The 71,889-nt window shown below is 38.7% G+C and overlaps 4 protein-coding genes and 1 long non-coding RNA gene across 7 annotated transcripts; 2 read left to right on the forward strand and 3 right to left on the reverse strand.

The window, feature by feature from the left end:
• Positions 1–3,012: 3,012 nt before the first annotated feature.
• On the forward strand, positions 3,013–15,139 carry LOC129110080 (glycoprotein endo-alpha-1,2-mannosidase-like protein). The gene is made up of 4 exons (XM_054622231.1): positions 3,013–3,523; positions 5,757–5,866; positions 13,240–13,316; positions 14,455–15,139. Exons 1-4 carry the CDS (start codon positions 3,013–3,015, stop codon positions 15,089–15,091), a joined length of 1,335 nt encoding a protein of 444 aa, XP_054478206.1. The 3' UTR covers positions 15,092–15,139.
• A 1,803-nt stretch (positions 15,140–16,942) lies between these two features.
• On the reverse strand, positions 16,943–21,453 carry yrdc (yrdC N(6)-threonylcarbamoyltransferase domain containing). The gene is made up of 6 exons (XM_054622063.1): positions 21,201–21,453; positions 20,096–20,291; positions 19,471–19,585; positions 19,253–19,372; positions 18,923–19,053; positions 16,943–17,877 (listed from the first exon to the last, which is right to left on the reverse strand). The coding sequence occupies exons 1-6, from the start codon at positions 21,370–21,372 to the stop codon at positions 17,808–17,810; spliced, it is 804 nt and encodes a 267-aa protein (XP_054478038.1). The 5' UTR covers positions 21,373–21,453; the 3' UTR covers positions 16,943–17,807.
• A 958-nt stretch (positions 21,454–22,411) lies between these two features.
• On the forward strand, positions 22,412–23,469 carry LOC129109859 (uncharacterized). Its single transcript, XR_008532080.1, has 3 exons — positions 22,412–22,518; positions 22,603–22,704; positions 22,782–23,469. It is a non-coding gene; the product is annotated as an uncharacterized LOC129109859 (long non-coding RNA).
• Positions 23,470–26,127: 2,658 nt separating this feature from the next.
• On the reverse strand, positions 26,128–38,715 carry mtf1 (metal-regulatory transcription factor 1). The gene is made up of 11 exons (XM_054621828.1): positions 38,644–38,715; positions 36,463–36,994; positions 32,683–32,921; positions 31,363–31,494; positions 31,030–31,103; positions 29,531–29,664; positions 29,028–29,105; positions 28,720–28,822; positions 27,957–28,636; positions 27,479–27,548; positions 26,128–26,765 (listed from the first exon to the last, which is right to left on the reverse strand). The coding sequence occupies exons 2-11, from the start codon at positions 36,928–36,930 to the stop codon at positions 26,263–26,265; spliced, it is 2,481 nt and encodes an 826-aa protein (XP_054477803.1). The 5' UTR covers positions 36,931–36,994; positions 38,644–38,715; the 3' UTR covers positions 26,128–26,262.
• A 193-nt stretch (positions 38,716–38,908) lies between these two features.
• On the reverse strand, positions 38,909–58,954 carry inpp5b (inositol polyphosphate-5-phosphatase B). 3 transcript variants are annotated; one of them, XM_054621120.1, is made up of 23 exons: positions 58,648–58,954; positions 57,396–57,474; positions 57,048–57,145; positions 56,868–56,897; positions 56,647–56,757; positions 55,175–55,318; positions 49,829–49,922; positions 48,514–48,684; positions 46,721–46,822; positions 46,352–46,466; positions 45,326–45,442; positions 44,519–44,706; positions 44,202–44,313; positions 43,991–44,100; positions 43,222–43,357; positions 42,892–43,002; positions 42,509–42,674; positions 42,034–42,269; positions 41,407–41,514; positions 40,742–40,826; positions 39,981–40,108; positions 39,754–39,865; positions 38,909–39,359 (listed from the first exon to the last, which is right to left on the reverse strand). In XM_054621120.1, exons 1-23 carry the CDS (start codon positions 58,703–58,705, stop codon positions 39,250–39,252), a joined length of 2,721 nt encoding a protein of 906 aa, XP_054477095.1. In that variant the 5' UTR covers positions 58,706–58,954; the 3' UTR covers positions 38,909–39,249. The 3 variants fall into 3 exon arrangements, with proteins under 3 accessions (XP_054477095.1, XP_054477096.1, XP_054477097.1); XM_054621121.1 differs by lacking the exons at positions 56,647–56,757; positions 56,868–56,897; positions 57,048–57,145; positions 57,396–57,474; positions 58,648–58,954 and adding an exon at positions 55,681–55,767; XM_054621122.1 differs by lacking the exons at positions 55,175–55,318; positions 56,647–56,757; positions 56,868–56,897; ... (1 more) ...; positions 57,396–57,474; positions 58,648–58,954 and adding an exon at positions 53,336–53,474.
• Between the last annotated feature and the right edge of the window lie 12,935 nt (positions 58,955–71,889).

A 71,889-nucleotide genomic window follows, 5' to 3' on the forward strand; every position in this document is an offset into this window, starting at 1 on the left:
AAACCATTTTAACAACTATAGCTGACATCAAATAACTAAATTAAAGATAACAAAATTAAAATATAATATATAGAAAGAATACTTTCTTTTTGAAAAATGTATTTGCTCAGATTATATCAACTAAAATCTGAAGGATGAACCCGATTTATTTTACAATATTGATATTTGTTTTTTGTGAATTATGTTTGAATGAAAAGCTTAATTTACAACGTGTGTGAGGGAAAACACTAGTTGAATTGGTTCCATTTATCTGTGGAGATTAATTTGAATTAAATCTTATTTTGGTGAATGGAAGCACAGCTCCACCTCTGTGTTTGTATATAACGCTTGATGAATGTTTCAGAGGTGACCTGTCGATTTCATCACAACTACCACAACGACCCCTTGTGGACCCGCAACACGCACATACATATATATATATATATATATATATATATATATATATATATATGGCCCTAAACATTAGGCTATATAATCGACAGCATTAAATATCCCCATATATGGAATTGTTAACTACAAAAATCAGGGAAAGCCATTTGCACCATATCAATACGTTAAAGTGGTAAATAATTGTTTTCAAGAAACTTGAAAATTCTTGGAATAAATGTGTTTATTAACATGCTCCTTGGCCAGATAGAGGTTATGATATATAATATTATAATGTGAAGCAGAACCTCCAACTAAGGTCTCAGGTTTAATGAAACATCTCCTGGACCTGAAGGATACAGAAGGAAGAGAAGAAGGGAGGAATTAGAAAGTTATAGGAAACATAAATGTTCTGCCATAAACTCCAACACACCCACTTCACCAAATCGATGTTTATACATTATCCTGATTGGATTTTTTGTTTTTATTTGTTTTGGAAAATTAGAATCTATTACGGGATGTTGAAATGTAAAATGACCAGAGGGTTTTTCTGTGGTATTTATGAATCTGCAAAATGTAATGATTATTTTCATAATTTAGTTTATCATGGCGTTTTTAAAGCTGTACAAGTATCTCTGCATCCCTGTTTTACTACTTTCCGACGTTTTAAAATGATTTAGAATGGGTTAACCGAAAGTAGGTTTATCAGTTTTAGGGATTTTAACTAATAATTCTGACATAAGAAAGTTTACTAAAAACGATACACCATTAAATTACTCGGTCTTTTTTTTTTATTGTTGGTACAGTTGGAAAAATCACAATAATAACCATGAGCCTTAAACACGGCATCAAAGTCCGCTTTAAACCTGAGCACAATGCTTTCCTGGAGGCCAGATTATAGAGGCAGCAAAAAAGTGCAAAAACAATCTGGGAAAAAAAAAAAAAATCAGCATATACTTAGTCCTTTTACAGCAATTGTGCTCGAATAAAGGAGAAATTAAGTTTATTGAACTGATAATTGAAGTTATTCTATATTCAAATTTTACGCAAAAAAAACAAACAACGAACTGCGTAGCTATAAACAACCTAATGAAGTGTCATTAAACCAGATGGAGAGGTCAGTGCCTCCCAAGTGCTGCCTCAGATTATTTTGGCCGGAAGCCAAGATCTCACTGCTGGACTCCAGCAGTGAGATCTTGGCACCGAGCTAATGGACTGCTGCGTAATTTATCCGGATGACCACTGTTTTTAGATTGACCATTTTTTCCCTTTATGGCATTAAAGTGAAACTCCTTCATTTTGTTCAAAGCCGGCAGTAATAAATAAGATTATAGGAACATTTTGCCTTGGATCAAACATAGATACATCAATAAATTATAATAAATTCCCACTGATGTATAATAATATTAAGTATATTTATTGTCTGTGTAGTTGTATAGTATGTGTATTTATTGTCTGTGTCTGTGTAGTTGAGCTGCTGCAACACTTGAATTTCCCCCATGGGGATCAATAAAGGAATATAATAATAATAATAATATTATTATAATAATTATCATGGGTATTTTTTTAATTATTATTATTATTATTATTATTATTGTTAAAATTGTATTGTTATTTATATTAATATCCATCTCTTAATAATATTAATGATAAGAAGAACATCCCTACTCTCTCTGCATATTAAACTGGACATCACAACAGCCAGATGTCATAATTCCCTGCAGTACCTGAAGGCAGCACGGTGAAGTGCCCTTACGTTTTATTATATAAAATGCCACTAGATGTCAGTACATCTCTGAAGTCAATTAACCACTCGAGGTTCGACTATAAAGTTAATATTATGTCAGCAGATAGTGTATCGTGCTCAAGAGACGATGAGTCATGGCGACCCTAGTACAACCTACTTACTTGATCTTTGTTGCTGATGTGCTGACAGCATTCACATGATGATGGTTATTATTGTTTCTATATTTCTGTCGTGCGAGGCTCCGCAGCCATGCGTAACAATCCAAACCAGAGATCAGCCGAGCCCCGCCTCTTTGACATCCAATACGGGTTGTCTAGAGGAGAAACCAGCCAACCACGGAGGCTGGAAACCCCCTCTGGATATCACCGGGGAACAGCATCTCCACGCCGGTCGTCTGTCTGTGTCCGGTGTCAGGTGCATGGATCGGCTTCTGGGGCGGGACTCGGCAGCCGGCTGGAGTAAAAAAAAGCAGCGCAGAGAATAAACAGGTCTGAGATCAGTGAGAACAGCACAGCGATCATCCGCCCTGTTACAGCCGCAGGGACAACACGCTCACGGGACTGGGTTATTCCTGTTACATGAAGCAGAAGGAGACCTGAAGGAAGTGAGTTGCGGCAAAAAAAAAAAAAAAAAGGGCAATACGCAGCTGAGCAGAATGGACGACATGAAGCAGCAGAAAGTTAAGAATCCAACAGACAACTGCGTCAAGTAGTCTGCTGCGACGGGACTGCAATCATGTAGCTACTTTTTCAGTTATGAATTCAGAAGATTATGCCATTTCTAGTTACCTTGCAGGACACTTTGAAGAGTAGCTCGTAGGCTGTGAGGTGTGTGTTTTTGTTTTTTTGTGCTCCTGGTCCCTTCCACGCAGTTTAAAGCTCCTGTCACTCCATCCAAACATGGCAAGACTACGCAGGAAAGCGTGCATAGCTCTGTTTCTCTTCACGATATTCGTCTTCGGGACCATGATGGGACTGAGGACCTTGAAGCCCAGCGACGGCTTCTCAGATCTGGCTCCGGGCTTGGAGCTGCTGCCGATGATAGCGGGGAAGATGGACCGGCGCTCCGTGTCCCGTGGCTCCACCGCGTCCCCGGGTCAAGTCCCAGTGGCTGGCAGCGACGCTAAAGCAGTTTGGTCCAACTCTGGCCCCGAGGGGACCATCTTTTATGACGTTCATATCTTTTACTACACCTGGTACGGCAACCCACATATGGACGAGAAATACATCCATTGGGACCATATCCTGGTTCCACACTGGGACCCCAAAATCGCATCCAGCTACCCGAGAGGAAGACACATGCCACCCGAGGACATCGGCTCCAGTTTCTACCCCGACCTTAATCCGTACAGCTCGAGGGACCCGGACGTGTTGGAGTCCCACATGGAGCAGATAGGAGCATCTGCAGCAGGTACAGTTCAGAGATTGAAAGAAATAGTCAACAATAGTTAAGAGCTGCTTCTATAATCTGGCCTCTATAAAGCTGCTGGAGAGGCACACACTCATTTCAGCACCACACATCCAGTGGACAGCTCCCCCTACACTCAGTTTAGAGTTTCTAAATATCTGCTGCTGCACTTTTTCTGCTGAACAGAGACAAACTTCATGACTTTAAAAGCTCCAGTAATCAAGAGATCATCTTATTAGGTCTACATTATGACTAGAAAACCTGCCTGGATGTCAGAATTTCAAAATTGATGAAGGAAATTTAGAGTGTAGGTCAATTTTAGTGTGTTTTTCAACATAGCATTTCCGTCAGTGCTTGGTAATATGTTTGAAATCAATATGAGGTAATTCATACGTTTATATGTTACAATATTCATATGGAAAAGATTGCTTATCATCAGAAAGAAATACAAATAGATGACAAGATTCATCAAACATATCTGATAATAGAGCTTTAAAATCTTCAAGGGGAATTAAATAATGTACATTTAAATGTGTGTAATGCGTTATGTAAGGTTAAGTGTGCACTGTAGTTACAAGACTTGCATAAAAGAATAGAGGTAAGGTATTAAATGATCACCCAGCCATGAAGTCACTTATCTCTATTCATGCTTTTTTAGGTGTCTCATTTAATATTGATGGGAATGTTGTTATTCTTTTCAAAAACTTGTAAGGCTTCCCTAAAAGACAGCAAAGTGCTGTAGCCTGGTATCGAGAAACAGCCTGGTGCGTTCAGCCGTCTGCAGACTACACAGGATAGGCCCGGATGTTTCTGTACTGCAGCTCAGTAGGTTATTGTAAACCATCCGGAATGATGACCAGGCCATCCATCCGTTTGAAACCTCCCCACCAAGACAGATGGATCATGGGAGCGCTGGCTCACAATGCCTTGTAGAAATAATCAATTTAATTAGCCACCACAGCCAGCCAAACTCTAAATAGTTCCATTTAGCTTGATGACTGATTCCCCACCACTTCACAGAGGCCCATAAATACAATGCATAACAGCTGCCTCATTCTTAATACACACAGACGTAGTTGGGTATTGTAATCTAATAGTCCCCATAGCTCCACAGCAAGTGGACATTTATTTAATGAATTAGCTCTTAGTGCGTATCCGATGTGCCAAATCCTCTCTGGTGCCAGGTGCCTTTGTGGCAGGTATGAAGCTATTTCTCAGCCAGAATCAGAGCATGAGGAAGCATTTCTCAACTACAATTTATAAGCTGTCACACACTAGAGCTGTGCGGCAAGATTGGCACTAAAACAAGACATAATAAATATGTGCATATTCATCAATAGAGTGCAAGATATGGGTGACGGGCAGGTAGGCATTTAGATAAAAGAAACAACTCTCCACTTCACAGCCACGGGATGGATAACTGAACAGGCCTACAGGCCACTGCGCATGAGCCTCTGTTTGAAATTCATGTCAACATTTCTTATGGACATGTCAAAGCAAGTTCCATGGAAAATGCACCAACAGCATTTACGCAACACACATTTCAAATGACCACAGAGAGACGCAAAACAACCACAAAGAGACGCTAAACGTACAGCTAAACATGCACAAAGAGTAGCTTAACAACCAGAAATGCAAAGCGACCAAAAAGACATGTCCAAAAGAACACAAATAGTTTCAAAATGGCCACAAAGAGATGCAAAATGACTACAATGAGGCGCAAAACAACCCTAAAGTGGCGTGTTTAGCTCTATGTGATGTCTTGCTCCTATTTAGGTGGGGTTTGGGGCCTTTTAAATATACGTGCCCAATGACTCATTATCTCATAATCCAACCATGCATACAATATCTTACCAATAACCTAACCAACATCCGTCTGGTCCTATAAAATACTGTAATTACCCTAATGGGTTACCGGGGCAGAAATTTCACAGTGTGTTCAATAAACGCACAACTGACTGTGTCCGTTCAATGGTCTCAAATGTGTCTGTAAAACTCTGTGAAGGGCTGCGTGAAAATAACTCACTGTAGATTAATGAAAGCAAAAGTTTTTTCCGCACCAATTTCCCCCACAGGACTGTCAGCATTTCTTACGCTCCATACATCATTTCAACAATGCATGAGACATTTGGACTTTTGGACATACTTCCTCTGCAGTAGATGCTCTCTGAGGTATTGACCAGTGTGTTTGGTCCAGGATGGATGATAAGACTCATGAGTTTACGTGTGTCTCCAGGGGTTCTGGTCCTGTCCTGGTATCCTCCCGGCATGGCTGACGACAACGGGGAACCCGCTGAGGATATGGTTCCAGCTGTGCTGGATGCTGCATATAGACACAACCTCAAGGTAAAAGTCATGTTTGTGTGACCTGAAACAAAGTGGGGAAAGCATCCAAGGCAGGAGGAAGAGCAAAGAACCAAATCCATTATCAGCTCAAATTTTATGCGTGCTGATTGTTCAATGATTTGTCCATTTTAAATCAGCAGCTGTTGATGAAACAGTTGGTTTTATACGAATTATGCTGGTATGGTCTTTGACCTTTAGTGGGTATTTACAACTTTTATTTAAACAAGACCATCAGCGGGAAGATTGGCTATTTTTATATTGTTATTCTTAATGCTCGTCACCAGTGCCAGCCTGTCAGATTCCGCATGAAATCAGATGAAATCCTTCAGGTTCACCAGAAAGTCCTTCATCTTAGACTTCAGCGGGGACAACAGGTCCTTGTAGTAGCTTTAACCTTTTGTTTAATCAGGGTTAATCCCATTGAACCAGCCTCTTTGACGAGGAAGATCTGTCCAAGACGGCAGCATAAAACGACGAAACAATACAAAATAAGTGCAAAGATAAAACATTAAAAAAACATATAATAACACTGAAATAAGACTAAAAGTCAGCTGAGAAAAGGGAGACTCAAGAATAAAATGATTTATATAAATGTATATAGTCTAGCATTAGAAAACAACATCAACCTAGTTTTTATGAGTAAAGAGCTAGTTTGAGTTGAGTGAGCTAAGACTGCAAAATACTAAAGATAGAGTGTATTTATTAAATGTATTTGGGAGACAAGAACCACGGTTATACACCATATCATCTGTATAACAATGAGTATTTGTTCAATGGGCAGAAAAAGATTTATGTAAAGAAAAAAGAAAGGAGACCTAGAACAGAACCTTGAGGCACTCCATTAAATACAGTAAGCCAGTTTGAACAGTGCCCACTGAATTTCAAACACTACACTGTAAACTACAGAAAGGCTACAACTAACAAAGACAATGTGCTGTATTGTACTATTGATGCATAGGTTTCGATGTGTATATAGTATATATCTCTCTGTCCATTATCTCACCATCCATTCATCTCACTAAGAGCAGAGTGACACAGGAGCTAGAGAAGGATTAATGATGCTCCACAACAGTGAGTAGCGAGCTTAACAATGCTCAGGATAGTAATTTCAAAGGAGCCATTGTGCTGTGGTGAGTTATATACAGAAACAGCAGTTTGTTTTTGTCACAGGAGAGGGAGGTTGAGAGCTTTTGAACTGCTTCTACTCCCACCCATGAAGCTGTCAGTGCTGCTCAGGGATTTGACTCCGGATGTTTGCAGCTGCATTGACATCTCCTCTCCAGCATTAGAAAAAAAACAGGTCAAATAGCTGCTGCTGCTGCTGGATCAGTTGTTCAGTGGGTATGAACATAACAGCAGGGTGGAGAGGTGGGGGGTAGCACAACCACATGACCGATTTGCCAATTAGGTTGGAAAATGGCACATTGAAGGAAATAACTGCCCACCATGTTGGCCTCCTGTCACTGTATCGAATGCTTATTCAACTTTAACAGGAAGAGCTCGCTCGTAATGCAATACAATTCATGTCAGATTCTCTCCAGATAAAGATGGAGAGGAAGGGAAAGACAGAAAAGAGAGTTGAAGAAAGATACATCATGTGTTCATGTGCGTATTAAGAGCTAGTCAGAAGCTTTCTGTATGAATTTGAAATGACATAAAAGAGAGACAAGCTGGTAAGAGTGTTCCTATGTTAAAGCATATGCCATTAATAATGCACTTACAGCATTTGCACAACACACTAAATGTTTAAGTAAAGAAAAATCAGCTAGCCGCCCAGATAAAAGCATCAACATTACTGTCAGGTTTCGTTTGAGTAACTATGATTTTTTGATCTATAAAAATATTTTAAAAAGAAAAATCAGTAAGTTACCTAATGCTGTTCATAGGAAATAAATTGCTAAATAGCAGCCATAGTATTGCGATTTTTTTGTTTTCGAGTCCCAGTTCACAAATTGTCATCATATTAGCAGATTCTCAATTCCCTTTAAGGAAGAACACCTCCTGCAATTGACAGATCATAAAAAATTGTCAAATTGTGGAAAAATCCCCACCACTACTCTTTCTTTCCACATGTAGTTGCACTTTAATGTACATCCTATTTTAATGTATAGGACCAAAACAAACCAGTCACTGATCTATAAGAAAACAAGTTTTATTGACAACTTGCTAAAGTCACCAAGGTTAATTACAAAGCAAAGTCATCGGAGAGATCATTATAACACAATTCATTATGATGCCAGTGTTTGTATCCTGATGTGATGATAAAGATAATTTATTTTCCGGCAGCGATGTGACACATATTGGCCTCATCCTGCGTATAAACAACTCTGATGAGAAACAGTTTGTCGGGCCAGTCTGTCAGATTTGATATCACGTTTGTTTAGTCTGCTGTTTGGCTGCAGGCAGAGAAATAATGTATCACTGTGAGGATGAGACAAGAACGCCTGGATTAGACATGCAACGCTGAGCTGATGAGGTTTAACACACAATGCTGTCAGGAGAGAAGCTAATAGATTGAATTTAATGCCATGCTATATTGTCATGAGTGACCGAGCAAGCGCAGCAATTTCATAAAAGCGTGGAGGAAGTGTGTGTGGAAAAACAGGCCCCGACATGCATTCTTCAAATCTACTGAACATTTAAGAACCTCTCTGCCATAAGACGGAAGTGTTGTCTTATGAAAGCCCATAGAAGATCACAATCAGGCAACAGAGCAGAGAAAACCATAGAATATTTTCTTTCTGTATATAGCAGCAAGGTGAGTGCAGCATTTTCCAAGCATCCTCTTCCAGTTCTCCTTGTTTTTTTTTATGAAGTCCTCCCACTCCCTCTGCACATAAGGAGTGCTTCTCCTTGCATAATTTCAGTAAAATGCTGACAAGGTAAAGATCTTTGGCTCTGATCATTTGGAACTCAAATGCAAATTTTCTAAAGCAACAACCTTAAATGATTTCTTTGCTCTTTTCAACGGAAAGGCAGACTTAAAAGGAGGGAGGGATGCCCAAAGGAGGACAGATGGTCCCACAGGAGCAGTGGCAACAGCCAAAAATGTATCAGATCAGGATTCAGAAAAACACATATCGGCAATCTGCTTTTAGTAGCAACGTGGAGTGCAGCCAATCTGAGAAATGCTTCTAAGAATGCATGAGCAGTGTTGTTTTAAAACGGCAGGCCCTTGGAGAATCGATATAATTACAAAAAATGATAACGTTATTTAAATAATAACTTTATATAACTGAAAAAACAAAGACAGAAAACACTGGAAAGAATGATCTCCACTTCTGCATAAAACATATAAAATGTTTTCTGTGAAATTGGGATAAGGTACCTGTCCATATTCACTTTGTGTTCCATCTCATATCTTTGTCCGTACTTGTCCTGGGCTGTCCTGTCTTGTTTCTCACAGTAGCACTCTTCCGAACTGAAGACAAGGATTACAGAGAGCTTGGCAGAGTTTTAACTGCTTCACAGAGCAATCCAAGAAACAGCATGTGAATGTGTCTTTACAGTGGTTTTATTTGGCTCACTGGGGCATGAATATGGCATCGACCTTTACAAGATTCTAAATGTATTCAGGGCTATGCACCATCAGATTGAGAGCACAATACAAACCAAGGCTGGGAAATAATTCATTTTAAGCTGATGTATTCAAATTGATTGCGTAATTCAAATAACGTTTCAAACCCCAAATATGTGAAATTTACTGGTATATACGACAGAAGTTAGAAACTGGAACTTTTTTCTTGAAAAAATTACTTAAACAATGAATTAGTTATCATAATTAACTAACGATTTATATTCTGGATATTGGATCACTAAAATGCAGCTGTGACAAAGAAATGACAGCATGATTTTGAGTTTTAGAAAAACTGTAGCCCTCCACCAACATCTCTGTAACTTTCACTCTTGTTAGGAGGGAAAATAATAATATAGAGCATAATCACCATAATTTGCCAACTGACATCCAAACACACCTCCTACTATGATATTTCTATGCTAGCTACATCAACCTACGAGCTAATGGTCAAGTATGATGGGCGGGTTTAGCTAGTCTCCCCACACCACATCTGATTTGATAAAGTTATGTTCAAGATGAGTCCTTCAAATATTTCAAAGGTGACATATTATGCTCATTTTCAGGTTCATACTTGTATTTTGGGTTTCTACTATGTTAACATGCTTTAATGTTCAATAGCCAAATTATTTTTTCTCATAAGGTCTGTCTTAATATACCTGTAATCCCGTTTTCTCATATGCATCCATAGTGATCTATTTCAACATAAATTTCAAAGGTGCAAGATCCGAGATTTGGAGCATTTTGATTGCCTCCCAACTGCTCTTAACATGTCGTCGGTGAGCTGGAGGTTCATAGCTAACTGAGCTAACAGCGCTAACACTGCAAACTATGGGAAAGTTCTGACAGAGTTAGCAGTATTTATCTGAAGTGGCCTGCAGGTTCGGTGCTGACGGACGGGAGGACTTTATCTACTGTATCCGGCATATGAGAGCAGAGTAGAGCGGTGACCGTGAGCTAACCAATGGGTTGAAATAGTTGTTTGCTGCTTTATTAATGTTCAGTATGTTAAATAAAGACACTTCCTTTCAGAGAAATACAAAAAAATTACAAATTTGGCATAACTTCATGCTCAGAGCAGATCTATCTCACCAAAAACGAATCCAACTTCCATTTTTGGCAATCCCACACTACACAGCTAAAAACACACTGGCCCCTCTTTTAGGTAATGCTACACAAGAAAGCAATGTACTTTTTTTTATTATATAACTTGAACAGTATTTCAGCAGCACCCACATAAAAGGCATGTGTAGCCTGTATTTTGTACAGCAGAGTTGGAGAGCACATCACATGGAGCCTCCACAGCAGGGCTGCTGCTTGACCTCAGCTTGAAGAGGAGTTGAAATAGTCCTCCTGCCCAGGGGGGGGGGTGGCGGGGGCGGTTTTGTGGGAAAAGGGTGGTGGTGGTGGTGCGGGGGGGTGATTGAAAGCTGGGTGCAGGAGGGAAGGAGCGGAGGGGAAATGTGCATCATGGGTCCCATGACTCAATTTGCCGCTCTGAACAATCTGCACCCTGAGGGGCTGTAAAAGTCCTGTCCAATAAATAGGCCATGTAGCTGCGTGAACACAGGGCAATAACGCCGGTGGGTGCCCTATGATGGCATCAGCCACACTTTTCCAGATGCTAGCAGTAGCTACGTGACCCCATCCACTGGCTTTTTGACCACAGAGCAGAACTGACACTCTCTCATGGAGAAATTTGCTCTGCTTTGTTAAGATTGATCAAATTGTTATAAGGGTCTGGACTTGTATCTTTGTGCTGGCTCATATCCCTCCTTCAGTGCTTTCTGCATGACATGGCACTAAATTCCACTCTACTCAGCATGAATCATGGGGCTGATCCTGGCCTGTGCTGTCAATGTTTATGAGGAATTAAAATGTGAAGACTCGGTCTCATTTACTTCAAAATTACCACAAATGAATGGGCCAATACGTTTGGAAAATGAGCTTTCTAGTGGCTCTGTGTTCTGCTGCAGTGAACGGGAGACCATAACAGCTTTTCCCACTCTGGCTTCATATCGGCTAATACCTCGCAGTTTTCCCAAAATAGGTTCACATTTGATCTTACGTTATTGGGCTGTTACTTTACAAGAAGTCAAGAGAATAACGGCTTAACAAACATTGTTTCCAGGCTACCATTTCATAAGATGGCAAGCATCCTCCTTCCTCAATTTTTCTTCAAATTGATAATTTGCCAGCAACTGCATTTTACACCATAAAAATTTATGTTTTGAGCACATAAAATCACTTAGCATCTCCATTAGAGGCTCAAGTGGTTCTTTTTTCCTTGCCTCCAGTTTACAGTTTATCGATAGACATTTGCAGTTTAAAACAATTTGCTCAGCTCTAGCCAATTCTAAACTTTAATACATTAGTGCACTTATGCTCAATGTCATAGTGACACAGTCAGTGCAGCCAACAGTCCTCTTTTCCACAAATAAACACCAGTGCAGTGTGCACCCTATGCGTGCAATACAGCTTCCCACAAAGCTGCAGATTTTCTGTCAGTTTTTCTGCATTTTAGCCATGCTAACAGTGTGGCTCTGGGGAGGGTGGAGGGGAATGTCAGTCTGTCGGTTGACCTCTCCAGACTGAAATATCTCAGCAACTATACGATGGATCGCCGTTTCATTTTTCAGACATTCATGGTGGAATTCATTCTGTGGATGCTGATGATGATTTTGTTGAACCACTGATATTCACTCAGTTGTAAGTGAATTGTCTCTGCAACTATTCTATTGATGACAATGAAATTTGCTACACACATCTGTGTCCCTCTCAGGATGATTTCTAAGAAACCTGGTGATAACTTAACATTTTCTTCTAGTTCAACCATCAGATAAAAAACATAACTTGTCCCATCAGTCTTATTCTTGTTAAAAAATACTGACTTTCATAAGGTTTTCATCCTGGAATAGGAATCACTCAACGACATCTTACACCCATTTAGTTGCTGTTGGCCTCCAGCATCTTAAAGAGCCATTTTTATTCACATTGTCCCCCTTGGGTGTCCACTGCTTGAGAGGAGAAAAGTGTTTCACTTTGATCATTCATTATTCAAAGTGTCTGAATTCTCTGGCCATTCCTTAAAATATTCAACTTAAGCACTTTTTTGTACATCATGTCCCTTGTTCCTCTGCTGCTGTTGTTCATTAATTGCAAGCACCCGTTTCTCACTGAGCCATTAATTCAGCGTTACAAATGTCTCCAGAGGGGCAGCACTTAAGGGGAAAACATCTTAAGTGTGACAGACTGTCATGAAAATGAAAGTAGTGAAAACATGGTTATTTGAAGACATATCCTGTCCAAGAGGACCTGCTTGAATGGGTAACTGTAATATAATGTACTTGTGGCCAGTTTGTATCAGATGTATTTATTCATAGGCTTTTAGAAAATATGCAAACAAGTACAGTCATCTGTACATGGTACTAGGGAAGAGAAACCAGACGCCTGATGTCATGCTATGCTTAGGGCCACTCAAGGTCAAAATGGTGTATGACTAACTTGTTTTGCAGAATTGAAAAAGGTAGAGCTCTATTTTAATATAATTTTTTTTTGTGGAGGAAATGAATCATTCCGATCAGCTGTAACAGCCTTTGACTATAATATAAAATGCATCTTATCCGCAAAAAACTTGAATTAAAAAAAATATCTTCATAGGATCATATTGTTGCCATTGTCAATCCCCTATGAGAAGTCTCCCCTCAGAAACCTGTGAGTGGTTGATTTTTTTTTTAAAGGCAGTAATAAGATAAATGGAAACTAACAAAGCGTGTGTCTTTCTGCATGTTTTTCTTAGGTTGCATTTCACATCCAACCATACAGAGGACGAAACGACCAGAGTGTGCATGACAACATCAAGTATATCATTGACAGGTAGGCTTTACTTCTCCATCACTGACTCAACTTAAATAGAAAACCATTAAGATTTCATGCACAGTTGAAAGAACATAAGTAACAAAACTGAAATACTTTGAGAAAGCATTTTTGATTATATAAGGCTAGTTTCATGACTTATGAATGAGTTTTTGAAGCAAACAACATTTTTCAGAACTTTTAAGTATAAAAGGTTGCTCTGAAAAGGAGCACCTTTCAAGTACATACAAACTCAAATGCCCAAACCCCCCAAAATATGTTCAGCTTTCAATACATTTTAGCAAGAAACAAATCAAAGAAAGCAAATCTTCATATTTTGCCTCCATTGTGATATTGAGGTCAGGTTGTTTTTAAATGAAGAATCAGCTACTTTCTCACCTTTTGTCTAAAAACCCTATTTGGTCTTAATTTTCCCTCGATCAACATATTTGACCATGACAACATATCCTAAATCTATTGGCTGGATTTCCATTAAAGTAGTTGACATTCATGGTGCCCAGAGGACACATCTTTATGTTTTAGGTGACAATATAAACCCTCTTTTAACCACTTAAAAGACACTTTTCCTTTTTTTCCTGATAACTGATTCATTATGGCCACTTGGGAGCAGCAGAAACAAGTTGTGAACACAAAATTAAGTTTTTCTCACCTTCGATACAGTGAACTTCCAAAAGATGCTTATTTAGACATCCAGCAGTTATGGAGAAACTTCTCAATCCTTTAGAGTTGGGTTTCTGGCTCCTTGATGGTCCAGTATTCACTCTCAGGTTGATGGTTTTTGGTCGCGATGAATAACAAGAAGATTGTCAAGAAAACATACTGAGCAAATTCAGGCTTCCCAGAAGACTAACCCCTTCTATTTTTAACCTGAGCTTTCCTCTTGTGTTTCATCGTGTCCCATGGTCAACTTGAACATGCAGATAATACTGACAGTTGTTACTAATATTAATGCAGAGGGGATAAACCATATTGAATTTACTTTAAAAACCCGTGTGGGGATTTCTCTACCACCAGATTCATGAGAAAGTCATTTTTAGCCCCATAGTTAAGAACATAGCAGCCTTTTGACTAAATCAACTAACTGTTTCAGCACTAACTTACTCTGTTATTATTTTACCATGTTAATGTCTTTAAAAAGGTACGGTGACCATGGAGCCTTCTACAAGTTTACTTCCAGCACAGGGAAGAGTCTTCCTCTATTTTACATCTACGACACTTACCTGACTCCTCCAGAGTCCTGGTCTGAATTCTTGACTCCCACCGGCTCCCACAGTGTGCGCGGCTCAGCCTACGACTCCATCTTCATCGCACTGATCGTGGAGGAGCGCCACAAGCACGACATCCTCGCAGGCGGCTTTGATGGCATGTACAGTTACTTTGCCTCCAACGGTTTCTCCTTTGGCTCTTCTCACCAGAACTGGAAGGCCATTAAAGCTTTTTGTGACGGCAACAATCTCCTCTTCATCCCAAGCGTTGGACCTGGTTATATCGACACCAGCATCCGGCCGTGGAACAACCACAACATGCGCAACAGGGTGAACGGTCGCTACTATGAGACGGCCCTGCAGGCGGCGCTGAACGTGAGGCCAGAGGTCGTCACCATCACATCGTTTAACGAATGGCACGAGGGGACACAGATAGAGAGGGCAGTGCCCAAAAAAACAGTGACCCGTGTGTATTTGGACTATCAACCACATGGACCCGATCACTACCTGGAGTTGACCCGCCGCTGGGCGGAGCAGTTCAACAAGGAGAAGGAGCAGTGGCTCATGTGAACTTTCCTCAGACTGACTTGAAACAGCATGCTGCGGTGGAAGTGTGTGTTCACATGAGGGAGAGAGAGCAAAGGGGGAGAGGGGAGTGAAAGTAGAGACTTGATCAATATAGATGTGACTGCATAAAGACAAGCCGATGTGAGAGTTTTTGTGTGCGTATTCTTTGCAAAGGACACTGTCTGAATTGTCCCGGTTGAGTAAAGCTGCATTAAAAGGGTTATTCTAGCAAAATTTGTTCCATTGACAGACCAGAGTCCTAAAATGTTCTGTAGGCCGTCTCTCAGTCTTTGTTCACTTAATGTGCGTATTTTTTGCAGGTATAGGACACTGTGTTGTAGTCTGAATTGTCCCGGTTGAGTAAAGCTGCATTAAAAGGGTTATTCTAGCAAGATTTGTTCCATTGACAGACCAGAGTCCTAAAATGTTCTGTAGGCCGTCTCTCAGTCTTTGTTCACTTAATGCAACTGTCACCATGTAAGGGCTTCTTTCCCTCTCCGTAGTTAAATGATAAAATTGATTACAATAGCCAAACACTTCAGTTTCATACATAACTGGCTGTAAAACTGATTGAGACACTGATGGTGATCTCCCCTTTGTGTTCGAAATCGCAAGCCGTACTGCATACTACATACTAAATCTGTATGTAACTGCATATTGCTGATATAATGAGCGATTTAGTATCACCAACAGCACACTGTTCACGCTCAAGCAATATGTCCTCTCTGCATCACATGACTGTATCGAAATTGTAATCAACATTACCTCACCACATTCAATTTAATATGTTCCAGTATTATTTTAAGGCCTTTTAAAATTATTTAAAATATTTGTGTGTTCTACAGTACATTATAAAAGTGGGCTCCTGACCTTTTTTTATTTCAACTGTTCCTCAGCGTCATCATCATTCCTATTTATTTTATCCAACGGTTAATTGTTCAAATTGTCTGCCTCACGGTCAGCCATTGGACAGTCTGAAAGGCAGCAGTGCATTTTGGGTTGGTTGAGTATGATCAGTAAGCTCACGTCTCAATACTCAGAAATTCTTGCTATCTTACGTGGGAATTTCTCCCGTACACAAAATCCACATAATACTTAGTTGGAACGCAATAAATACTAAATTTTACATTTCATACTTAATATGAACAGCATGTTAGTATGCGATTTCAAACACAGCCATGGTGTTTTAAAAGCAGTAAGTAGGAGTTAAGCAAGTGAAGAGAAACGTTTGGAATTCTGGAAAATACAATTTAATCTGTCTGTTAAATAAAAAATATAAAGTCTGGACACAGGCAAACAGCTACTCTGGGTCTTCCTGAGGGTCACAAAAGTAATCTTCCAGAACCTCTAAAGCTTATTTCTTAACATATAATGCCTCATTTGTTGGGTCTGTACACAATCCGAGCATTACACGTAGTGGTTTTATGACTTTTCCTTGGCCAGTCGCACTGACTTTCTGCAGTCTCTGCTGGTTGCCTGGCAACCTTATGGTTACGTCAAGCAATGTTCATGATGGGCACCTTCCATCACTTAAGTTAACATAACAGAATCAGATCTTAAGGGTTGAGGCTCAATGTTTTAGAGTGGCTATATGAATAAAATTGCACCACTTACTGGAGCACTCTGCTATATGGATTCATTTGATTTAGATTTGATGAAATACTGCTATCTATTAAGGTAAAAGGTACTTTCAAACAGGCATTTTCGAGAATATAAATATGCTCTTTGGTGAGGGGCGCTTACGAGGTGTTTCTGCTCCTAAAAACAAAACAAAAAAACACTTAACTTCCAGACAACTTAAAATAAAGACAGAGGTATGACTCAAATATTTCTTATGCATTAATCAGACTCTGATAATGAAAAAAACCCAACTTTTATTTTGGCTGCGCAAAGGTTATGCAATCCATCAAAATGTGTCTAGTCAGGCGATGAGAATTTTAAAAATGCTCCAGTTTTTAAAGGTGCAAAGGGGCAGAAGAATTTCATATTGTTCATCCACTTATCCAACATGCTGACCAACATAAATCTGAAATATTACAGTATTTTCAAACTTTTAATTGTAGTTTAGACTCCAACATAAAAACAGAGTTATTGTAACTGTTGCAAGTGACCAATTGTAGTGAAAGCCTGACACGGTTTAAATGACATGCGGATAAAATAAATACAGGAGATTCATAAGATAATAAATGTTTTGATGTATTATCAATGCAATTCACAGAACTCCTCCCATCCCTACTGTTATCACCAAGAACTATTTAAGAAAAATGAAATAGGGCCCTGTGACACCTCGAACCATTATAGAAATATTAAAATAAAAACTCAAACCATTGTATTTTCTGTAAAGCCACATACCTTTGACAATACAAAAAGATGTGTAGTTTTAATTTTATGCAAAAAATAAATAAATTCCATTCTATATAGCTGACGTTCTGTGTTTCTGAATAAATGGTAGAGAACTGTGACACTTTAAGATCCCCCATAATCCCATGATAGAAGACACATAGTAAGGCAGAAATATGGTCACCAAAAGAAAAGAGTAACTCCAGACCTTAAAGCAGCCACCAGAACAAGCTGTCGAGTAGTTCCTGAGTTCTAGTCCTTCTTCGGAAAGACTCGTTCTTCCATGTGAGGATGAAAAGCTTTTTCGTCTTTTCTGAAGAAGCCAACGGTCAACGCTGGTTGTGCGTGTCAGCGTGTGTTGTGTGAAAAGTTCAAAAGGTCAATCTTCCCCAGAGTCTTCTGACAGTCCATATTTTTGCTCCAGCACATCAACCGTAGAAGAAAAAGCACTGAAAACAGAATTACAGTCAATTCTCATTTAATGTACAAATGTCCTTCAGAGGAAACGCAGGAAGAAAACAATGCATTACAAGCTTTTTTTGTGGCCGTAGCCATGTTTTAGTCTGCTAATTAATGCAAAACACCCCTAATTACTCGAGCATTTACATATTCTGACTCCATATTCTTGACTACATTGTGTTTACTACTTTATAGGAGATTCATAATCACAGCAGGTGCTGTGGGAGGCTCGTCCTCCCCGTGGTGGAGTACATTGTGATGACGCTGTTGCTTCAGTAATAAGCACAGCAGTAAACCGAAAGCACTGGCAGGTGCTTGATGCATGCAGGTGCATCTTTCGAGGAAATTAGTCTGTGCTTCTACTTTGGTGCGTATATTCCCTTCATCCCGAGATGTGTAATAAACAGGAAACCTGAAGGAACGACCTCATGACCCTTCATAATGTGCATATATGTGCTTGCATGTATTCGCTCCATCTCCAATTCAGTTCATCTGAAAACTGTGCAACTGTCAAACTTAAGAATGTGTTTCCTCTTTTTTTCCATCTTTACCATGCAAATAAGCATGGGCAGTCAACAGCGTCCCAAATCCATACTAAAGTAAATAGTAATCCTATACAGTACTGCATCCTCAAAATAGTATACTGTTTTAGCAGTTAGTGTATAAAAATATCAACATTTAGATACTAACATTTCAACAGTAAATACAATATGTGTGACGTGCAAGTCATTATTACTCTACCAAATGACAAATGGCTGCATCAGTCTCATGCAGTGTTTACAGATTGCTCTGATCAATATCCATTCATGACTGAAATCTTATCTATCACATCACATCTTTGCCACATTCTCCGGAACGGGACAAATGGACAACCTGAAAGCATAATGCCTCTTGCCATGCTATCGATTTTTATGCTAGGCACAGAGGCATAAAAAGCTTTTCTTTGTATATGATTTGTGGGTATGATTTAATTGTATCATCATGTAACAGCTGAAAGTAAAAGTTAACTGGGTCACAGAATAGGCATGAACTCACCAGCCGGGTCTGATGATGCGGTATTTGCCGAGTACCGATAGGTCGACCACTGTTGATCCGAGGCGGCTGTGGTCTCCTATTGGTCCGCCATCCACCACCACTGCTAGTTTGGGCCAGAGCTCCTGAAACTCCTTCAGAGGGAAAACAGCAGCATTAAAAGAAGAATCTATTAAACTTAAATGACAAAAAAGAAAAAAAACTAAAGAGAGGCACCCTTTCAAACTGATTTAAGATGCTTTGAAACCTACTGAATGACATTTTTTTAAAACAAAGTAAATGTGAGACTCGTAAAAGAATATCTCAACTTGTCGTGTATTAGTTTTCTCTTACATGCACGGCCACGGTGCTGGTGTGTGAGCTGATGTTGGCGCTGGTAAGAGCGAGTGGTTCAGCACACATCTGGCAGAGGCGTCTCATGAAGGCATGGTCTGGGATACGAACGCCGACAAGCTGAGGGGCACATGGTCACGTTAACAGCAGATGACTGATATTGAGTACTAAACTACACTATATACAGTAATACCCAGTTTAAAAAGGAGTGGACTTACTGAAGTAAACGGGTTCAGATCTGTGTTCAGTACTTCAGATCTTTCGAACACCAGAGTGACGGGACCAGGCAGCAGGTCACCTAGCAGCCCTTCCTTCACCTTCACCTTACAGTACCTGAACATGGAGACAAGAACAACGTTTCAAAGGTTCTCTAGACAGAATTTAGAGCATTAATAAAGCAGCAAACAACTATTTGCTTTGCCTCTGTATTATTTTGTGATTTACTTTCAAATGCCTTAGTTTCAGAGATTTCACCTTAGCAAATAATTAATGAATACTGAGGTATTTCTGTGACAGCAGGTGTGCCCGTCACTCAAAATGTAAAATGTGTTTTGTTGGTGTTAAGACTGTATTTCTGCCTCTTCTGCGTGTGACTCATCAGTGGATGACTAATATATTTGTGCACATTTGGTCGGCCTATGATTAAAACCATCACACTTCTGAGGGACTCACACCAACATGAACCACTGATGTTTAAAATTACAATTATCTGCACTCAAACCGTTTGGAAAATCAGTTCACCGCATTCACTGTTGACCATCCATCAAACAACAAAATGGGCCCAGATCTAAGTCCTCCTCTCATTCTGGAGGTAAAACAGCAAGCATCCGTACATAAACGTACTTATAGATATCCTGGATTTCTCCCACACAGATGGCCAGCGGTTTATGTCCATTTCGTCCTTTGACGTCGTAGGTTTTTCTGACGGCTTCAGAGTTCTGGGCCAGACATGCCAGGCCGTAGATGGTGTCTGTGGGCACGCCGACCACATACCCCTCCTTCAGAGCCTTCGCTGTACAACTCAGGATTTCAGCACCATCTGCAGTTCAAAAAACGAGGATGGTCAATGGAGGCAGCATCCATTGCAAGACACACATGACAACAAAACACAGAAGTGGTTTGCTCTAGAACTGCACATAAAGGGCCCTCTACATGTCAAAATCTATGCACTCATTATGTGGAGGACTCCTAAGCCTGTGACAACAGTTTCAGGGCACAGGGTCTCACAAAACTATTGACTTGCATTAATGGAAGTGCAGTATACGGAGCATTCTTTAACAAAAAAGGTACAGGAAAAGCATTGCTTAAACACTCACATTTATGAGGTAACTGTGGTTTTCCTTAACTACACTTATCTTATCACAAGGTACTTTGCAGAAAAAAAGGGTTGCATGCAAGCATATGATGAAGATATGAATATGATAAACAGCTTTAGTTTCTACTACCCAACTAAATGAGCCCCATGTATAACAGATCCACAGTTCATCAAGTCATTTCACCTCTAATAGCTGAGCTCATCTGCATTGGGTCCGTCCACACTTTTATATAATTAACACTAAGTAAGTTGTAAAATAGTATTTTACATGACTTTGACCTTTTTCACATTTAAATTCCTTATTTTACTTAAGTGCAGAGTAAAGATACGTTTCCCAAGGCTGCTAAACATCTGATGTCATGGACTGTCCCATGATGACATTATAAATAAAGCTTTGATGCCTTGAAGCTCAGTGTGTGTGCAGGCAGCTGTCTGATGGTAAAGTACATTAACGTTACTGTATTGGACTATTACATAAGCTCTATGACAGGCATGACAGGAAAATCAGGAATCTGATGTAACAGGATGCAATGTTTACGTTACTTAATGCCAAACAGTCTTCATTACTGAAGCTAAAATCTATAAAGTCATAAAGCTATAGTCTATAGGGATCTGCTGTGAACATGATCTGACCTGTTTGGCCCTCCTGGTGAACACATGGCCCATTGGAGGTCGGCGGCAGCAAACGCAGCACTTTGGTCTTGAGCTCTTTACACATCTCTCCTCCGAGGCGACGAGCCGAGGCTGAACTGTGAGCGCTTCTGGGTTTGATTAATTCAACAGCGATCATACAAAAACACTTCATATGATCAGAGCTACAGCGGCGGAGGTGTCCATTCACAGCCGGGCAGCATGCATGTTGTCGTCTGATGAAATGACAGAACTCTTCCGGGGTCACGCCCCCAAACAATGACGCCCACTCTCTTAAAGGGCCAGCAGCAGGTTGTTTTAACGACCAAGCGGAAGAAAAGTTTGGACTTTGTGGAATCTATATGTCTGTTTTATATTAGATCACTTTATTGATGGTATAACGATGAGATATGAATGCTCCTTCTATGGAAATTATCTTCAACTATACAGATATCATGTTTTTTCATCATCTTCTCAAAATGTCATCTCCCAAAAACTACTGATAAATGTAACATATACATATATATATACATATATATATACATATATACATATATATACATATACATACATATACATATATATACATACATATATATACATATACATACATATATATATATATATATATACATATACATACATATATATACATATATACATATATATATATATACATATATATATATACATATGCATATACATACATATACATACATACATATATATATATATACATATACATACATATATATATATATAACATATGCATACACATATATACATATATATATATATATATACATATATACATATATATATACATATATACATATACATATATATACATATATATATATATATATATATATATGCAAACGATCCTAACCTTATTGAAAACTCCTGTTGAAGTTAATTGTCTGGACTGCTAAAAAAAATGTTTTCATTTTCCTTTATTTTTATTTACGCTCCGAACCCTTGCCATTTGTTTTATTATTATTAATTTTGCCATTCCAAAAGAAACAAAAAAATAAAAATGTGAGTCATAGACTGTATATGATTTTAGTATGGTGTTATTTTCTGGCACTTCTTCAAACCCTCCCACAGATCGCAACCCCACGTTTCTTGCATGCCCTCCTCATCACGCATTAATTAGAGGAACGTAAGTCACCTGTGGGCACTCTCTTAAATACGCAGACGGTATTCACGCCGTGGGAGCGCAGTTTACGGGAACAATAACACACCTATGGTCATGGCTGCGGACACAGGCTGTACAGACCTGACCCTGCGGACCGAGGAGGGCGTTTCACCGGCCACACAGGTCAGCCACGATCTGCAGCTTCAACTTTTGATTGCTTTCTGCCCAAAAACCAGCAAATGGACCCACATGTTTTATACTCTGCAGGAGCTGAAGCATGTGGAGGCCAGACTGGGGACCCTGTCTGACAACCTCAACCTGTGCAACCAAGTCCTGAGTGACTTAGAGGCTCTAAGTGATGTTCTAGTGGTGAGCCTGCCTTTCTCTCCTTGGATGGTTGTGACTTAATGTTATTTATTTTAAAAGCTATCTTTATTTCCCCACAGAGAAAATCTCTCCAGGATGTGTCCTTACCACCGCGGAAGTGACCAGAAGTGGACCCCCCACCCCCAACCCACCTTTTCTTTATTATATGACTAAATAAATCCAATTAAAATCAACCGTCAATTTTAACTGTAAAACACTTCATTAAAGCAGAGGCAATAATTTCAGTGACAAGGATAAGGTTTTATTAGTATCATATTGCTTTCAATTCAGAAATGTATTTATCATATTACTTTATATGAAACAAGCATAACATTATACATTCTTTTTTTTAAAAATACAAACCCTTAATTATTCCTCACTCTTTGGGTTTCAAGACATTCCTTTGGAAACATATCGTTGTCTTAAAATATTGCCTAATTGGAAAAGTTTTTGAATTTCTGGATCTTAATTTCAAAAACACTGACACATTTATTGATCAAACAATTTGCTTCCAAACAAATGTCTTCATCAGTGATTTCTTATTTTTTTTCCCGTTTCAGGTAAACTCCCAGAAAGACAAACCTGGTCCACATGTCCAACTATATATATATATATATCTGCTTATTGATTAAAACAAATATGGACAGCTGTCAGTTTTCATTTCATTGGTGAAGATGAGCCAACAAATTATCCACAGCAAATTTCCAATGTGTGAAAAGTGATTACATAAATGGAGTGAGCCCAAATGAAACATGTTTACACATTACATGTATAAAAAAAAAAAAAAAAAGAAAGCTGCATACATTTGACCAAAATAATTCTTAAAACAGAATCATTCACTAAATACTTCTTCAAACAAATCCAGTTGGTTTTAAACAGCATGTAAAAGGACCACTGTGTTGCACCATTCATGGGAACAGTACTTGGAGACACCACTCCAAAATATGAAATGCAATTTACTGGAGTTCAAGAAAACATGATTAACATTGTATGCATTAGAAAGGCAACTTCTGCCCCTGGAGTTCCGCATATAAGGTTGTGGCAGAATATCGTTTAATGGAGGGAGGAGTAAATCATTTTTTTGTCGTGGAGTTCGTTTTTAAACTTGCGAATGCCACATGTTAAATTGCATAGTTGTGTTCTTTGACTGTATGCATGTATGGAAATATATTTTGATGGTATGAACTTGACACCTGGCAGTAATTTTGAGTGCCTTTACAAAGAAATGTCAATTAAATGAACATGTTGCAATCCAATGGAACCAAGTAGGGACACTATCTAATACTGCATACATGGAATGATTTAGAGCACAAAATGTGTGACTGGAGCTTTTCACATCATATCTAATTGCCTACTTGGCACCTGTGAATTAAGGGGAAGCTCCATTGCTAAATTTTGGCAAAAAGGAACCAGACATGAGTTATGTGACATGCATGTCGGTTTGGTTTGATCCTACAACCTGTAATCTAAAATGAATAATCACATCACTTGTAACTGTTATGCTGCATATCCATTAATTACTTTCCAGACAGACAGCTGAAAAAAATAAAAATAAAATACAGTTTCTAGGAAAACGTTTCTGTCTCAATGCGTTTGCCTCGTTGTGGTCTGCTGCTGGAAGTGATTGCCTGAGACTCAATGAGGATGAGTGGGATTGGCATGTCAATGGCAAGTCTGTCTGAAGCAGAGACTGTGAAGGCAAGGAGGCTCAAGGAAATCGTTATGTTGTAAGGCCAAGTAGCTCTACACTCTATAGTACACAGGGCATAATGCCTTCGTTCTATCATCATTGCATTGTGTCCCGTGTGAAACAATACTGTTAAACTCTGAGCAGGAGGCTATGTGTTACATATATTTTGTTCCTATGGGGACTGTACAAAAGCCCAGCTGCTTGAAGAACAATTCAACTAAACACAACAACAAAAAAAACTCTTCTGCATAAATGTGACAGGGGGTGGGGGTGGGGGGGGAGAATGCAAGGATAGAGGGTAGACATTAACGAGGGTATATACATAAGCTCCAAACTCAGAGTTAGTAATTCAAAAGTCTATACAAAAATACAAATTCTAGAATAATCTACAAGTTTCTCAAAGATGTTTACACTAAAATGTACTGTATTTACATTGTCGCCAGGACACCATCTTTTAAATGCTACTTTACAGCAGTTGTATACAAAAAAAGTCTGTAGTGGTGCTGCGCCTCAGCTAAATAAGCTGTCAGATTACTCACTTTACAAGTTAGTGTGCAATAAACAGGGAAGAGTGCAGCAAAACGTAGGGCTACTGCAAGTGTGGGGCATCTGGTCAGAAATACGTATATGTCTGAGTAACAAATTAAGGGACCAGGATCAGTCATGACACGATGCATTCCTGAGAGGGTCACAACCCTATAAAACATGGGATGTTGACAGTAGTTCCTTACTGTTTCTTTGTGGACAATCTTTGCAAACAAGCAGATCCTCTAGGACATTTTCTTTCACTGTGCAGTCTACTATAGGTGCCTCTTTTCTCAAACTTGCTTTTAGCAATACCCATTACGTTCTTAAAAAATAAAAAATAAAACAAATTCATTAACATAAAAACAGCTCAACTTAAAAATACAACACGTGATTGGAATAAATTAATAGATTTTTCTGCTATTTTAAGGATAATAGTATTATCGGTATGATGAAATAATCAAGTATTTTAATAAATTAACATGTACAATTTTAAATTAGTTTAAGTTATAGGCAACTTATTGATGTATTCATTTTACTTAAAGATAGGCAGATCGGATCACAGGTTCTTTTCTGGATTAGTAAATATCTGTCAAAAGAAATAATAGAGAATTATCACATCTTCTGGACTACACTAGTCTTCCTAGAAAAGAAAAATACTGAGGAAATCACTTCATATTCTAGCCTTATGAGGGGCGATGTGACCAAACCCTTCAAATTCCTACTGGGAGTAATGCTTGTTAAAATTAAATTCCTCTAATATACAGTGCATTCTGGTCAGTTGCATACCAGCTTTAAGCATTTGTTAGGACCTGTAGTACAGTACAAAGATATACAGACAAGTTTTCTTTTCCTGCCCAGGCGTCTGACCTTCAAGGACAATGGAACTCTTAAGTTATCAGTGCTTGGACAACACTCATGTGTTTCATTCAATCAATTCAGAGTGGATATTGAGGGTTATTATATACATTTGGATTATGTTTATAAAAAAAAAAAAGGATCTACTGCCTTTTCCCTGCATTATCATCATTAGCATAAACATAGCCAAATCTCAATAAGCAAACTAATCTTTAAAAAAACTCAACTACTGCAATGAGACTCAACAGAAAAAGTATTCATAGTTTGTGTATATATATATATATATATATATATATATATATATATGTTGCACAATTCTCTACAGAACAGAAAGCACTGCAGATACAGGGGGGTTCGATACACACTATATAGGGAGAAAGAAGAGGCGTAGCTGTGGAGAATGACTCGAGATGTGGGTGGAATTGGTGCGTGTGGATGAGTGAGTGCAAAAGACGAACACACGGTGCCAGACTCAGAAGGCCGCTCTTCTAAGGATTGCCATCGGTGGCCATGTTGAAGTCATCAGCGACCAGCAGCAGAGCCTCAATGTTGGCAGCTGTCTCAGGGCTCTGCAGGGAGAGGAAGTCCGAGACATCCATATTGGCTAACGCTTCAGACGAGGGGGGGTTTGTGGCAGTGCTGCTCACTATCGTTGAGAGAGTCTGAGCTGAGGATGAGGAGGAGGAAGAAGAAGAAGTAGAAGAAGAAGAGGGGGCCTCCAGCCTCACCTCACCCACCTTGGAGGAAGACGCGGGGAGGCTGCATGAAGAAGATGAGGTGGATGGCTGTTGTGGAGGTTCTGGGGGTTGTGGTAGTGGTGGAGGAGGAGGCTCTGGTGGTTGTGGCTGTGATGGGGCGGAAACAATGGCGGAGGCACTCTTTGAACTCTTCTCTTTAGCAGCGTCCCTGCATGCACAGTGGCACTGGCAGGATTCCTCCTGTTTGATGATGATGACAGGCAGACTGAGGCCGATCTGTTGAACTGAGCTGCCTGAAAACAGAAACATCATTTAAAGTTCACTGAAAACAAGAAGCGCAAGATGCAATTGTTTTGAAAATGTTTTTTAAATAAATATAATGTACAAAAGTTCTAAGGAGAGAGAAATTACAAACTGCTTAGTAAGAAGTTGGCTTTCATCAATAGTTGACTGAGAAGAGAGCAAAGTTAATGCCACATGTACTGATAGACCTGCAGGTCAACAAATAAAAAGTACAGTATGTGACGGAGGGACAACTCCTTCCTTTAAAAAAGAACATTAACTTTAAATTGAACCTTTATGAGAACAAATGCTAGAAAAACTGCGTCATGACTTTTTTTGAAGAAGATAATATAAAAGCTGAAACAATAGCTCAATTAATCGGTTGGTTGACAATACTTACTCTCTTCTCATCATAAATGTTTTTAATATTTCTTCTCCTATGCCTTTACTTGTCTTTTTTTTTTTATTAAATATTATTATGAGATACCATTCTAACTGTTCTAGCACTGTGCATTAATTGAGCGTCAGCATCCTGGGACTGCATTTGTATCACTGTGAAAGTATTCTTAGTGAAGCTCTCTGGACACCAATCTACCATTTAATGACTCCTATTAAAGCTAAGCACTGAAATGGATGTCAAAATAAAATGTATGATTTCATTACAGCCTTTTGGCCAATGTCCAAAACATAAAAATATATAATAATTCACTACTCGTTTCCTTACCAGCATTTCCTCCCACTGGTATGGCTGTAGTGAAGAAAACTTTTTCCACTTTAGGAGTTCCTTGATGCGACTGTGAACAGATGTTTAACACCAAAGTTGAAGCAGGATTAAAAAAAAAAAGCTGAGGACAAATTTAAGTATTATGAGGTTGATTTGCACCAAATTAAAAAACTGTATCGAAGGGATCTGTGTGATGTATTGAATTAAAAGTAATATTGATAAAAAAGTTACACTTGTTCCTTTGCTAAACTTACTGCAAATACAGAGGCACCACTGAGCACGGTAGTAGCTACCCCCAATGGTTTTTGCTTATCCTCTCACATGAACATACTTATGAATAGAAGGCAAAATGCAAGAAATCTCTATTTCATGCATGTAGGAATGTGTTTTTAAACTTAAGAACGCGTCACAAAATCAAGAATTGTACAAATGATGTCCCCATTTCTCTGTGCAATCACTGAGTGGGAGCATTACTCACCGATTGTTCTGAGTTCTGCTGGCTGCTGGCAGCACTGCTGAGGATCCACTGGAGGTTCTGGTCCGACATGACCAGGCTGGGCTGCAGCAGGTTTGCTGTGGGCGCTATGGTGATGGTGGCAGGGGCGGTAGCCAAACCGGGGCCAGCGTTTGGAACAGGGTTGTTGGCCAAAGGCACAGGTTGAGCCACAGCTGCCACAGCTGCCACAGCAGCATCTGTTGCGGTGGCTGCAACAGCAGACACAGGAGCAGTGCCTGGTGCTGTGGTGGTCGGTGCTGGAGCTACTGGAGCTGGAACGGAGATGTCTGGTGGTAGAGGAGTGGTCTGGGTGGCACTATCTGATTGCAGGAATGTGGTTGGCAGTGCCACGTAGTGCTGGGGGGTTACATGGTTTGGTGCTTGGACAGAGGCTTGGGCAGGCGCATCGGAGATCTGCTGAGGCCCGGCTGCTTGAGTGAAAGGTGGAGGCTGCGTTGAGCTGACAGTGGCGGTGACAGAAGCAGAGGTGGAGGCCTTAGAGGAAGAGCTCTGACTGAGCTGGGTAGGAGCCTCTATAACTGCAGTTGTGTGGGAACAGGAAGATGAGCAGGTAGGATGGAAAGAGAAAGAGATGAGGGGCGATCCATCAGTCACTACCGAGTGGGTAGGCGTCTCTAGGCTGAAGGATTCAGCAAGGCTCTCTGAGGAAGAGAAAGGGGAAAAAACCTCAGTGAAGAAGAACATTCAATGCAGTTAAAGCGGACAAGTTTTGTAATGTACCAACCGTTGGGATGGGCATCATCTTGGCTGACACTATTTTCAGGACTCTGGAACATGAGCTCAAAGATTTTCACAGGTGTTACATTGCTGAGATCCAAATGATGAGTCTGCAATACAATTTAAACATATGCATTAAATGTCTTTACTAAGTATTACAACACCACAATACCGTCTACATTCTTATTAAAGTGACAATTGAGCTTCGGTGTCAATATAGCTGCCTGATAATTGACATCTTTACTGAGTACCTTGACCTTAACATTTTCAAACCACTGTCTGTTTTGACAAAGCTAAAGCAAAGGTCAGACTTACATTATGGATGTTCTCTCGGAGCTCCGAGTCTGTAGAGATGAGGCTCAAGTCACTGAGGCACAGCGAGTGATTTGCATCCTGTAATTAAGAGAGGAGTTGGACCTGGTTAAACTTGCCACTGCTATGGGATCAAGCGTCATGATAGATGATCAAATTTGGAAAAGAATGAAACACCTTCTATATGCTTTCGGAAAAATTATTTTACTTTAAAAAAAAAAAAAAAAAAAGAGCAGTTTACCATAAAAAGCAAACCAACAGCTAATGACATAACTAATGCCAATTATTAACTATTCATGTTGAAGAAGGTGTAAAAAAAAAAATTGTTTTTCAGAGTTAATCTAAAGCTATTTCTTTTTCGTAATAACTTTCACGTATGCTGAGGTTAATTCGGTGTAGAGTGAACCCCTCCATTTTAAGAGGACCAGTGTCTTGTTGCTCTCAGGCTGTGCATGGAGGACATGTGCCAACATAAGGGGAGATGAAGTTGCTGTACTGGGACTCACTTCAGAGAGCGGATGGGTGAGGGTGACGGTGAAGGGCTGGCCTTTGTCATGGCCCCGGATGTGACTCTTCAGACTGTACTGGCTGCTAAAAGTCTTCGCACAGCCGTCACTGGGACAGTTGAATGGTTTCTCCCCTACGGAATGAGTTGAGGCAAAGAGGAAAGAATGCAGAAAATACAGGTTAGAAATAGTAGTTACGGGCTTAATCATTAAATGTCAGCCAAGATAAAAGATGCTACTTATCTTTTAACAGAGAAAATGATACAAAGGAATGTAACAATGACCCATTGCAGAAACTAAACTTGTAACCTCTTGTGTTTATCAAAGATTAAAACAATAAGTGCCAAGCTACAGTAGTTTTCTGGTTACTTTTATCAACGCCACAAAAATATGCTATCTCCATGTCTCGCATATCGAGTGGTCGAAGTTGTATTTTTGATTTGAGTCATTTGTAGCGTGCACATTGCTGTAAAGAATCCTCTGTTTCATTTTTGTTTTAATAAAAAGGACGTTCTCCTGGATACATAGCAATAAAAACAAAGGTCTACTCTCTTTCACTGGAACAGGACTACATTTAGGAGACTGATAGGTTGTTCTTATGCTCCACTACATTATTTCAATCTGCCAGTTTGGGAGAATCACCCATATAAAAACTACATATAGGGAACCACGTTTTAGAAAAAAACAAAACACCTGGACAGATTTCTGAACAAGCATCTAAGCATGTGAGAAAGAATTTAACCTCAACTGCCCAACTGGGAATTTCCTTTTAATTTATTGTTTAAATTTTTAATTTGAGGATAAACCTCTTAAGATTCAATGTCTTGTTTTCAATGGTGTACTCAAGAAACGAAACATGGAAATGAACAGACATTTAAATAAAAAATAAAAAAAGGTTTTGAAAGTGTAATCCACAGAAAACTATTGGGAAATAAAATGAACGAACACTGACAAACATTAAGAAACTTTACTTAGTCTACTTATAAACTACAAGAAAAATGTAATCAACAACTAAAACAAGCAATGAAGCCTTTAAGTCACGAGAAAAATAAAATTAGCTTCTCAAACATTCTAACTGCTGTTCAAACAATAGAAATTGGATCTGGCAGATCACTTTCTTTTTTAGGAGAGGAGGAACTTTAGCACATTTGGGAAAATGAGTACTTGAGAAGCTTATTTAATATCAAACTTTGTCTCTTAGCCATCACATCCAAGAGCACAGCCAACAACAATTAGGAAAGTTATTTGTCCAATAACAATAATACAAGAATACACATGGTCACAGCCTTTTTAATCTCTGCTTCTATAACTACATTTCTACACAGACCTTTGAAAGGAAGATATAGTAAAATAAAAACCACATACAAATGTCTTTATATGTGTGGGAGGCACTAGTAAAAATATATATGCAAATCAGGCATTGCTGAAAAACAGATATGTCCTTGTTCAAGCTTCCCTAGAAGAACCAAGGTTACATAAAACAACCCTGTAATATTTACCTGTGTGTGTCCGTACATGTGTTTTTAGGTGATGACTTGCAGCAAATGCTTTGCCACAGCCATCGTGGTCACACCTGAAGGCAAAGACAGATGCAAATAGACAGTGATGAATTTTCATGACACCAAGCTGCAGCTCCCCTCCCCCAAAGAAACTGAGTGAAATACACTGAGTAAAAGCTTTTAATATGAAAATGTCATAACCACTTCATTTGTGTAAACAAGCAAACATTAAAACAGACTCACATAACTATCTGTGAGTATCTATTAGTATCACAGTTCCTTCATCTTCTATTAAAGTTGGATTAAATCTGGTGTGAAGATGGAAATGCTCACCGGAATGGCTTCTCCCCAGTGTGTGTGCGAATGTGCTTCCTCAGGTCACTAAGGGTGGTAAAGTACTTTGTGCATCCCTCTGATTCACAGTTGAATGTCTTGCCTGTGTGAAGTCTCTGGTGTGCTTTTAGTCTGTGGAGACAATCAAGTGTGTTGCATTAAAACACAATGGGAGACATGCAAAGAGAAACAGACGAAGCACAGTGGCATTAAACCGCATGTGTTGATTCCTGTTGCGCTTCTTTTTAAGACGGTCTAAACAACTTTATGAAAAGAAAACAGTTGAGTCCACTTTGAGATGACTACTGCATCTAAATAGACATAGACAACGACTGAACAAAGTACACAGTCTTTCAATGCTGGTTGTATAGGAGAATCTGGGTTGACTAGAAAGATGGGGAGAGGAAAGCAATGTTATTAAAAATGCCAATGTCATGTGTGCCACTATTTTACTGCCCAGAGTACCAGCCTCTGCCAGGGATTTGATGGCAGGGACACAGCTCCACAAAGCTCCAGACACGTTGTCATAGCAACCAATACTAATACAGACCAGAGGGCTCGGATGTTGACTGCTTGAGATCACAGCAAAATACAGCAACATCTAAACAGTGAAAATACTAAAATCTAAGAACATGCATTTTTCAAAATAGACTTAAACTGTAACTTAGGCCTGGTGGTGTCAAAAATAGATCAGCAGCACCTGAAGGTATCAACCTTAGACATCTCAGACAGCAGTTTTACCTAATTTTTTAAATAACAACTTTAATATCAAACTCCCCCCTCTACCAACATTTAAGTTGAGCAAAAAGGGGCAGAAAATTGCGACATCAAATCAACAACAGGATTAAAGAAGGCCGTTTTCATTTATAGAGAATTGGTAATTAGGGGGAAGCTAGCAAGTAATGACAGAGAACATACAGGACCGAGAACCCTGAGATGACAATGTTCTGGTTCTCCATGGTATTGTTCCTTTTATGAATTGTTGCTATTGTTTTACATTGTGTATTTTTGCACATGTAAACACAAATGTCCTTCTTTTGATAATAGACTTACATTAAAGATTTGTAAGCTACAAATACAAAAGTTCTAAATACTAACTGTGGTCAGAGGACAATAAACTGCCAACAGACAGCACACCTCTATATAAAACCAAAGAAAATTATACATTTCAGTTATTTTTAATTACTCATTGTGCCCATGTCATTTTGTTGTATTAGAATAAAAGTTAGACGTGTCAGTACTTTGACAAAACTGGTAAGACCATCTACTTTATGGCAGGACGTACACGATCCAATCTGCAATACTTGTGTAAAGCCTCACCTGTATAACGTGTTAAAGGCCTTCTCACAGCCTTGCACATCACACTCGAACGGCTTCTCCTTGGTGTGAACACGCACATGGATCTTGAGGCTGTAAGAGGTGAGGAAGGCTTTTCCACAGCCCTGCTGATTGCACACGAATGTGTACTCGCCCCGGTGTGTCTTCTGGTGTGTTCGCAGGTTACCCGCCGTGCTGTAGGTCCTGGTGCAGCCTTCGAACATGCACTGGTAGCGCTTCACCTGATAAGAGGAAGAAGAGGAGTGGGACATCGGCGCTTAAACATGGTTGAATTCAAATCAACTGAGTATTCATCCTGAAATAAAATAAAAATAAAACATTACCTTTTTTTAAAAAAAAAAAGCAGTTAAATAGTCTTTAAATTGTATTTCATAATGCAGATAATTTGCTTATTCTCAGTAATAACCAGCCTGGCTCTACGATGAGTGAAAGTCTGACTCGGTTTGACCTTTCAGATTGGACCTGAACTCAGCCAATGACTCAGCCAGCCGACAGCACATGAAGCGAGTGATCACAAAGGACAGTGATGATGACTAACCCCCCCCCCCCAATGCAATACATCCCATCCAATTCCGTTTCACAGCAACAAGCTCCACTGCAGTGTGGCAGTCTCCTGCTCCCTTCTCACACAAAAGCCCCGGGGCGATGTGAATAAAAAGCAGCTCATTCTCCTGTTCAAAACAACGCAACCCTGTGTTGAACACAAGGTCAGGTGGAGGAAGCTTGTTGTCGAATAGAGGGTCCACTTTCTCAGCTAACATTCCTTTAACACTCTGCTCCGATCCTCTAAGAGATATTGTAAATAAATACTAATACTGATATTAGATATTGGGTTGATACTGACTCAAGCAGCTGTATATATTTTTTACATTTTGCTTTACAAAGTTAGGAAAGCAGTGATTAAGTCAAGCCTGATTCAAAAAGTTGGATCGGTGCATCCCTATTATCGATCAGGTCGAACCTCAATGCTGAGCAGCCAGGAAAGTGGGAGGAATAGAAATTTAGATTTTTTTTATTTATTATAATGTATTTTTTACACAAAGTAATAAACAAACCTTTAAAGAACGTTTTTAAAAAAATCAAAATTTTGTTGAAGTAACTTGAGATCAGGATTTGGTTGTGAAAATTGTGTCACTACTTCCAAGAAAGCAAAAGTTATTTCATGAAAGACCTGATGTCTTATTCAAACAAAGTTTTGAACAATTTATAAAAAACTGCCTGACTGTGAATGATAATACTCCTACCAGTAATGTGCTACTGCATGGCGATTTTTATTTTCATAAGAAAAAAACTCAAGTTGCTTCCTGATGTTTAATATTTGTTATGGTAAGTGGTGGCTTTGTCAGTTTGGAAAACAACTCGCACATAAGTGAAAACCCTATGTTGTTCATCCTAGCAGTCTCATACCTTCACATTCTCCATCACACCTTACCACGGCATTAAAAAGGCTTTCATTTCGATTGGAAGGATGCGGGAGAGAACATTTGTTAAAGTGAACATCCAAAGCCACTGTAGGAAGCCTGCTAAAGCTTGTAGCTCAGCACTGTGTTCATCTCCCACACCATCGTGACTCTACTCCACCATCAGATTGAACAGTGTGAGAGAATTGTATGCTTTGGTCTCCCACATGTTTTGTGGAAAAAGACCACTCTATTAAAAATGAAATGGTTATGTGAAAGTATTTACAGCAGATTATTATTAAATGCTTGGTGTTGCTCATCATTATGTGTTTTCCTGTTGAACACCTGAACAGGAGGCTGGGATCTTCTTTCTGTTGTTCTCAGGAAATTTTTGGGTCGTCTCTACTATTTTGTTTTCTGTTAGTACATATTGAATTGAATGCACACTGCATAATATGCACCACATTACAATGCCCTCATGTAACAATTTACTAGACATTCTGTGATTTTATGTGAACACTCCATGGAAAGGAATTACAGATTTATGTGCTAAATCCAAATTATATTTGACGAATAAGCAAGCTGGAGATTAATTTGGTTAGAGGTTTCTTCTTTTTACTGGCGTGTACACACAAGTTTAGGTATATTGAAGTATCGTAGCTGAACGTTTACTGTCCTCTTGGAAATTCATTCTGTCATCATCATAACAAAGTCATAGTAAATCAAGCCATAACATCATAACAATAACATTGACATTAAACCATAAAGATAAAAGCCAACCAGCAATGAAAGAACAATGATGTTGATCTAGACGATCCAACACTACATACACGGCGTACAGCAGTTAACACCCACACATACTGGCCAACCTCCACAAACACCATATTTCATTTGTTCTTTGTTTAGTGCTATTATTCTGCTGGGTTTAAAAGCCTCACAGGCACATCACTTCACAGAGACAGTACCCTGTACTCTGAAAATCATGTCAACCAATGAGTTTCACTAAAAAGGGGATGTGATACAACCCCCTCGAGTTGTCTGTCATGTTCATGTGACAGCCATCAGTAAACGGTTGCACCATATTGTTCTTACAGGAAATATGAACTATTGGTGCCGTTTCTTAATACAGACAAAAAAAAGACAAAGTCTCCATGAATTCACAGTAAACGAGAAGTTTGTTTTAATTACTCTCCATAGAAATGTGTATCCATCCACAACTTCAATGTCATTCCCTTTGTAATGGCGGTGGGTACTACAATTAAAATCCAACAATTTTCTTAGTGTTTACAAAGTGCCCAAAACATGGCTGACAGCAACTGACAAACTGATCAATCCACCCACAATACCTTGTCTCGTCTTTAATGCGGAGAACAACATTGGCTATGCCTTCAGAAAAGTCAAGATTAAAAACAACACTGGGCAGGAAGTCCTCCCTTGTGGGGCCTTCAAATTAATAACATTAGGGATAACACTGCATTCACTCCAGTTGTTGAGGCAACTGGTCAATAATTAACAATTGATATGTTTGGCACAAGAATTGTATGCCACATTTCCTTGATAGGAATATTACGTGAACCATCTGACATTTGAGACAACTGAAATACAGTACAGAGTTCTTCCCAGTATTCCTTCAGCACCGTCCCTGTTATACAGCAAAGACCAGCTACTTTACTACACTTGCTGTCAGATGGCTTTTTAAAAAACACTTCCACTAATAAGGCTGGGGTTGGGGTTAAAATCTAACAAATTCTACAAATTTCAGAGATGAACTGAACTCTTTGTTGCATTGCATTGAGGGGGCAACTTCTACCTAACCCAAATGAGCAACCAGGCTCAAGCTGCTGTGGAAAATAGTTTTAAAATAATTTCCCGCATGTTAATGTATTTGGTATTTTGCTTTGCATTTCAGTTAGCAAAACAACAAAAACTGGCTATATTGTTACATTATGCATCAAACTATTTGTAAGCACATAAGACATGCTAGATTTATCTATAAATCATCAGCTGTTCTTTTGAGCAATTAGCTGGAATGACTGAAATAGTCTCCACCAACTAATCCAAGCAATTACTTCAGCTCTAAACAAACAAACAAAACAAAGCATTACTTCAACAATAGAGCTGACCACATTCTTCCTTCATCTGTGTTGTAACTGGTGCGTAACATGTATTTATAACTTAGGTTACTGAATAGAAGCACTAAACCTTAATACAAAAGAATCCGCCTGTTGAAAACATTGTGCACCTGTGATCAGACTGAACTTGACAAAAGAGATGTCCTTGGCAATCCAACACGCAAATACAAAATGAATGAGTATGTACCAGCTGTATATCCTTCGGAGGAGATGTATACATTTCGGCTTACCTCTCTCAGCTTAGTCTCTGGGCACTCAGAGTGCAAGGTGAGGGTGGCCCCCTCTATGTTGCGTGGCATGCGAGTGGAGCCTGGATTTATTGTGAACTGGATCTGGTCTGGAGAAATGGTGTGGTGCACATAACCCTGTGACATGCCATCAGGGTCGTTCATAAAGGCCAGAGAGCCATCCTCTTCATCCCCATCACCTTCCCCTTCAGTTAGGAAGGTGACCCCATCTTCGTACCCTCCACAGTGACCCTCCTCTTCTCCCTCCTCATCTAGCCGGATTGGGTCCCGCTCGATGAGTACTGTGGTGCGGTCGTACACCCGTCCAGAGGACGACGAAGGCTCAGCGATCAGGTCATCGTCTTTGTCGAAGTGTATCTTGTCCTCTTCTTCTTCGTCGTCGCGCTCCAGGTGGTCCACCTCCACCTCAAAGTACATCGTCGCCTCTGTATGAGGTCCATTCTCACCCATGGTCCCTGGTGCTTCTCCGTCCTTGGCAGGGAGGACTGCACACTCACACTGTTAACGTTACAGCCTGAAATATAACATTTGCTGAATTATTATTTTTTTTTTAAATGAGGCATTCCTAAGCCCTTAAGGTAAGACATGAAGGCATTATAATAACATATAAAAAAACCCAGTGTGTTATAAAAAAAAATACTCATTATAGGGTGAACATGGTTGGCGTGAGCTAAAATTGAAAAGAACAAATTAAATGAGTGATGAATGAAAATGACAATGCCATTATAATTAAATGCAGGATTGAAACAAATAGTCCCAAATTGAATACAAGCAAAATGTCTGAATTGAAACAAAAACAGAGCCTTGCCTTGTTTAAAATGAGCTTAGATGGGTCATTAGTGAACATGTTTAGGTTTATTATATCACTATATATATATATATATATTGCTGCATTTGTGACAGCCTGTTCTCTAGAGGAGCAATGTAACAACAATATGCAACACATCCTCAAACGTGTGTGCTGTGCTTACATTACCGTTATACTCATTTTTAGTACATTATATTATTGTCTTGACTAAAAAAAATCAGATTGCAATGCCACTAGAATTAAATGCAGGATTGAAACAAATAGTCCCAAATTGAATACAAGAAAAATGTCTGAATTGAAACAAAAACAGGGCTTTGCCTTGTTTAAAGGAGCGTAGATGGGACATTTATTACATCATATATACATATATTATACTATATATATATATATATATATATATATATATACATATATATATATATATATATTCCTGCATTTGTGACAGCCTGTTCTCTAGAGGAGCAATGTAACAACAATATGCAACACATCCTCAAACGTTATATTCATTTTTAGTACATTATATTATTGTCTTTACTAAAAAAAAAATCAGATTGCAATACCATTAGAATTAAATGCAGGGTTGAAACAAATAGTCCCAAATTGAATACAAGAAAAATGTCAAAAACAGAGCCTTGCCTTGTTTAAAATGAGCTTAGATGGGTCATTAGTGAACATGTTTAGGTTTATTACATCATATATATATATATATATATATATATATATATATATATAGCTGCATTAACAGGACCAGTCTCCCTGTTTGACGGACACTCACCCACATCTAGAACTTTCTGATTTCACTGACAGAAGTCACGACACACAGAGACTAAACTCCGCTCACTCAACAGACGTGATCGATCATTTCTAATCGATCAAAGCCCCCCCACACATGCTACCTTTTTTAAAAAACAACGTTATGGACTAGTTAGCATAAGACGTCGCTAGCTTCCTGCTACAAACACAAATCAACCCCCGTCGTCCGTGTGTATTAAATATTAAATATTAAATATGAAATAACTCCTCTTCTTCACATTGACTGAGTCGAGATAACAAGTCACTATTTCTGCTTTTTACTTTAAATGCGCCAGGTAGCATAAAGTAAGCTTCTGGAGCTAGCTGTTAGCAAAGACATCTGACGTTATCTCCCCGTTTCTCTGCACATGCATAGCTAGCCTAGCCTAGCTTAGCTCGCAGCTAGGCTAGGCTAGCAGCGTTAGCCCACAGTTGACACTACCTACCTTCCCTGCTAGGATCACACGGTTCACTACACCAGGTGATAGACTGACCATCACCTTGTACTGCGGTAACCTCAGGTGCATCAGCTCAGTAGAAATGACATTAAGATGTATATTTACCTGTCTTGTGCCTGTGCTTTGGGTGTTTAGCACTTTCTTTCTTTCTATCCCCTCCCTGTGATACCAAACAACGTCACACACTCGCAGCCATTCGTGATGAATTATGGGAAATTAAATAGCATCTCTAATGCTGAATTAAAAACATCAAATGTCATTCTTTTAAAAAAATGTGACTTTTGGCTTTTTATGTGTTGTTTGTTTTATTCTCATACAGACAGACTATGAGAACATTGTGAAAAATCACCAGTGACACACACATTGTTGCCTTACAGTTTTATGTATAAAAACAATTTGCTGTTGAGATCAGAAACATTAAAATACAAATTATCTTTTTTTTTTTTTTTTTTTTAAATAAAATATACATACATTTAAAATTGTTACGTCTCTACAGATGCTCGATGATATACAATAAACTCTGTGCATCATCACAAACCTTGCTGTGTGGGAAACAATTAATATCAGATAAGAGCCTTCACTGTAATTATACTACATATCTATACAAAGAGCCGTCTAAGAATATAAGAAATCATGATAGTTTATTTCAAATACTAGACTGTACAGTTTTTAGTGTTCAACTTCAGCATAACGGACAAGAGTTGCCTCCATCTAGGAGGAGCCTTGGGCCAGGAAATGCTGAAAGAACTCCTGAGTCTTCCTCTTTTCTGCAAGATCCTGCTTGGTAGGGGACCTCAGGAGCAAGGAGGCAAAAATGGTGGCTATGCAGAAAGAAAAAAAAGGTATTCATATAGCATAGTACAACAAAAGGTTACTTTTCTAAGTTTAATGATACATCTTTATTAGCAGGGTTATATTTTTTGTGATAGAAAAGATTAGACAAAATTAAATAAATTGTAAATGTTAAGTATCATGTATATATTTTTTATAATTATGTCTAAAATGTCTTCTGTTGCTATAATTTAGTTAATATTCAACCATTATTTATACAGGGTAAGTGAGGTGAACATTCATTCTCTTTTCCTCATTTTCACTTCCTATGGCTTTATTTGTCCTTTCACTCTCTCAACATGCTGACCAAAACACAAAGCAGCAGCTAATAATAACAACACAATCCCAAATGAAAGAGACATGAAACCTGCTTCCGTTTCTTACCCAAGATGTTGACATCTAATCGATTGCTAGCAGAATTCTTCAACAGCTCACGGAGGAAGGCAGCTAAATAGTTGAACACATTTTTATGGCACTGAGGTAGCATGGAAATAACCTGAAAACAGAAAAAAGTAACATTATTGTAAAAAGAAAGATTCACTTTTATGATCGAACACAACTTGGAATAGATTGATAGTAATCAGCGATTAACTGTGGGCCATCTCACTCACTTTCTCACACTGACTGGCATTGAAGCAGCTTTCTAGGCACTGCTGGTAAAATGAGTAGGGAACCACAGGCTCTGGGAGGGCATCTAGGAAGAGAAGCAAGGCCTCCGCCGCTGAATGGTTACTGCCCGCTGCAGGTCAATATTGAGTCAAGGACGTAATTCTTGAGTAGAATCTTCATGTCTTGAAATGTTATAAGTGCAGAATAATAATCTAATATACTGTTACATCACAGGATTTATTCAAAGGGGCAGGTTAAAGCTACTACAAGGAACTTTAATTTTGTGGTGGTTTTGTGGGTACTCTGTGGACAAAAGAGGTGGGGATTCCAAGTCCCTTTAGAAAACCTTGCCCTGAAATATGGCCTTGGCCTCCGGCAGTGTGTTGTTGGTGTTGGTTACCGGCGGGCAACTGCAGACCAGTGAAGAAAAGCTCTGCTCTTGGCCAGAGCAGGAGTAGCTGCTGCAGCATGGACACACTACACTCTGAGGCAGATCTCTTCTTCTTGCTGACGGTTCTTATGTAGGTCATATAGAGTCATCAGTAATAAATCGAGACTGTTTCATAACATATTTAAAGTTCCTTATGAGAACTTTAACCATTAGATGGACAAAACCGACAGAAATACAGAGTAATTATATATAAAAAAGGGCTGAACAAAAAATATGTATTGAATACACTAACTTTTTCAAATATTTCATAAAGATAAAAAAAACAAAAACATTTCCAACAATGTTTATTTTGACAATAGTGTTGAAGGATACGGAGAGAATCTGGAATGCCAGTGTCAAGGCAATCTCTTATTTCTGCAAATTCACTTCGGAGCCCAGGTTGCTGAAATATGTCTTCCTGCAAATAGAAGACAGTAAATATCAAATCTTTTTTTCCTTAAAATGCAGTTATTAAGTCAAGGAGGTAAATTACTAACATGGTCACATGGGCTGAAAATGCTCTTTTAGTTTGAGGCGTAGTGAAGCTGCAATGAACTTGATTACAATTAATAGAAAATCTTATGTTTAAATTATAAAATTAAGATGAATTCCCTTCTCAAAATCAATTAGAGGCTCTACAAAGACATTTAAAAAGGCAAAAGTAAGAAAAAAAATGATCTGCAGATCAGTCAATATGGTTCAGTTGATGTCGGTACACTACATTCTTAGGACATTAACCACCGAGTTATACCAGTGTCTCTGTAGACTCAAGAACATTGAATCTTTTTGCTAAATCCTTGGTGCGTGCAGCAATTGTTGTTTTTTATTTGTCCTTATACGTAAAAGAAAAAATGTTTGAGAGGAGGCCAGAGCTGAATAATTCACTTTATGGATATGAACCTGCAAACAAGAAAATTGCCCAAACATACAAAGTCATACTATCGTATTCTTTGATTTTATTATAGCATCGAAATAGAAGCATCAGCAAATTTTCTTACCTGATTGAGTGCATTGCGAAACAAATGATCCACCATCATCCAGAGCTCTTTAGGAATGTCTAGAGGCTTTTCAGTGTTTGTTGCATCATCATCTCCAGACATCTCCGCCTGATGTTAAGAACAAGGCAAGCAAAGATAAGCAGTTCAGTCAAAATCAACTTCAAATATGAAACATGATAAAACTAGAATTACCACTTTGTGGATGTATGCCTCCACCAACCAGTCAAGTTAATACAGTTTAGATCCCTATCGACCAAAAGGTCATCACTTTTTTTACAATTGCGTGACATTGTCATAATTTCATTAATAATTCTTGAATTATGGCTAAAAATGTGTTCTGAGAGGAAACAATGACCTTTGACCACCAAAATCTACTCAGTTCATGTTTGAGTCCACGTGGACATTTTTATGCCAAATCTGAAGAAATTCCCTGCAGGCGTTAGTGAGATATTGGCTTTCACCAAAATGGACCGGACAGACAACCACAAAACATAATGCCTCCGGCTGCAGCTATAGTTATGGGTGGAGGCATAAAAAAATATTGATGCTGCGGCATATGAGATAACTGTGAATGGATGAGAGATATGTCAAGGGCTTAGTCCCTGCTTTGCTCGTGGGACCACTAACCACTTTACGGAGGGTCTTTTGCGGCATGTCCTGGATAGGCTCCCTCAGCTGGCACAATGTATGGATGGAAGAGCCGTAGCAGCTGGGCAGGTAGTTTCCTGTCATAGAGATGAAGTAGTCCTTGCCACGCTCCAGGTGGAGCACCAATATGTCTTCTATCTGCTCCTTTCCAGAGTTAAGGTCAGGTGCTGTTGAGCGGTTTACAAAAACCTCAAACTCAATGTCCACAGAACCACCTATAAGTTGAGAGAGATGCAAATATAGTAAAGAAAGGGGCTGGCTGAATTGTCATAATTCAGGAACTTTTGCCTGCTGCACATCTCTAATCTGTCATTACTCATTTTGCAAGACAAAAAGCCTGTAATTGTAAGTGTACTTAACAATTTCTAAAACCTAAAAAAGGCAGGACAATGATGCTTTATCAAAATGTAATATTTGAATCCGGGATGAAAAGCTTACTTTATGTGCTACTCACCCTGAGCGATAAAGCCTTTGGGAGGGTTGGCTGTGAGCCAGGGCTTGCAGTACGTGAGCTCGTTCGGCTTCTGGATAAACTCAAACTGACAAGGGACCTGCCCATCGTTGAAGAGGCTCAGTGTCTCTGCCTGGTGCTGCATGTATTTCACGTCCTTAAAATGGAACTGAGAGAAGAGGGATTATACTCTAATTCATGTGAATGTATCCTTTAATATCTGCATTATCCCCACAGTCGAAGATAAATATACAGCTTCATTAGTAGTGGTTTAATAACTGCATTGATCAAGGGAACATATCGAGAAGGAAACTGATTCAGATATCAGAGAGGTATTACAGCCACCATTACGTTCTAATAGGACTGAATGTGATGGGAAACTTTACCTCTCTCATGGACAAAGTTACAGATGGAATGCATTCATTCTCCATTTTGTCTATATTGCGTACAATCTCTTCAAAGGTCTTCTTGTAGGCCTCAGCATTAACTTTCTTGATCTGTAGGGACAGAGAAGAAAGATGTTATAGGCAAAGTAATTATGTGCATAGACATCTGTGTCATATGACCTTAAAACAATACACTGCAATAGAAAACAAGAGCCTATGGACGTGAATCGAGCAGATAGAGCTATATCTTAATGCACATCTTTTTCAATCAACAAGAAACTAAATTAAGGAAATGTGAGATGAAACCATTTAGAACGCTGAATCATTTACCCCGATGACAAGCAGGGAACTGACTGGTTTGTGGTCACTGGTCTTCAGAGTCATGTGACTCTGATAATGCTGCTGCATGATGTTTTTCCCTCTCCACAGGATACGGTCACACCATGCAGGCACGCGGCATTTTTCACTAAATGAAAAAGAAAGCCCAGATATTCTCGTTTGTTAATTATTAAACTCCAGGTCAAACTAGTGAACTATAGAAGAAGGGAAGCCCCTGGGCTTACTTCAGGCACATTCTCAATGAGCCAAGGATGTAGTTAAAATGGCTTTATTAGCGTAGGGAATTTCAGTTCCATATGCCGTACACTATTAAAAGGCGTTTTAACTAATTCCCCAGCTCGGTGCAAGCGTGCTTGAATTAAGCCCAGGAGCTCAAGCTGTTTCAACATTGCTACAGAGCAGAGTCCGATTAATGACTGACCGTGTCCCCCTTTGTACTATATTTGCATTGCATTACAAGATAGGCTCACCACCCCGAACCCCATATTTTCATTATAATGCTCTTGTGATACACTATTGTGCCAATCTTTTTGTGAATAAACAATTAAAGTGGTTTCGGCATAGTGAAACATAAATTTCGACATTGCAACACTATAAATCGAGATATAAACATCTACAGGAGAAGATTCATTGCTGTAGTACTTGACATTTCAACTATTCTTACTTTAGCTGTAAACATAGCTCATCATTTTAGGAATGATCTTCTTACTGTAAATGTAGCATTCTGCTATTTCACAGTCAGGGATTCATATGAGATTACCTTGTATCCCACTTGTCAGAGCCGGTGTCATATTTATAGGTAGGCTGGAAATCAATCTCTCCCTCCACAAAGCCAACAAACACAGCCTCCTCATCGATCTGCCTCTTGAGCTGAGGACAATTTGTAGCTGGTTAGTATCACGACTCATAAACACGAGTGACGAGCAAAGACTTTTTAAATAGCAGAAAGGAGAGTACAACATTGATATCACCTGATCATAACTGTGCAGTGTTTCAAAGTCATTTTTGCTTATTAGCTCCTTCACGTTTGTGACGTCAAGTTCACTGATCCTGTAGTTGAGGTCTCCAATCCAGAAAATCGCACTGGTGAGGCACAAAGACACAGAGAAAAAGAAACAGGGAGATAACTTGAATATGGAGAAGATATTGTCTCAGTTGGATATTGGATAAGAATTTGCGATTAAATTAATGTAGTGGCATAATGTTTAACATCTATGAAGAAACCACTTATTAAATGTGATGACACTGTAACTCGGTAATATACACTATAATTTAATCGGCTTCATACTCATGCTTCATGATAGTAAGTGGAGGCTGGGAAGGGTCAAGCTGGCGAAATTGGAGACGACTGCATATGTCCTTGTAGTCTTGATTACGTCTCTCGTATTCTTCAATGTGGGCAGCTAGGTGAGAGTTGACCACGCAGATATCAGAGTTGTGGAAGCGAAAACGGACCGACACAGCTCCCTTATTTCCCTGCGAATCAATGTGTGTTTGAAAGAACAATTCAGATAATATATTAAGCCACACGACTTAAAGCTCCCTGCAAAGGGTTTCGAGAAAAACGAAATGTTTTAGACATCATGCAGTTATATATGCCGCTTTGCTTGACAGATATTAAGCAAAAACTTTGACACTGTTTCAAATGGTTCATGGTGCAGATCCTGAACCAGTCTCTCATTACTGCAGGAAAGGATGGAGCAACCTTAAAAAAGGCCCCTACCGGTCACCAGCCAGACATCTGCTCTACACTGCAGGGAATGCTAAGTAAGCACAGCCGCATACAAGACAAGAATAATGTATTCTGCAACAGTGCATGAAGAGTTATGTTGGAGCTGCTGGCTGATGCTTAGTGGATGATGAAGCACTACATTTAAAACCAGTTCAAAAGGAGGAACCAGAAAGGGTTTTACTTTTTCATCACAGCTTTTCCTTTATGTACCCGTCCTGTGGACATGCAAAGGTCTCTGATCACGACTGCCATAAACATCTCTGCGCTGTTTATTATGTAATATCTTATAATATACACAACACCAGTTTATTTACATGAGGACCAGTGCATGAAAGATTAAGACCAGTAAAAATCGGTCCTTACCATCCTTCCCATGATGCCAGTGCCCACAGTCTCAGCCTCCACATCAGAGATGAACTCTGCATGCTCCTTCTTCACGTAGAAGATCAGCATGATGCCCACCAGTCGCACCAACTTCACCTGTTGCAGAAGATGTAAACCATTAACAGAGTAATGTAACAAGCATATTGGCTGGATGTATATATATATTTTTTTTAATGGCAGAAAGTGGGGTCAAATTAACCCTGTAGCCACATGACGCAGGCTCAAAAGTGCTTTTTATACAGTTTATGCTGTTTATATCAGCTTCTTAACCGTTTTCCATCCGCAACTACTGTGAACAACGACAACATTTACAGCTGAAAACGGAAGCAAAAAGTATTTCCCAGAATACAAAGTCGTTGTGCATGAAAAAAGTTTGATAAGCCTCCCTGTCAAACTTCACCAATCAACATTCAGATGTCAAGGGGAAAATAATATTCAGCTTGTTGAGCTATACAGTGTCAGTTACATATCAGCCAATGAGCTTTAGTCTGAGCATTGACAGTGGATGAAGAAATAGCACCTCATTAGACTGCCTACAAGACTTACAGACATCCTGGAAGCACTACAATTACAAGAAGAAAACTATCAAGAAAGGAGGAAGTGAATGAGCTAGAGTCAGCACTGTAAGAAAAGGGAAGTAGATGAAAGCGAAGGGGAAGAAAAAGATAAAGACAAAAAAAGTAACTTTTAATATAAGGCCTCACTAAGCTCATCACATAAGCAGGGATATCATTACTGTTCCGTGGGACAAAGTGTGATGGTGCAGTGTTATGTAGACAGTTAATATGCCCATACGCAGAAATTGCATGAGCTAATCTGCTTACTGTAACACAGAACACTTCAAACACAAAGAAAATTATGCTATCAGCATCCATGTTAAAAAGAGCTGAACAAGCTCTACAGACAAAATATCGTAGGCCCAGTCGAAATACCAACTCGCTGTTAATAACTATATTAATACAGGAAAAAAAGGATTATAAAAAAAAAAAAAAAAGCCTTCCTTACTAAGGCATACTTGGCATCTGGATGCAAGGCGTCTGATACAGCCCTCGTCCACTCCAGCTCCTTGGGGGTGTCATTGAAGAAGAAAGCCTCTTTGCTGAGGTCAAGTTCCTGAAAACTATCAGGAAGGACAAACGGTAAAATTAAGATTTTTGAGCTTTACCTAATACTTTCATGGTCATTTCAAAACTTTTTAAATGTAGGCAGGATTACAAATAGTGCCGACTCTGAAGGAAGGCATGATCTCCTACTTAAAACAGGATCAATGGTTGAATACATCTGTCAGAGGCTCGAGCAGTTAATATCCGTCTGTGTAATGGGATTAAGCGGAGAATTGTAAGGCTATTCTCCAGCAGGGTGAGGGGTACTTACCCCACGCAGTACATGTCAGGAGGCTTCGCAGTGCAGCTCAGCCAAGGACGGAGGCTTTCCTTTGGTGTCTGTCCATTCACATTGTATGTGCCGAGAAAAAAGCTGAAACAGAACGGGGAGAGACGAGAAGTTGGCACAAAGGAGAGGAACACAGAGCCACAGCAAACTATTTTGAGTTTATCCCGCAGACTCTGAGGGTTTTCTAGCAAAAACCTGTCTTTTCCAGTCGACATTAGGAGAGATTAAAATAGTGAAACAATAAACTCAATCTTTTTTTCATTCTTGACCCAACAATTGCTGTCACTTTTTTGGGTGTACAACAGAGTGCAACACTTCCAATGTTTTTTTTAAGGAGCACTTTGGATTTCTGACCTGGCTGGACTGCACATTTCAACAAATAATTCTGATTGGCTACACCCTGGCCCTTACACTCATACACAGTTACACATAGGAGAGGTCTACAGTCTTACGTGACAGTAGATATTGGAGAATAATAATAGTCTCATCTTTTGACCTCTGAGCAGCCCCACTGGAACTTAAGTGTCTTGCTATAGGTCACCTAAATTGTAAGAAAATGTGAGACGACCCAACCCATGTCATTTACCTCCCCACTGAGACTTATGATGCAGTTCCAGATTGAAAATCAGCTTTTTTCCCCCCATTCAATAGCCCTCTGCTCTGACCTTCAGGCAGGAGCTGCTCTGTTCATGCTGCTGCAAAGGAGCAGCATGGGGAACTGTATTTTGTGCTGACTGCCATCGCACTGTACAACACTTTCTGCCCTAATGTCCATACCCTCAGCAAACTAGAAAAATGCTGAAGCTGTCTTTACACAGACTACTTTCTTAGATATTTACCTAATTTGCAGAATTATTCTTAATCAGCATCATTTTTTTAGTACATTCTCAGTATGTACTGTTTTATGAGAAGAAGGCAATGCACATACATGTATCCTTTTCTGTAGATCTGCTGTTTGTGATTATGGCAACTAGTGAAGTGTATTTATTTCTATTTAGTCATGCAGGGACATAAGCCTGTCCAGCAAGCTTTGAATAACAAGGTAGGTAAACAGTCAAATACCAAACACAAACACATTCAGACTAAAACATACAGACAATTTAGAGTTTCAAAAGCACCTGAGCTCCATGTCTGGTGTGTGGGAGGAAATAAAAGCACCAAGGGGAAACCTGCACCCAACATGCAATTACCACGCAGAAAGGAATCAGAGTTGAACTATATCATGGATGTCTGTGTGTCTGTGTACCATCCACTGAGCCAACATGCTACCTATGACACATATAGTGCTTCTAGATATATTTATAATTACATTTTACAGTGAATAGCATAATTGTTTTAGCACAACATATAGAATATTTTCCCTATGTATTTATTTGTATCACAAATGCTGTTGTATTTTTTGATATTTATATTTATTATATCTATATTTCTGTTAATTCTATGCTATATTATTTTTGTAGGCTTAAATATTAAAAAGGCACAGATCTACCAGCAGGAGGCAGTGTCAGCTTCATAGCAAAACCATGGTGCTGACTTCAGCAAATGATGTAAAAAAAACAAAAAAAAAAAAACCTGAGCTACAGAAGTTAATGCACTACATTTGGCGCATTTCTTTTTGACAGTGTCTGAAACAGCGCAGCCTAATTTAGCAAAGACCTTAATACACAGAAATACAAACCCACAGATGTTGACTCATGTCTTTTACAGAAACCTTGACTCACAGTTACACTGTGGGCTTCTCCTTATCTGAGGACCAGCAGTTACGAGTAAAATACCTGAAGTCCTCCGTGTAGGTGTAAAGGTCCTCATTCTTCAGCAGCTCACACTTGATGAGGTTGTCTCGCAGGCCAAACTGCGGCATGGCCAGAATCTGAGCTTTGTTGGCGGTGGTGTGGCTAGAGGAGCGCACCATGTCATCCCGGTCCTCGCGACTGGATTTGCCCTGACTGAAGACCAGCAGAGAAGAAATAACAGTTAGGTGTGGGAGGAGGGACAGTCCAAGATAGAATTAGAGTAATTTCCTCAAACTGGTGTGATTTCAGAGGAAACTAATTATATTAAACTTTGTATGGACAGTTGCCAGTTCTCATTCAGGATACTCTTGCCTAACTGCAACAAGTAATACCTCTGCTAAAAGCCAGAAATACAATTATGGCATAACAGAGACATTACATTCTGCTCCAGACTAACCACCTAATGTACAGTAGATCCCCACAGTGAAAACAGGAACCCATGCTATGCGGAGAAGCTTTATTTCCATGTTGTCAATATGGAATGAGGCTGATGGGAGAGGAAGAAATGTAATATGCCTGGACCCTGTAATCTTCCAGGAATATGCTTTAACTGAACTCCATCTTGGAGTATAGGCATTTGATCAAGAAGTGGCAGCAGTGGCTTCCAGGTTAAACAACTGAACTGTGCAAATTTGCATTTTAGACTTTAACAACTTGAAATAAATGTAACACTCATCACCAAGCTGCTGCCAGATAGGTACACAGTCTCTGTTGTGAAACTGGTGGAGAAAAGTAATCAACTCACCATAAATCTGCTATTTTATGCACTCAAACTCCAAACATGAAAAACATAGTATATGTTTCAGGCTTTACTTAGCGTTACCTTCAAAATAGCTATTTAAATACTTTTTTACTTGAGTAATGATAAAAATGTATCCTGTGAAGTACCTCTAGTAGTGCTATGGGCCGATGTTTTTGTGAGTGCCATCCTATTTTGATTGATCTCATGTACCAGCACAAGCGTGGAAGTAATGCAATACACATTCATGTCAATGGTTTCACACTATTCCACTGTGTACAGCAGGTGTTAATGCACCAAAAAACGCAGCAATGCACCAAAAAAAAGGCAGGAGAGAAGACTGTTTGGAAGTAAACATAGATAGAAACAATGCAGGTTCCAAATAAAAAAATATATAAACTTTACACATTGAGATTCAGCATTTTTGATGATCATCAAGGATACAAACAATACTCTTTGTAAATAACACTGAATGAACAAAAAAAATATACATACAAGTTGTGTAAAGCGTTTTTCAGAGCTCCCACAATGTGATATATAAAAAAAAAAAAGCCTTACCTCTCTGGGATGGAATAGGCTTGTTTGGACTTCTGCGTGCCACTGTTAGCACCTTTCTCCTTTTCTGAAGTTCCCTTTTTGTCTGACGATTTCTCTGTTCGGGAAGAGCAGGAGAGAAAGGGAACATTCATTTTTTTTTTTAAACTTCGTTTAAAATGTTAAACACAGAGCATAAAGGTTAATGGCAGCATTAAAGCACAGTTCTACATAAAGTCCATTAACACAGCCTGCACTTTGAATCGCAAACTAATAAATTGTTTGCAGGTTGTCTGTGTGTCAAGGCAGACTATGTGTCAGTGTGCCTTGCCAGCTTTTGGGAGACCTTCCCATCAACATTATCTTACACTCTGCCCTAGGTATTGACAACCTGGGACGACTCATTCTAATAGAGGGAACCCAACCCTTGGCAAACCCAAATTTCAACCCTTTAAATAATGAATATGGAGAATAGATAATTATAACTAAGAATAAAAACAAGCCTGCACAGGAACACACTCGGAATGATAAAAATTGCCATGTCACAGCTATGTTGTTGTGGTCAATCGACTGAAGCTGCCTTTAGCAGTTAGATACAGTTATTGCATCCCAAGTAGCTGGATTTAATGGCCGTGTGTGAAGTATGAGACAGCATGGCCCCTGTCTCCTGCAGCTTGGCAGGGAACACAGCTGGCTGCTCTGAAACGGAAAGCCAAGTTCTTTGAACAGGAAATTAAACTCTACAACGTTGAAGCAGACTACATTAAGAGTGCATCTGACCAATAGTACTCATGACGCAAAAGATGAGATACACAACGCTTCCATGTTTGTATACTCTTAATAACACGACCTCCACTTGGCTAACTGAAAGCCTCTTAAGATGGGATCACAACCCAAGATGCATTTGTTTTTATGATCCGTTTGTGTGCAGCATTCAAAGCAAGAACCCCACGGCTCAAATACACTGACATTAACTGACTGGACATGGATATAACAACAATACACTCTACGAGATAAATTATAAAATATTTTAATTAGAAGGTCACAGAGTTATGGAAATAAAACAGAGGTTACACATTTGTGAAGCAGACGGGATTGAGATACAAACAATGCAATTAAGGTAAGTCTGACTGGCAATGCTTTGCTTTGCTTTTCCCACAGTACAATTTTTGTTAGAGAGGTGTGATTTTTCTCATAGCTGTGTTTAACGCAGCACTAAAGTCCGAGTCAATTATAACAAAAATAATCTACTGCTTTTATCACTATAACCACAATTGCCATACTACTAAGCCTGCAAATTTCCCCGTTGCGGGACTCTACTTATTTTTTGCTTATCTTAGTATCTTAGTTTTACAAAGGAAACATTCTCATCAGAACAACTTTACTAAGGAAATAGTTTGTGACCTGTGTGACCATCTCTGAGAACAAGCTGTAAGCACAACATGTCTGTAATGCTTACAGCATTGGTTTCATTTTGTAAAAAAAAAAAAAAAGGCAATGCAAGGTTAACTATAGAAGCAGCTTTTTTTTTTTTAAATCCAAGAATAATCGATTGATTACATTTTAATTCAAAACCAATTACTTTTTTTGTTTGTGGGAACAGGACAATAAAAAGAGCTTTTGTTTGACTTAGAAAATCAACAGCAAACTGTGAAATGCTTTTGGAAGTGTGACTAGAAATGCTGACTTTGAGATGGTGCAAATCACCATGTGCACACAGCAACCTGTCTTGACTTAGGGGTTGCCAAGTTCAACTATGCAGAAAAAGAAAGTATAAAAAAAAACTAAACCTTGGATTGCAAGGATGCTGATTGATAAACCATAAACCATTAGAGTTCATTCCTATTCTATTGTTTGCATAGATAACCTTATGGTACAGTAACTTTACAGCCTTCATTCTAAACTGCTCGGAATACCAGGCGGAGCAAAAATGATATACAACAACCTTATATTATACAAGAGTTCTACATTGTTTCCTTATTGAACTGCAATTTATCTTAAAAGGTAGAATAACAGCAATGAAACAAAAACATGGTACCATAAAAAACAAATGTGATTCCTGTTAAAGCAAGAGTTAAAAAGTGTCTCAATGATTCTCAATTTAAATGCACAAATGGTAGTTTTTGTTATAAAATGTTACAAATATACATTCTAAAAGATAAACAATACCGCTTGTGGTCCCCTAAAATACAGAGACCGTTCACTGCTGTTTGCAACATGCCAAAGACAGTTATGACTAACTGCATTGGACGTCTATGGTTTGTCATGTAGTTGGTTACTTAAATCTAACCATTACTGCAACAGTTTTTTTTTTTGCAACCAGCACCTGTTTGAAGGCCCTGAACCCCCATGAGGCTTTGTGTGTGGGCATCTTTGTTAGTTCATGGCATACAGTACCAGTCAAAAGTTTGGACACACCTTCTCATTCAACTACTTTGAAGAAATATAAAATATAAAAAATATTCTGGTTTGTTGAGAATTTGTTTGTTTTGCAAATAATTCCATATGTGTTCCTCCGTAGTTTGGATGTCTTCAATATTAATCTACAATGTAGAAAAAAATATTAAAATAAAGAAAGAAAAAACATTGAATGAGAAGGTGTGTCCAAACTTTTGACTGGTACTGTATGTTACATTCCTGCTTATGCTTTAGTATTTCTTAACCAGCTAATGAGCTTAACTAAAAGGAGTAAGTTGCAGGAAGTCTGACTAGTTGCGATTTCACACGCCTATGCCTTTATCTGTGGTTGATCACAAGTCAGCATAAATGTCAAGTCATATCAGGACTCAAGCTCTTCAGTATTAAAAAACTGACAAAGCCTTTTAACTACATCTGCACAAAGTTCAACATTGCACAACTTCCCCCGATGGGTAATAAACTGCAGAGGAACCAATTTTGTAAATTACTACTATACCCAACTGTTCCAAATTAAAAAAAAAAAAAAAAAAAAAAAAAACACAACAAAAAGAACAACCTTCATCTCACTGAGATGCCAGAAGAAAGTTTGCAGACCACTGATTTCAGCTAATGGAGGATGAGCCTCAAATGAAAGTTTATATCTTGAAAACCAGAAAATAGAGCAGCACACTGCACACACATATACAAAGGTGTCTCAATGAATGCCACAACCCTGTGTCACAAACCCCCCCATGTTATTGCACCATCAACCACAGCAGGTGTGTCATGATCTGTCACACAGCAGCAACACAATGAACTAGTTCATATTAGCATTGAGCTAACCGTCTCCATGGGCTAACAATCCTGATGGCTTTTCACTGAAGCGTGCACGTATGACATTAACAATACAACATGGATTTAAAAAAATAAAAATAAACTATATTTCCGCCTGACGAATACTTGCCCTTATGCTAATGTGGCTAAAGTTAGCATATTTTGAAATACCGACTAGCTAGCATTAAGGTAAGCTAGAGATCAGATGCTAACAGAGCTCTGCGGTGGTATTTCCTGGTATTCTCCACCTCAAACAAACAAAAAAAGTAAATCAGCAAAAGTAGGAATCTTTTTGCATACCAGAGTCTCTCATCACCCTAGACATCTCCATTCACGCATTCTGTGCAGAGGAGCAATGTCCAGTGTGTGTGAGACCTGCCCATGCTAACGCTGGAGTGGGAGGAGTGGGAGGAGGAATGGGAGGAGTCAACTCCCACTGCTGCAGACAGGAGGCTGAACCAAACAGACTATGCGACCGGAAACCAGCTTCAACGCACCAGTGTCACATCAGGAAGTTAAGCTGGTGCATTTCAAAAAGATAAATGCATTGAATAAATACTTGTACTTTATTTAAACAACCCTGTAAAAGGACCACACAGATGAAACATGTGGCATGATTTGCATTATGAGCATTACCTTTTTTTGTTTGTTGCTTTACATTTACATACTTTTTAAATCATCTATTTTACATATGATATATTCGTGGTTATAAATAGTATGGCTTTTACATACAGTACCAGTCAAAAGTTTGGACACACCTTCTCATTCAACTACTTTGAAGAATCTAAAATATAAAACATATTCTGGTTTGTTGAGCATTTGTTTGTTAACCACATAATTCCATATGTGTTCCTTCATAGTTTGGATGTCTTCAAAATTAAATAAAGAAAAACCATTGAATGAGAAGGTGTGTCCAAACTTTTGACTGGTACTGTACATGCATTGAATAAATACTTGTACTTTATTTAAACAACCCTGTAAAAGGACCACACAGATGAAACATGTGGCATGATTTGCATTATGAGCATTACATTTTTTTGTTTGTTGCTTTACATAATTCCATATGTGTTCCTTCATAGTTTGGATGTCTTCAAAATTAATCTACAATGTAGAATTATTATTTATTTTTTTAAATAAAGAAAAACCGTTGAATGAGAAGGTGTGTCCAAACTTTTGACTGGTACTGTACATGCATTGAATAAATACTTGTACTTTATTTAAACACCCTGTAAAAGGACCACACAGATCAAACATGTGGCATGATTTGCATTATGAGCATTACATTTTTTGTTTGTTGCTTTACATTTACATACTTTTTAAATCATCTATTTTACATATGACATTCGTGGTTATAAATAGTATGGCTTTTAATCTAGCATGCAAAAATGTAATGTGGAATGAAATCTGTGTGAAATTGGCCCTTAACATGTAAGAACAATCACACAAACTTTACAAACAACGCCTAAGAATTATACATTTCACAGATCTCATGTAGTTGCCTTTTCTGTGTAAAGACCATTTCAAAGAAATTGCATTGAACAGCCTGGATATGGTTACTTCCTGTCAGCTTATTAGGTCAAGTTTATCAATGTGAAACGCTAATTTACATACTATACTGCTTTCCATGCAGTCATTTCCACATATAATAGCATGAAAACCACAAGTGGTATTAAAAATAATAATAATGACTGCATTCAATGTAGTTCAATGCCAGGCCCATTACACTGCTGTCGTCAATGCTGGCTCGCTGTCTTTATCTTAAAATTAAAAGGAATGGAGTCATAATTGATGTCATTAGTTACACTTGTGTTTTTTCTGCTATGACACATCAAGCCTATTGTGTGACTGGTTTCTTCTCCACATGGCGCTCTGACAGTTATGACTAATTTTGTTACAACTCAAACACAGGTTGGGCCGATGGCATTTAAAGGAAGTGGTTATTTCAAAACCACCTGGGTTTATCATGCAACCCTCTGATGGAGACTTTTATCTGAGTGAACTATCTATGCCAAAAAAAGAGCAAACACCAAGAAGATCAAGACATGCTGCAAAAATACTGACAGCCCTATTCCAATTTACCAAAGTTGTATTGGTCATGAACTGGCTGTGAAATTCAGCAAATAGAAATAAATGACTAACCTGTTTTCCAGTGTTGATTGAGATTAGTGAGTGTTGTGCCCAGGGGAGCAAGGGCCTGTTTGACAACTCCCTCGCCTCTGGTGGATTTATGGTACTTGTTGATCCATTCAAACTTGGGTGCCGGTGTGGTTGACTTGCAAACATCTGAAAAAAAGAGCATGAGAATAAGAATAGATTAGGATAATCATCAATACTTTTTGAGTGAAGAATACAACAAGAGCCAGCTTTTTTGAGTTTGATCTGTTTTCAGGCAAAAGTGGAGAAGATAGAGCAACAGTAATGGTAAGATTCATGATATAGACAAGAGTGCTTATTTATCTACTCCATTTGTTCTTAAGAAATTTAAAAGCGGTATTTCTAAGCGACATCTTTCAATTTCTTGCTCTTCTATATTGGTCTTACTTCAATTTTGTATGACTACCTCCACACTTTGTGCTTTAATGCTTTAAATGTGGCTACAAGTATACAGGTGCTGCAGTGCATTAAAGCCACTTTTATCTGCTTACCTTTACCACTTCCCACACTCTTCCGTTTAACAACAACAGGTGCAAGGTCATTCAATCTTTCCATCACCGTATTCCTCACTGGGTTAAAAGCATTTGTGGATCATATCAGTAAACCACAAAAAAACCACATATCCGTTTTGTCTATGCTCACAGGCAGTTTCCCACGTGAAAAATAGTGAGCCGGTGTCAAAGGTGACACATCCCTACCAAAACCACATCCCTACCAATGGCCCATTCCATTCAGATACACAGGATGCAGAAAGTAAAAAGTAGTTCAAGAAACGCAGTAAAGGGGAATTTACACGTCCTTTTCAAACTGTTCTCATCTTGTTGGTCTGTAAACACTTATTGTAAAAAAGACACTCAGAGTACACTATCCAAACTCCACCCCTTCTCTCTCTCTGTCTGTATCTCTTCTTTTTGTCAGCCATGCGTTATGTACACACCCAATAACTGACAGATGAAGTGACAACTGACAGTTTGTAGTTCTAAAAAAGTGTAAATTGTGAACCACAGCCACCAACTGTCTCAAAAAATGTGATTGTGTACTGTTTTAAAATTCATTAACCCATAAAAAGTTAAATAAAAAAAAATAAAGGTATTATTTGGCACATAATGTAAACTGAAGGCAATTGAAGACTTGCTGAACAGGTTTCCTCCAAACAGATGGTTAGAGCATCAGATTATTTGTACTTCAGATATGGGTGCTTCCGCTTCCTGCATTGCTCGGGAAGTGCAGGAGGGTCCATGAAACTGCATTGTTGAATGAATGGTATTTTCCCATGTGTATCAAAAACTTTCAGTGGTATCGTGCCAATGTCATCTCAGTTAAACAAGTTTTCAAAGGGCATTTTTCTTTAAAAATTCCCACAAACTGTATAACATCTTTTAATTCTTTGATTATCCTCAATAAAAGAAATAACTGCTGGATGTCATGAGAAAATATCCCACTGAGGGCTGACCTACCACTCCACGCTTTGTTGACCTCACTTAGGAAGAACCGTGAGTGGGAACCAAAAGGAAGTCTGAGCTCTAATTCCTCTTCCTGGTAGCTGACTCTCACTTTAGTATCGGCACCTAGAATCAGATGAAGAACACAGGAAAAAAATAAAATGTTTAATTTCATGCAATGGATCAGTTATGTAGCATATCATGATAGAGCTGTAGTGGTAACTGGGGAAACTCACCCACGACTGCAAGTTCCTGTGGTGAGGAAACTAAAAAAAGGGTGCAGGAAGACAAATGTGTGAGGGCCCTTTAGATAAATTACTCTCATGTTACTGACAGTAATGACACATTACTTCTGGACTCTCAAATTTAATTGTCCATCTGTTTGCAATGGAATACAACATTTGAAAGCAGCTCACCCTCCACGACAGCAAAGTCAAGGGAGATGGGTATGATATCCTCCAGTGACACGTCATCAGCAGTAATAGCCATCCTTCGATGGGTGTAAATAAAGATTCTACAAAATATTACAATTGGATTTAGTTAACAGTCTGAAGGCACATGCAGGGAAGGGCACAACAAAAAGACCAGTTATTAAATGTAATGCAAGCTGGTACAGTATCGCCTTGCAGCTCTGCAGTAAATGCTACCATTCAGATATAATATATAATTTTGGTTAGTGTGTCAGAAGGATGATGCAACTCTGTGGTCAGTTTTTAAGGCCAGTATGTGACCTTGCTAGTCGTACTATATTGTCTAGTACTCACGCATGTTCTCTTGTAGACTCCACCAATCCCAGCAGTCTGCTCTCTGTAATGTTATCACAGAAGACGTCACATTGTACAGCATGTTTACAGTTTAGTTAAGGATATAGTGGAAATATGTTCATGTGTTTTCTTTCAGTTGCACCTTATATTTCATACTTCCCCATGACCTTCCTCTCATTTCAACTTATTGTTTTGGTACACTGGGCAACGTTTTTAGTTTATTTCCCACAGCATAACAAGCGAATAGGTTATTCTAGAATATTTCCATTTTATACTAATTCCTTTAAACTTCACATAGAAATATATATACTTTTTAAAATGTTACATTATTTGACATATGAGCTTACTTTACAGATTAATAATTAACAAATTAACTCCATCGTCATAATATAAAATATGATATGTGAAACTGCTTAGCAGAATGTAACATAGTTAGGATAAGATCAGCTTAAAATGCTGTTATAATAGTAGTATATAAGTATAAAATATTACATTATGCAATTCTGCTCCATTAAAAGTACTTTTACTTTTGAAACTTTGAGCACATATTCATGATAATACTTTACCATAAGTCATATTCTGAATGCAGGACTTTTAGGTACAGTACCAGTCAAAAGTTTGGACACACAAATTCTCATTCAACTACTTTGAAGAATCTAAAATATAAAACATATTCTGGTTTGTTGAGCATTTGTTTGTTTACCACATAATTCCATAATGTGTTCCTTCATAGTTTGGATGTCTTCAATATTAATCTACAATGTAGAAAAAAATAAAAATAAAAACAAAGAAAAACCATTGAATGAGAAGGTGTGTCCAAACTTTTGACTGGTACTGTATTCTTTTAATGTATTTGTATTTTTCTTGAGGTGGTATGATGTGAAGAATCTACATTTCTTCTTTTATGACTAAAGCAGCAACTGGTGACACAAAGATGCCATCTTGTGGATGAGAGGTCTCACTACAAAAGTTGGCCCAAATCCTTCAGAGAGTCACACCCGACTACGAATCAACACACACACACTAGTGCTACAAAACGACGTGCACTGTAAAAAAAAAAAAAAAAAAAAAACCTTGCCTGGATTGAATTCACAGCCTAAGTGAAGGCTTAACATCTATTTATTGCTAAATGTCAATGCCCTCATCTCACAAATCCCTCCCCCGAGCTCTGATATCCTTCAACGGAGTTAGTCCAGTTTAGTTCAAGTGCTGCTGATCGATAAACAAACACGTGAACGCGTCTCAAAGGATACTATGATGCAGTTGTCTTCCCTTTCCAAAGTTTCTTGAATTGCGACGGACTGATCCATAGTGAGGACTGGTGTGACAACTTCTGCTTCCCACGCTTCCCCCGGTCTTTAGTTTAAAGTGACTCCGGTTATTTCCCTTCAAAAACACAGAGACACTTCAGGGTTCCTCGTGTAATCCGACATTATTCCCTTTTTTTTTGTTTGTTTGTTCGATCCAGATGTTTTTCTTCTTCTTCCCCTCCGCTGCTGGCTCGGCCCAGTCTGCCACGCACTGATTCGGGATCGCCCCGTGCACCCGCGCTGACGTCACATCTGGGCTGTCATCAGCTGGGTTTGGTTTTGGATTTAGGCCTCAGGCGTTTGACCCAAACAGGATTATGTTCAACAATGAAGCCCTACCCCCAGCTGCTACAAAGTTATTTCACAGCTTTCGAGGAGATTTAATGAGCCATCAGGTCAATTAAGTGGAATTAAAACCAAACTGTGATACATTAATCCAGTTTAAAATGACTGGGTGCATTATTCAACTCTGTTGTTTTAGTAGAGACGCTGAAATTGTTTTCTACATACTTAAAATCTATACTCTGATATCAATAGAAATCTGATAATAATATATTGGCCGATGGGAAATATATATATAAACACAAGATCTGTGACCAAGGTGGCCTACCTACTGAGGGACATTTCACTGCGCAAAAAAAAGATCTTGCAGTGCTCTGCGGTGAACAAACTGTAATGTGGTGGTACTGTTTCTAAACCACCTCAAACCTAGACTGGCATTTCCATATTAGAACTTCTTGTTACTCATGTTGTGATAAATCTGCAATATCGGTCTCTAATTCCATGAGTTTTACAGTCATGCAGTGAGAAATGTATTCTTAAAGGGAAATGATCAATTTTCTGCCCTTCGTTTGGCCTTAACCTTGTTCTTACTGTACTGTAAGACCAACATTTGACTTTGACTATGAGATCTGTTACATTACATTACGGTCATTTAGCAGACGCTTTTATCCAAAATGACTTACAGTCAGTAGTATATTACATATCATTCACCCATTCACACACTTATGACAGGCTACCATGCAAGGTGCCACCATCAGACTCTAACTAACATTCATGCAACATCCAGTCCACACCGATGGCAAGCCTTCGGGAGCAACTTGGGGTTAAGTGTCTTGCCCAAGGACACATCGACTGCCCAAGCCGGGTATCGAACCACCGATCCTCTGAATGGAGAACTACCTTGCTCTCCACTACGCCACAGCCGCCTGTTCACATCAGATCTCTGGTGATGGAAGAAATATTCAGATCCTTCTACCCTAATTAAAGTACCAATATTTAAATGTACTCAGTTACAAGTAAAGGCCCTGCTATCAATCCTACATGAGTAAAACTAGGTGTATCAGTAAAATTTCCCTTCAGTGGGACGTTTAGCAACTCATAGACAAAAGTGCCCCACTGCTTTTTTATAAGGACTCACAAGCCCAAACAACAGCAATGTATTGAATCTGATAAGCTTATCTCATGTTGTTTTTTATGTAAAATCATATTCTTAAAGTAATCAGTAACTATAGCTGTCAAATAAATGTAAATAAATGTAATGAAAGCACAATATTTGCCTCTTAAATGTAAAGTAGAGGTAAAAATGGACATATTCAAGAAAAGTAACTCAAAATTGTACTTGAGTAAGTAGATGTCTAAGTAACTTACCTTCACTGGAAGCTATAGACAATCTGGAAAATGTGAGGAAATACATATAACCACTTGATTTATTTAGCTGACAGTTAAAGAAAAGTGGACACCATTTTGGAAATTCACAGGACTTAACTTTTCATAACAAACCATTCTTTTAGAATTTTGTGGGCCCCTTTGCCACTATGAGCACCCAGAAATGTCATCACCTTCTATGACACATATGTGACTTAATCAAATGAAGATTCATCTGACATGTAGTTTATTAGGTTTATTTCATCACAAAACTAGAATAAATTGTAACAATTCTGATTTCATTTAACATTTACATGACCCATTATACCTTAAAATATACTTTGTAAACCACACAGTAGACATCCACGATTCACAAAAATATTAGACAAAGAGTAGCCAAAAGTACTTAATTGCACATTACATTATGGTTACATTTACAGAAATGCTTAAGCAAACCTTCACAACACCCTGTAACAGCTCAATAGTTGTGTTTCATAAAGTGCATATAGAGTCATAGCTGCGTCACTCTCACAATGGCTTGAAGAGATGATTATCTACGGAGAGGTTTTGGTTATAAAACATATATAACCATGTTAACATAAAATGATGTGTTAGGCTCGCACACCCATCTAATGAATGTGTCTACAATCAGTTTAAAGTGAGAAGGCATCAAACAAAAACTGATTTGGCTCCCTTTAAGAAGACAGCATCTGAATTCAATTACAGTTACATGCAAGGTCATGGCTCAAACAAAAAGCGAATCTTCAGCTGTTTGAAATTACTTATTCAGCTTCACTGAGAAGGATGTCTATTTTGATATACCATTTTGCTAAAATAGAGGTGATTTTCACATTAAATATGAAGTGGTGTGAAGACTGAGTTGCATGCTGCCATGTTTTTTTTCTTGATTCCTAAAGTAGTTTTCATTTTTGAAATACTGTTCAAAGACATTTTTGTTGCCCTTGAACCAAATATAAAACGTGATTGGGAGATTTTAATAAAACAAGTAAAAAAGTCAACATTGTAACTGGTGCTTTACATAATTCCATATAAATCTATACATTACAATCACATATGAATATCAGTGAGATAAATGGGTGTAATAGTGTTAACTTCTGCAAGGCTAAGCTTTTTAATTTTTTTTACCTGAAGGGACTGAGAGTTACACAAAGCTCTGATTACCTAATGACCCACAGGGCAGCTGAGTAAGCTCCTACTCAGTCACTCACATCAGCAAAGTGATGGCGAGCAGGCCAAGTAAGGAAGCAATCAATTCTGTGTGATGATGAGGACCTCTTGTGGAGGAATTGGGGACATGCAGCGTACCATTCAACCAGAGGCAGGAGGTCATTGTTGCATTGCAGCACTCTAGATGACATGGAGGCGTTGTGGTGGTCTTGCATGGGGCTTGGCCAGAGCAGTTGGTGGTGCAACCTGCAGTCCACTGCACAGTGGATCCTACGGTCTCCTTTTTCAGCTGCAAAGGCAAGAGTGAGTGAGAACCCACATAACAAGTGATGAAAGTCTAATGTTTGATTTCTGTATAATAATGTTGTATATATTGTAACATGTGTTTATTTATACATCATATAGAGACAAGCTGAGAAAAGTTGAAGCTTAAAGTGCAAATGCGAGGCTTTCACAAAATACATCATTTATTGACTATAGATGTAAAATATTCTTTAAAGAAAATTTTAAAGCAGTGGATTTTAAATATATGCAGTGATTTACAGGTATACATAGACAATCAATGATGGTACGCAAATACATATTTTTTATTTATACTATAAATTCACTTTAGATGTAAATATATTCAAACTTTTTTGCTTTCCTTTTTTTGCAGTATTTGTGTGTATAACTAGTGAATTTTCTGAACTTGTCTTAAAACCTTGAACTGTTCTATAACAATAGTTTGAGTGATTATCTCTAAAGATGTATGCATTTCATATTTATCATATTAAGGGTTCCTGGCAGATTTATACTTTGTTAAATTGACAAATTGTTGAGTCAATTTTATGCATTTGTGCTGAAACAAAACAACATGTTTGCTGGCTTAATTAAAGCCAGCAAAAAGGAACCAAAATGTACCTGGACTCTTCAAAATTGAACAGTTCTTACCTGACAGTGAGGCTGGGAGGAGGAGCATGCTGCTGCTTTTACAAAATCAGTATAGCAAGTTGTACCGGCACATGTACCTTGATGGCATTTGTTTCCCTGAAAAAAACAACACAGTATAAAGGATTATACTAATCTCACACCAGACCTGACTTGCACTTTTTGGCAAATTGTTATATTATTCTATACTCATTTGAAATATTGAATATGGCAGAAAGTTATTATTACCACTGGAAAATTTCAAGGTCAACATAATGTACAAAAACTGACTTTTGTTAGCGGTTAGTCACAAAGATAATCTGTAACTGACTGTCTGAGACACAGTGACCAAGAAGATAGAGAATTAACTGAATTGAGTGATACACACAACTCTCTGACCTTCTGCTCGCATCCATTCACATGCCAACTCTCACTCACACATGCAGCCTTTTGTCCTTACATTGTTTGTTGTTTGCGGAATGGTGGATGTCGTTGTAATTACTGTTGTGGGTTTTGCCATTACTAAAATCATAAATAAAAAGAGTAAAATATTAAACTTACTACTAAAAGTGAACATGCAGTCATGACATAAAATGTCATAATTTGTAATGACAGTGTGAAGATGATAAAATAAATAAAACAATTATGAGATTCATGAAATGTGGACGTTGAAGATGAGTCTGTTTACCTGTGGTCGTCATCATCATGGATTCAAAACTGCCATTGAGGCAGCCAGTAGAATTGCAGCATTTCGTAGTGCAGTTGGTCTGCGAGGTGTTAACGCAACTCTCAGCACAGGCCATGCTGCAGCCAACAGTGTAGCACATGTCCGTCTGTCTAATCAGCTGATACATTTCAGAATGACACATTAGAAGATACGTTTGAATTGCTTTTGACTTTTTTTTTTAATCTTTCTATAAATGCCACTGACCATATAGCACACTATAATACTATACTTAATTACATTATGTAGAGAATAAAAATGTAAAGTATATACACCTACTTTCAGTTACTTGGAAAACCTACTCCATATTTAGATTTCTCAGTTGCTTCTATGGATTACTGATATAATACATTTTCTGTATATTTTGCTGCATGTACATACATACACTGTGATGCATTTTAGGACGTGTCATTCTAATTTGTTATTGGCAATATACATCAAATAGTTTTGTTGGATGGTTCAAGAGGTTTTGTAAGTGTCATTTGCCTCCCTACCTGACAATAGTAGACACCAGCAGCACATAAAGTAACATTCTGACTGTTGTACATTGTATAGCAGTCAGAGTAGTTACAGGTGAATGAGGGGCAGTATATCTGTGTTTGAGAGAGATGAAAGGCGCATGATCAAGATGAGAGGTTAAAGGGAAACATGTTATATGACACAACACGCCTCTCTGATAAGGTGGACTTACCATCATGGTTCCATTCATATCAGGCTTGCCTGGGGCAAAAAAGATGGATATCACAATAAAAGATAGGGAAAAACAGAGAAATAAAAATAAAGTAGTTTTCCTCTTTTTTTACAGGGAAAATAAACCCTGGAAAGGTAACATCTTATTATTTGGTAAAAACAAAACATACCAGTGGAGTTTGATGACGGAGTGGTGGACATCATTGAGGTCGTGGAACCACTTGTGGTCATGGTGGCGCTGGACTGGGTCATGGCTGGAGAGGAGACAGTGGTGGTTCCTGAAATATTAATGCTTAATGAATTATAAGTGGGGACAGAGGTAGAAGCAGCAGAATTGGCAGTGGTTGCTGTGCTGATGCCAGACTGTTTGGTGATTGGTGACCCCCCGGAGGTGGTCGTGGTTGTAGGAGACTGGGCCAGAGTGATGGATGCAATGCTTCCAAAGGTGGTTGTGGGGGACTGGGTGGGAGTAGAGGTTGCTTTGCCTCCGGAGGTGGTTATGGTTGTGGGTGACTGGATGGCAGTGGTGGATGCTGAGCCCCCAGAGGTTGCTGTGGTTGTGAGAGACTGGGTGGAAGTAGTGGTTGCTATACCTCCAGAGGTGCTGTCTGTAGCTGTACCTCCAGAGGTTGTTGTGGAGGACTGGGTGGAAGTAGTGGTTGCTATACCTCCAGAGGTGCTGTCTGTAGCTGTACCTCCAGAGGTGGTTGTGGAGGACTGGGTGGGAGTAGAGGTTGCTGTGGTTGTGAGAGACTGGGTGGTGGTCGTAATTGCCGTACCTCCAGAGGTGGTGGAGGTGGTAGACTGGGTGGTTGGGGTCTCTGTTTGGCTGCTGGCTGGTAAAGTGGCCTGGATGGGGTTTGAGGTTGTCATGGGTCCAGATGTGGCAGAGATGGAGGTCTGGGTGACGGTGCTGGTTACTGGGCTTCCGGTGCTGGAGAGCTGGGTAGTAGCAGCGGTTGCTGTGGCTCCATAGGTAATGTCGGTACTGTTGGTACTGTTGGATGTTGTCGTGGACATCGAAGTAACTGTAGTTTGGCCTGACACTAATACTGATGGCAGAAGTAGTCCTAACAGGAGGAGGTGCAGCATGCCTGTGCAACCTGCTATTTTAGAAAAACATAACAGGAAAATATGTAGGTTAGTGTATGAAAACCAGATGTGAAATTATTTGCAGTTATTAAGTACATTTTGGCACTTTTCATAATATCAGGGAAATTGTCTTGAATTGGTTACCTTAAAATATACACTGGAATAATTTGTGAATATGGCCGTAAGGTAAAAAGTGTATTTAAGATTAAGAATAAAAATATTTGATGCTTAACACAGATAGTGAACTGGAAGACCAATATTAGAAACTTTCTTTTTATCCGTGGATGGATTGTCATTAAATCTTTTCACAGAAATTCAAGGTCCCTTTTCAGATAAAGCCTACGGATTTTTGGTTATACCATGTCTTTAACCACCGCTACATTAACGTTGATATTCTTGTTTTTTTAGTTTGCAAAAAATTGCAAGTGTGTTTGGTGTGAACTGGAAGGCTTGTATTAAAAACTTTAGCCATGTGCAAGAGCTGCATGTTACTGACCATAAACGTATTAATGTTCAACGTTGAAATTGCTCTTCCATCTTAAATTGTTTCTCAGCTGAGATGCAGCTAAAGTGGCTCCTAGAAAAATTTTACTCTTCCGTCAATTCGTCATTCATGTGTAAAGCCCTTTCTAAGCCACATTCTATGAAATTGCTTTACTAACTAAAGTTATTATATTATTATGTACTAATAATAATTATAACCAAAGGAAGAAAATTAAATAATATTGAAAATTAAAGCATCAGATGTAATGGCATCTGCTGAAAAGTGAAAATGTAAGCTAAAGTGTGTGTTTTTGCTAGAGATGCATAAACATGACTGTAAATAAAGAGAGCGATAAAGATGAAGATAACAAAGAGCATAAACTTATGTAAGCATGCATGCTTTTATGTTATGTTTGGCCACATGAGAAGCACTGGTGCACAGTTACTATGCCAATGTGCATGTATCATCTATTCATGAGAGAGTATGACAGTACTCATTGTAATATATATGAGAGTATATTTGTGTCATAGTATGACATCTTTGCTTTTGGGACAGAGTCCCACTGGCTCTTTCTCTCCATTTGCGTCTTGACAAACACCAGTTTTAAGCATGTGTTATTTAGTTTCTATCATCCAATACATTATGCAGCCGGCATAGCAAACAATATTCACTTTACAGAACAATAAATATATGAAAAAAAAACCAACCAACCAACTAACTTGATAATTCTGGTTTTAACCTCACAAGAACCATGTGGAGTGTTGAAGCGTCTTTGAGCAAGACCTGCACTGCAGTTCATGCCAGTTGCTCTGCATAAGAGGACAGCTGTATCCCAACTATTAAATTATTATTATTATTATTATTATTATTATTATTATTATTATTATTATTATTATTATTATTATTATTATTATTATTATTTATTATTATTATTATTATTATTAACATTAGCAAAATATTAAAAAAATTGTAACTCTGGGTGAGAGTATGTATATGTCCGCTGACAGTGATTTTATATAAGAAAACGCCCACTCATACCTGTGTCCTTTATAAAAGTAGTGGAGGCCATTATTACATCGGCAGAATGGGAGAGAGCTCTTTGTCCAGCCTGTAATGAAGATATGTCCTGGTAAAGGGAAGCAAAAAACATACAATTAACATGAATGAAACCGCTGACAGTTGTTCTGCTATAATGTCCACAAACTCAGACGCACACAATGACACATCTCTGCTCGCAGAATAAAAATAAATGAATTCAGGTGCAGACAAAAGATATTTATGGTGGATGGTAATGTTGGCACAATTTATCTGTTTACCCATGTTGGCTAATAGGTCTCTGAATTGCAGCCATGCTCATTCACAGTCTGTTTACAATCCTCTAACTGTTCCAGTGAAACCAATCTCATAATTGTTTGGTTACAATAATAAGAAATTAATATATGTGAGATTTAAAGCTGCACTTACAAGGTTTCTCACAGAAGTGAAACCTAGAACTAAATCTTTGGTCACAACATTTTAATTTAAAGCATGAAAAGCAATTTTACATCAGTGTTCACCCCCTCATGAGGTCAAGATTACTTCTGTGTAGTGACACACAATTATTTCCTGTGTCTTTGTTTGCAGTGGTTTATCAGTGAACACAATTAAAATGTGTTTGTTCCTCCATCAGTCCCCACGGGAGAACCGCTAAGCAGCAGGGCTTGTTTTTTCCCCTCTCCCTCGGAACCCAGCAAGGCGTCCTATGGGCTCTACACCCTAGAAACTGAGTGACAACAGTAGCCATGTTGGCATCCTGCTGAAAATGCAGAGTTTAATTGGAAAAAGTGAGGAGTAGTTTTCTTAGATGATATTCAATTTGATGTAGAGTGCATCAAGCGGTGTGTTCAGGCGCTACGTTCTAATGCTGGGAATCACATCTTCCTGTTGGTCTTGTTACATAAACTCACTATGTTCACTTTCATCATAATGAAATGGTGAATCAAGTTTAAGATGTAATTATTACGAAACAAAAGGTACCCTCAACAGAATCACCTGCTGTGTATATTCATAAGAGACGGCTTACAAATGTAAGTGTTAAAAATTGTGTCTGTTTCCAGAAAGGTGGAGATACTATCAACAGAAAACCTCACAGTGAAGGATATGACTCAATTCATTGTTTATGAGAAAATAATAGAATGGCAAGTAATCTTTAAAAAATAAGATACAATTTATATTTGAATCAAATCAACACTAATTTTTAATCAAAACATTTGTTGGTGATTTACTTGTTTATAATGTAACATTCTAAAAAAAAGGAAGCGTAGAATAACAATAAGAAAACAAAAAAGGCAAAACATCACAGAAACCACAGAATTCCCCTGCTGTATCAATCACTGGCTACAATAGCACCACTGTTGTTGACCTGCATCACCCTGTGATTCCCTGTGCACGAACAGCAAAGCTCTGTTTAGCTGAGTTTAAATCATGCAGACAAAAATCATCATTTAAAATCAGTACTGTTTCTAAAAAGTCCACTCACCTGCGATGATTTTTTTTTTGTCAGCTGTGGTTGAAGTGAATGAGCTCTCTCTCTCTCTCTGGTGTTCCTGTTCTCTGTTGCTTTCTGCCACCTCCCCCTTTCGCTTCCTGCCGACAGCACTGAAGATGCAACGTACTATGGGGAAACTCTCACCTGCACAGCTATACTAGTGTGAGAGGAGGAGACTAACGGCCTGTGGTTGCTGGGTGGGTCTCAAGATGCCCAAGAATTGATGCGGTAATGATTCCTGTAAGGTTTTCATAATGTGCTGGTTAAATAACAGCAGTATATGTCAAAACTGAAAGCACTTGATTCATAATCATCCCATTATGACTGGTTTCGAGTTTGACCTGGAATCTGGTCAACCCAAGAGAGACCGAATTCAATATTTAATCTAAAAACTCTAATTCAGTGTGATAAATCATTCAAAATATCACACATTAAGGTAAAAATAACTTTTAAATACCGTTTTCAGCTATCAAAATACCATTTGATACCACTTTACAGCATGCTATTTCAACGTAAAAGAAGTTATTACATTACAAAACATCACATTGTTGGATTGCTTCGGTAAAGGGTAACTTAGTGCAACCAACAGTTAAAGATTTACTAAAATAACTCAGTGGATTAGGCCTTTGTGAGTCTATAAGAGTACAGGTGAGATTTCAGTGCCCTGTGGGGTGATTGTATAGGGAGCTGGTTTCTGTTCAACACAATGTGAAATCAGACCCCCTCTCTCTGCCAGCCATAAAGCCCCCACAGACTACAATCCCCTCTTTGTGGCCTAAAGAACGTAGAATTCTTGGGCACGACACAAAAGGCACTTGCACAATTCAGGTGACAGAAGTCCTCCCTTTTTTTTTCCATTGCAGCTTCATGAAACACATGAAATGTTGTCCGCTGTGTTCGGCTTATTCAAAGTGTGGTAACTGAAGTACACAGTTTGAGAGAAAATTCTGTAGGTGGTAAAATGAAGTCCAGATTTGAATTGGATTTGTAAAATAGGCTTTCTGGAATTCTCTAAAGCCAGAATATGAGCTTTTAAAGTTTTTTTTTAGACTATGCATCTAAAAGGCTGGGTCTGTCATCTGGACATCGTCACTGTTGCTAGTGGAGTGAAAAAATGAGGTCTTTTATATTTTATAAGGGTAGGTTTGTATTTTTCGAGTGTCTTACAATACTAATATATCCATTTGTACATTGAAAGAGTTATCAGTAGCTTTAATTGTTCCTGTTATTGAGATCCTTTCATCTTTCCAATTAGAGATGGGACAAATCCACAGATATAATATTTTACCGTCCTCCTTTCAGGAGAATATATATTTGACCATTGGAGACCAATGGTCAAATATATATTCTCCCAAAATCTGGTCATCTTTTCCCTTGACTAGAAACTGTGGGAATGGTTAGCATTTATGTGCCCACACAATTCCAACACTGCTGCTGGTTATGAAATAGTTTAATTTACCAATAGCTCTTTCAATGTACATGTAGACATTGTGAAAATATAGTCAGGAGGACAAGAGGTAGGTGGTTTAGGAACTGGAAGCAGACAATGAAGATGGATGTGTGGGGACGAATCCGGCTTGTCGGTGGCATCGGTTTGTGGGGAAATGGTGACTCTTTGAATACAAGGATGCAAGCAAAATTAATTTAGATTTCCTTGCTCTAGCAACTTTTAGATGATAGATAGTCTTTATAGTTTCCCGGGAAGAGATTTGTTCTCACCCACTACACACATGCAAACACATTTGCTTGTGAACACATTTACATGCATGCAGTTGTTTGTTTGCAGTAGTCAAAATAGTATTCCATTCAGGGATGTTATAGCAGATAGGACAAATCTGCCAAAGGTAATCTCCCTAGGTATCACAGAAAGCATCATTTTTAGCAGTACACTGTGTGCACAATTATTAGGCAAGTGAGTATTTTGACCATATCATCATTTTTATGCATATTTTCCAACTCCAAGCTGTATAAACTTTAATGCCAATTGGAGTTCTAGTATATCAGGTGATGTGTATTTGTGTAATGAGGGAGGGTGTGGCCTAAGGAGATCAACACCCTATATCAAGGTGTGCATAATTATTAGGCAGCTTCTTTTCCTCAGACAAAATGGGCCAAAAAAGAGATTTAACTGACTCTGAAAAGTCAAAAATTATAAAAAGTCTTTCAGAGGGATGCAGCACTCTTTAAATTGCTAAGCTATTGGGGCGTGATCACAGAACCATCAAACGTTTTGTTGCAAATAGTCAACAGGGTCGCAAGAAACGTGTTGAGAAAAAAGATGCAAATGAACTGCCAAAGATTTGAGAAGAATCAAATGTGAAGCTACCAGGAACCCATTATCCTCCAGTGCTGTCATATTCCAGAACTGCAACCTACCTGGAGTGCCCAGAAGTACAAGGTGTTCAGTGCTCAGAGATATGGCCAAGGTAAGGAAGGCTGAAACCCGACCATCACTAAACAAGGCACATAAATTGAAACATCAAGACTGGGCCAAGAAATATCTGAAGACAGATATTTCAAAGGTTTTATGGACTGATGAGATGAGAGTGACTCTTGACGGACCAGATGGATGGGCCCGTGGCTGGATCAGTAACGGGCACAGAGCTCCACTTCGACTCAGACGCCAGCAAGGTGGAGGTGGGGTACTGGTATGGGCTGGTACCTTTTTCGGGTTGAAGATGGACTCAAAATCAACTCCCAAACCTACTGCCAGTTTTAAGAAGACACTTTCTTCAAGCAGTGGTACAGGAAAAAGTCTGCATCGTTCAAGAAGACCATGATTTTTATGCAGGACAATGCTCCATCGCATGCATTGAAGTACTCCACTGCGTGGCTAGCCAGTAAAGGCCTTAAAGATGAAAGAATAATGACATGGCCCCCTTCCTCACCTGACCTAAACCCTATTGAAAACTTGTGGGCCCTTCTTAAACGGGAGATTTACGGTGAAGGAAAACAGTACACCTCTCTGAACAATGTCTGGGAGGCTGTTCAGAGAGAAGTTGATCGTCAACAGATTAAGAAACTGACAGACTCCATGAAGGGAAGGCTTATGACTGTTATTGAAAAGAAAGGTGGCTATATTGGTCACAGATTTTTTTTTTTTTGAAATGTCAGAAATGTTTATTTGTAAATTTTGAGTTGTTTGTTTATTATTCTCACTTTAACAGATGAAAATAAACAAGTGAGATGGGAAAATTTTCGAGAAAAGCCAAAACCTCACTTTTACTTTCTTAAATATTCAGGTTTGAGGTTTATTAACATTTTGGATTGACCTGGAGCACTGTAGTTGTTCAATAATAAAATTAATCCTCAAAAATACAATTTGCCTAATAATTGTGCACACAGTATATATCTATGTAAATATCCTCATCATTTGCATGATTCCAAAATGTTCCCGACAAAGACACTGTTGTCTGCAAACATACAGCAAACTCGTAGTCAAACGAGTGACTGACTGATGATGGGGATGTGGTTTTACTATTTGGTTATTTTTTTGCATGTACGTGTATGTCAACAGGACCCCGAGATGACATTGTTTTCCTGCCTTTCTGAGTGAAACAGATATGCGCAGCACATCTGAACAGAAGCTGAACATGTCAGGGCTGAATTTTACGCCTATTCACGCGAAACAATTAACCATATAGATATTGCCTGTTGGCTCAAATTTCACTTGAATGCCCAGCTTTGCTTAGAAACCAAAGACTATTGAACTATAATAAATAGGATAATTAACGAGGAAGGAATGCCGCCCCTTTCCACACTTGATTTCCTAACATTGAGACTTATAATGTGTTTGATTTGTGTTATGAAAGTCTGGGTTGCAGTATCACTTCCCTCATTTTACTGGGTGATGGCCTTGTAATAAATCTTCTAATTTCTAGGAACTATTGTAGATGTGAACCTTATCTTTAATTCTACTGGATCCA

Source organism: Anoplopoma fimbria, chromosome 20, assembly GCF_027596085.1.
Source record: "Anoplopoma fimbria isolate UVic2021 breed Golden Eagle Sablefish chromosome 20, Afim_UVic_2022, whole genome shotgun sequence".
In the NCBI taxonomy this organism is placed as follows: Eukaryota; Metazoa; Chordata; class Actinopteri; order Perciformes; family Anoplopomatidae; genus Anoplopoma; species Anoplopoma fimbria.

Excerpts from the sequence above, each read along its gene's own strand:
- mtf1 (XM_054621828.1), bottom strand. The coding sequence starts at position 36,930 with ATGGGTGAGAATGGACCTCATACAGAGGCGACGATGTACTTTGAGGTG. Across the intron at positions 28,823-29,027 it reads TCCGAGAGAACATCCATAAT|ACTCATCATTTGGATCTCAG; the intron begins GTAAGTCTGACC and ends ATTGTATTGCAG. Across the intron at positions 28,637-28,719 it reads AGATGATGCCCATCCCAACG|AGAGCCTTGCTGAATCCTTC; the intron begins GTTGGTACATTA and ends TCTCTTCCTCAG.
- yrdc (XM_054622063.1), bottom strand. The coding sequence starts at position 21,372 with ATGAAGTGTTTTTGTATGATCGCTGTTGAATTAATCAAACCCAGAAGC. Across the intron at positions 20,292-21,200 it reads TCACCAGGAGGGCCAAACAG|ATGGTGCTGAAATCCTGAGT; the intron begins GTCAGATCATGT and ends TTTGAACTGCAG. Across the intron at positions 17,878-18,922 it reads CGCATCATCAGACCCGGCTG|TGCTTTTTCTTCTACGGTTG; the intron begins GTGAGTTCATGC and ends TTCTGTTTTCAG.
- LOC129110080 (XM_054622231.1), top strand. The coding sequence starts at position 3,013 with ATGGCAAGACTACGCAGGAAAGCGTGCATAGCTCTGTTTCTCTTCACG. Across the intron at positions 3,524-5,756 it reads GATAGGAGCATCTGCAGCAG|GGGTTCTGGTCCTGTCCTGG; the intron begins GTACAGTTCAGA and ends GTGTGTCTCCAG. Across the intron at positions 13,317-14,454 it reads ATCAAGTATATCATTGACAG|GTACGGTGACCATGGAGCCT; the intron begins GTAGGCTTTACT and ends GTCTTTAAAAAG.
- inpp5b (XM_054621120.1), bottom strand. The coding sequence starts at position 58,705 with ATGGATCAGTCCGTCGCAATTCAAGAAACTTTGGAAAGGGAAGACAAC. Across the intron at positions 55,319-56,646 it reads GGTCAACAAAGCGTGGAGTG|ATGTTTGCAAGTCAACCACA; the intron begins GTAGGTCAGCCC and ends TCTTTTTTTCAG. Across the intron at positions 39,360-39,753 it reads ATTAGATGTCAACATCTTGG|CCACCATTTTTGCCTCCTTG; the intron begins GTAAGAAACGGA and ends CTTTCTGCATAG.